The sequence below is a fragment of the Ostrinia furnacalis genome, unplaced genomic scaffold (assembly GCF_004193835.3).
Source record: "Ostrinia furnacalis isolate ACB-3 unplaced genomic scaffold, ASM419383v2 OfSCF3012, whole genome shotgun sequence".
In the NCBI taxonomy this organism is placed as follows: domain Eukaryota; kingdom Metazoa; phylum Arthropoda; class Insecta; order Lepidoptera; family Crambidae; genus Ostrinia; species Ostrinia furnacalis.
Window position 1 is genome coordinate 675 of NW_021133251.1, and position 72,089 is coordinate 72,763.

At 37.1% G+C, this 72,089-nt stretch overlaps 4 protein-coding genes across 5 annotated transcripts; all 4 read right to left on the bottom strand.

The window, feature by feature from the left end:
• Positions 1-5,745: 5,745 nt before the first annotated feature.
• On the bottom strand, positions 5,746-44,765 carry LOC114356941 (DNA-directed RNA polymerase II subunit RPB1; the record flags this gene model as incomplete). Its single annotated transcript, XM_028310341.1, has 4 exons — positions 43,904-44,765; positions 19,149-19,335; positions 10,959-11,058; positions 5,746-5,854 (listed from the first exon to the last, which is right to left on the bottom strand). Coding segments are annotated over exons 1-4 (1,231 nt in total), but the record flags the coding sequence as incomplete, so codon positions are not given.
• Positions 27,006-33,240, bottom strand: LOC114356944 (uncharacterized). Of its 2 annotated transcripts, none has more exons than XM_028310344.1 (2): positions 32,754-33,240; positions 27,006-27,397 (listed from the first exon to the last, which is right to left on the bottom strand). In XM_028310344.1, exons 1-2 carry the CDS (start codon positions 33,099-33,101, stop codon positions 27,047-27,049), a joined length of 699 nt encoding a protein of 232 aa, XP_028166145.1. In that variant the 5' UTR covers positions 33,102-33,240; the 3' UTR covers positions 27,006-27,046. The 2 variants fall into 2 exon arrangements, with proteins under 2 accessions (XP_028166145.1, XP_028166146.1); XM_028310345.1 differs by having other exon boundaries at positions 27,006-27,300; positions 32,747-33,240.
• LOC114356943 (uncharacterized) lies at positions 36,336-37,792 on the bottom strand. The gene is made up of 2 exons (XM_028310343.1): positions 37,300-37,792; positions 36,336-37,253 (listed from the first exon to the last, which is right to left on the bottom strand). Exons 1-2 carry the CDS (start codon positions 37,621-37,623, stop codon positions 36,735-36,737), a joined length of 843 nt encoding a protein of 280 aa, XP_028166144.1. The 5' UTR covers positions 37,624-37,792; the 3' UTR covers positions 36,336-36,734.
• Positions 37,934-40,253, bottom strand: LOC114356942 (zinc finger protein 862-like). Its single transcript, XM_028310342.1, has one exon. It carries the CDS (start codon positions 40,087-40,089, stop codon positions 38,056-38,058), a length of 2,034 nt encoding a protein of 677 aa, XP_028166143.1. The 5' UTR covers positions 40,090-40,253; the 3' UTR covers positions 37,934-38,055.
• Positions 44,766-72,089: the final 27,324 nt, after the last annotated feature.

A 72,089-nucleotide genomic window follows, 5' to 3' on the forward strand; every position in this document is an offset into this window, starting at 1 on the left:
ATAGTTATCAATTGTGCTGTCTTTACTATTTTTTCTGTACCAAAACTACATATAATAATACTATGCGGTTTCGTTTTACGTAACTCGCCTGTTATTAATATCCCATGAGCTCCCTTTGTGATGCCTTTCTTGCTGTAATATTTCTTTGTGTTCACTCTGTAGGTAATGAGATATGTAATTACCACCCTGTATTTTCTCAGTACTTTTTGTAGTTTTATTTGTAAGGTAAAGATATTGGTTATCTTTGTAACTACTAAAACCTATACTAATATTATAAATGCGAAAGTAACTCTGTCTGTCTGTCTTGCTTTCACGCCTAAAGCACAGAACAGATTTTGATGAAACTTGGCATAGAGTAGTTTGAGTCCCGGAAAAGAATATAGGATAGTTTTTATACCAGTTTTTGAAACAGGGAAGCGCGCGATTAAGTTTTTCTGTGACAGACAAAATTCCACGCGGGTGAAGCCGTGGGCAAAAGCTTAATTATGACGGAAAGCTAGTACCTAATTATTATATTCAACTGAAACTCAGCTTCTTTTTTTACTTATTTTTTTTAAGTTTCAGTTAATACACTAGTGACTTGAAAAAGTATTAAGCAGCGAATTTTTTAAGTGACTTTTAACTTTTGTCTTTACATCTTTGAGAAAAAATTTGGGCTACAAATCGTCAGGGAAGTTCTAACAGTGCGTAAGTCATTTTTTGATGGTTTTAACATTTTGATGCCATTGGATGAAGAAAGACCGCGTGCTTATTCCCACTAATCTCCTGTAAAATGCACATTTTTAACTTACGTACTGTTAGAATTTCACTGAAGAAATGCAAAACTCCTGATAATTAATTTCAGCAGCTCAATACGGAGCTTACACTAATCTGTGTTCCTTTCAGCGATTTCAGAGGTATGTGAGATTCGTAATTTGCTACATTATCTAGAAACAATGGCCCTAGGCTTAAGAATCTGAAACCTCCGCAAAGACAAAGCCTTACCTATAATACGTCACAACGTGCGTAATTATATTGGGGTTGATGCCTCCGGCAATGACGTCTCTTCCTCCGCCATTGACAGTGAACGCCTTATCATTTGTGAGACGAAATGCGTCACACGTTTTGATATAAAGCCTAGATATAAACTCTGTGCTGTGTCGCGCATTAACCAAAGCAGATATTTATTATTTATGTTGTTTGTATTTATATTTGTTCAGGTTTTCAATAATGTAGCAGGAAGGAGCTCGATACAGGCCGCTACCAGCTGGCCTTTGTGGAAATCATTGGGGTAGCCCTTTGTTCAGCAGTGGACGTCATATGGCTGAAATATCATGATGATGATGTAGGTTCAGGATTGAAAAAAATCGACAATTCTTTTCCCTCATTCATTTAAGAAATCAATATATTATTTTAATACGTAGAAGTTCTTTTTTGTTGTAAAAAAATTATACTAGTCTCTCTAGACAAGTTACAAAAGATGACGGTTGTAATTACCAAATCGTTCGCTCTGCCGTTTTATTAATAAATGTACTTGTAAACTTGAAGGGATTACGAATAATAACTGTCAAGTAACTTGTCTAGAGGGGCAGAAGTTATAAAATGAATTCCGTGTAGACGTAGAATAGTAACTCTTTACTTTAAAAGAAATTCCAAATTAAACCAAGAATCTCATACGCATTGCATTGCTGCACATGTGAGCCATAAAAACATTTTTTTGTAAAGTTAAATTCTGAATAGACATATTGGCAAGTAGTACAACGTAGTGACGTCAGTTCGCGCTGTGCAATTGACGGCTAAGTGCCCTGTCATTTGCGGCGGATACATGCTATGACGCGGTCCCGAACCTTACAGGGTTGTCACTAACGCCCGTATTCACAAACATTACTATGAGGTCTCACAGTACGTGTGGACGCACAGGGTGACGCATGAACCAATCACAGAGCTCTTATTCAACGCTGTACGTTCGACTTGCTTTTTCACTTTTTTGATTTGCAAGTATCGTTTGTGAATACGGGCATAGTAAGTTGATGTTAGATGACACCATTTGAGTCCCGGAGGGGACAAGTGTAGATACTCGTATTATAATGAGTAAGAGCGTACCTATATGATCGGCGTGATGGAGACTGAATGACGTGATAATGATGATCCGGGAGCCCATAGATAATAGTTGGTTTGGGCCAGCACCAAAACTATTTAAAGGAATAGGTAATCTGTGAATAATAACTAAATATTTATCGGCTAATAAATCAGATTTGCCAGGTCACGCGACCTGTCAAAGGGCAGAATAATACTCTAGATAATTTTGAGACAATAATGTTTGTACATATTCACAACCGCTTCAAACCTTCTAAAAGGGTATAAGAGTATAAGTGTGACATAACGTCATATTCACAGTGTGACATTACACATTCAAAGTGATAAAATATTTATCTATTCAGTGTCACTGAAGAATATCCATCGTCATCGTGCGCTACAGAAACTGTTTTTCCGTGTAAAAAACCCCTGTTTTTCCTTATCGTTTTTCGCAAGGAATTTAGTAGTAAAGTCGGAAAGCAATTATGGTAGTGACAGCCCTGGCAGCCTTAAATCACAGACGCTCGAGCCCATTCGGTGGCAACCATGGGACTATTATTGTATAGCACACTACACTTTTTGCTAGATATACACTCAGCGGTGTATAGGCTTTAGAGCAGTTTCATATAAGTCAATGTTTATGAAGCTTCTCGCCGCGTATCTATAAAAGCGAAAGGTCATTGACTCACTCATCACGAAATCTCAGAAACTACAAGTGCTAGGAGTCTCAAATTTTGTATGGGGGTACCTTTTAGAACGTAGGTGCTCACTAAGACGGGATTTTACAAAATTCAACAGCTAAGGGGGTAAGATGGGGTCCTCGCGTAGCACGCGTACGTTGTCGCGGGCAGCCGCTACTAATGTACCTATTTTGTTTTTATTTTATGTGACAGAAGGCAAACGAGCAGACGGATCACCTGATGGTAAGTGATTAAAGTCGCCCATAGACACCCGCAGACCCAGGGGCGTTACAGGTGCGTTGCCGGCCTTTAAGGTGAAGATACGCTCTCCTCTTGAAAGCTTGCAGATGAATAGAAAGCCTTTTTCTTACTTTTCTACTTTATTTATTGTCACAAGCATTCGCATCACTATGAGATTCATTGGATTTCCACTAAATCTTCCATCGCCTATTTTACAGTCATTCAATTTTTTTCGTGACAAAAGAGATTAGAACCTATCTCTACGTAACCAACCTCTGTATGTGTATTTTTACCATAAAAAATCCTTGCAGAGATAGGTGATTGGCGCTGCGCTACGCCGTAGCAAGACTACTTACTACTCTACTTTGCTACGGCGTAGCAACTACGTTACTACGTACTTACTGTAAAAACAAGGGATTTTATTTGTATTTGTGTACCTATATAGTGTTTTTAGTGTTATTTGTACATAATGAAATTGGATAAACCTTGTTCTTCCTAATATAAATAAGTTGTGTTCCATTTGGATGAAGTAAATTTAAATCTATCTAAATGGCAATTTTGAGTTACCTCAATGCCCCCAAGAAAGTTCCATCAGAGTTACTGAGTTACGCAAGATATTTTGCCGAGTTACCCGTCTCTAGTCCTAGAAGTTGATTTAAAAGATCGGCACTACGCTGCGCTGAAGCAAAGTAGAAAAAGTAGATTCATATTTATTACTAAGTATTATTTGCAGCTCCATTTTGATGCACAAGTAAATAAATACAAATTTAATTGTGTTACACTATAGTACAATTTTGAGTTATAGTTGTTGCAATTCACGAAGGCGAGTGAGCTTTACTTACATGTGTGGTGGCTCGCTACTGTTCATTTTCAAAAGTTTTGATAGACATTACACTATTGTTATGTACATGTACACGTACACACACAAGTAAAGCTCACTCGCCTTCGTGAGTTGCAAGAACTATACCTGAAAGTTCATCAGAGTTACGCAAGAGTTTTTGCCGAGTTACCCGTCTCTAGTCTCTAGAAAAAAGTTGATTTAAAAGATCGCGTTTCTACCGACCCGACATTCAACCACCGAGTTAATCCGATAATCTAACTCGATTTCCAAGTTTAACTCATTCCCCGATAGTAGGTAACCTGTTTTCATTTTGTGTCCACGCAAATTGCGTACTAATCGAGTTTATTTTAACGTCGCGGTGATGAGGGTCTGTTTTTTAGACTTTAACGCGAATTAATATTCCATTTCAAAGATTGAGTTTGGAGCAACTAGAATATCTCACTATTTCGAGGGTAAAAATTGACCTTTACCATTAACTTACTTTAAAATTCGCCAGATATGTTGATGGCTTATTCCCAAAGGTCCGACTCTATTATTCTTTTCCCACCGGGTCCATGAAATTTTAAAATACTAAGGAAATGCTTTTTCGTTTTTAATGTCGTGGGAATTAAAGTATGAACTGACATTTTTGAAAACAATAGATCTGTAGCCGCCAGCGACCATCTTTGGGAATAAGCCGTTTTGATTACGTTAATCAAGTGCAACAATATTCCCTATCTATGGTTCCAAATACGTTGTATACGTTGACAATCGGAGTTCCCTAAAGCCTTTTCGTTTTTTCCTCTCTCTCTCTCTGTCCAGCACCTCGCTACAAGTGAGAGATAAATTGATCAAACAATATAAACATTGTAATTAATAACGGGACTATAGACCGTTCCTTCAGATGTCGAGTCGGTCAGTCCGACCCTTTCACCGTTAGGTAGATAGATAGATAGATAGTCATTTATTGTCAAAACTGTGCATACATTGTTGTTACATGGATGTTAAATAACACAGGAATCGACAGTTTGCCCATTTCGGACGTACAATCGTGCGTGGCTATCGTGCGTGGCTTCAAAATAGCAATTTAAGTAAGACGAAACTTCAAAATCACTGCATCGGTTATTTGAAATAAAAAAAAATATTTAAAATTCTACTGTTTGACACATTTGCGCTAGCAAGGCTCTATTGAAACCATATTTTACCAATAATTTTGTTACGAGAATAGAGGTGAAGTACGCAACATTCTGCTTCCATTTCCCTCAAAGTTCTTACAACTAAGTTTTAACCTTAGTACCTATATTCCCTGGTAAAACTACTCATGTTATGAACTATTAACTACATCAAATTCCTCGCCTACCGCAGACAAAACTTCATGCAATCTAACCACTTTGTTCTGCAGTGTTTAACAAAGTGAATAATGAAGCAAAGGCATGCCTGCAAAGTATGGTATTTCAGTGATAAAAAGTAGTAGAAGTGTACATTTTTAGTCCAACTTTGGAAAGTAGGTACTTTTACTATCGCTTACAATAACTACTTATTATTAAGGTAGACAGTTAAGACATTTTAGGTCATCATTGAGTATATTTTTCAAAATTTAAATCTGAAGCTTTGAGTAAGTTATTGTAGTTAATTTAACAACTAGGTACCTACATAGGTTAAATTAACATGTTGTCTTTTTAAGGCCCAATTCGACCAAACTTTTATCCCAAAATAACTCCTGGTATCTGACACATTGCTATCTTTCAGTATGGGAAAATATCAAAACTAACGATCTGAAATTAATATTTACTCTTGTTTGGTCGAATCTACCCTAAATTGATTAATCAAAAATTTCATAATAATACCTAGATTTTTCTATTTTCTGTGTGTAACACTATACTATTCCACCTACCTACCTACATAATGACGACATTAATACCTCATGCAATAGAATAATCAAAGACATACCCAAACTGGCGTCATACGTGTTCATGTACTCTGACGTCATGAACTGCGACACTAGCGCCGTCTTGCCGACGCCGGCGTCGCCCAACAACACCACTCGGTACTTTGGGATCTGAAACAAGACAAGCATTATATTGTTGTTATAAAGGCCTAAGCAGACGAGGAGTTTTTGTCCATAGAGGATAGATACCTTTTTGTACTTTTTATATGGGGTACTTTTAGTCCTCTAAAAGTCATTTATTTTCTGTAAATACCTAGGCTTTAAAAACACACAGGCCTTAGGCACTGGACATCTCTATTCCTCTAAGCGCACGAACTTTTAAACGCACCAAAAATTTTGCTTTTATAACGCATCACTAAGTTTGTAAAAAATATATTAATTCTATACATAATAATAGGAATTATGTGAAAACTAGCCTTTGCCCGCGGCTTCACCCGCGTGAAATTTCGTTTGTCACAGATCGTCATGTTATCTATACTTATAATAAATCTGTAGAGAGGTCAATTCTGTACATGAAATATATTTTCAAAATAACTATCAGGGGGTGATTAGTGATCGGTACTGATGCCAAAAATGCAATCAGTAAAATTTTTGTCTGTCTGTCTGTCTGTCTGTCTGTCTGTCTGTCTGTCTGTCTGTCTGTATGTTCCTTATAGAAACAAAAACTACTCGACGGATTTTAACGAAACTTGGTACAATTATTCTTCATACTCCTGGGCAGGTTATAGGATACTTAGGAATTCCCACGGGAACAGGAATTAGTGGGAAAATCTTTTTGTATGAAAAATCTAAACCGCTTAAGTTAGACGCTTGAAATTTGGCATGTAGGTACCTTTGTAAACTTAAAGCTTAGTTACAACAGGATATTGCAAAATTCCCACAGGAACGGTAATTAGCGGCAAAATACTTTTGTATGAAAAATTGAAATTTGGTATGTAGGTACCATAATAAACTTAAAGCTTAGTTACAACAAGGAATTACCGAAAATCCCACGGGAACGGGAATTAGCGGGAAAATCCTTTAGTGTGAAAAATCTAAACCGCTTAAGTTAGACGCTTGAAATTTGACATGCAGGTACCTTACTAAACTTAAAGCTTAGTTACAACAGGATATTGCAAAATTCCCACGGGAACGGGAGTTAGCGGGAAAAATATTTGTATGAAAATATCTAAACCGCGTAAGATAGATGAAGGGGGTAAAACGGGATCCACGCGTACGAAGTCGCGGGCGGCCGCTAGTAAACAATAATACTGTAAAGTTTCATCAAAATTTGTTCAGTAGTTTTTGCGTAAAAGAGTAACAAACAAACCAAACTTTCGCATTTATAATATTAGTAGGAAGTAATCCTACCTATAGAACTCCTTATCATATCATTTACTATAGAAATAAGGACATTCGGTTTCCGGGAAGGTTTCCAAGGAACTTTCCTAATTTTTCACTTCAACCTTCTTGGAATTTCAACGTAATTTACATTATTTTTCAAATAATAAAATGAAATAAGCGGATTGGTCCAATTTTGACATCTAATTTTTTTTTACGGCCACGAATACCGGCCGGTATTTAGTCAGTCCAGAAACCCAGAAACATGTTACGACCTACTTCAAAATCAATATTAGCTATCAATAAATCAATATATAGGTATACAAACAAGTGCAATGTATGTACAGATAAATATAAAAGGAAGACTGATGAAAATATAGATTTCACGGGAAAAACGATTGCTATTTCCAGCTCGCTCTCCAATTATGTCCCTAATTACGAAACAAACTCCAAATGCCGCTTCATTTCACTAATTAGATACTAAATACCTATTTACATTAAATCCTTTGTTTCACTTTGTAAATCAATCCGCTTCACCGCAAAATTTGATGCATTAATCTAATGAAAATTATATCATGAAATGAGATCGTATGAGTCGAAATATAGTTTCTAGTAACGCCACTCTTGTAGCGGAGTTTGGGCAGACACTGTGTGGGTTTGTTGTGGACACGATAAGAAGAAGAAGAATAGAGCGTTTGCTAAATAGTATCTAGTTGTGACTTAATATTAGGAAAAAAAAGCGGACCTTAATGTATTTTATTTATCTTTATTAAAGAAACATACAGCCTTGTTTGACAATTTGGTCCATTTTATTGTCCAAATTAATAATACCTATGTGTAAAGAGCACATCTCTGACAAAAGTCCGACAGCATTTTCGAAAGATGAGCCCGTCGTGTTTCGAAAGGCACTTTCAGTTTTTTAGGCAGTTAGAGTAGGCGCACACTGTTGATTTTTCGTCGGCCGATAGTTTAGTCGGGCTGTTGATCAGTATGGGCATGTATGAGATTGCGCACACTACGCCGATTCGATTTAGCCGATTCTTCATACAATTTGAAATCGGGCACAACTATCGGCCAACTAAAAATCAACGGTGTGCGCCTACTCTTAGTTTATTTGAGAGACTCTAGGGAAATGACCTGTTACACACACGCGGTATGAAAAAGAGAGCAGAAAGATGAGTATTTACCTGTAAATACCTTTTACCCGTGGGTGCCGAACTGCGATGTTTGCGCTCCATCACGAACAAGTTCGATGAAAAGTTTTTAATATTCCAAGCTAGGGTTGTCAATAAATAATAATAATTATTTACGGGTTTGCTACCATGAACCTTAATTTTGAGTTTCCGATATTTCGGCACTGCACACTGTTGCAAGCGCCATGGTCACGGAGTAACTGTAGAAACTTGCGGGTGAGATTTCTCAGTTTAAATTTTATTTTATTTTATTTATTGATAAAGGTACACCAACAGCAATACACATTTGAGACATTCACAGTATACAACACATATTAGGGTTTTAGTTTAAATAATATGTTTGCCAATTACAGGTATACACAACAATTTCCAAAACATTGCAGCTTATTAAATATTTATTAAAAGCTTTTATCAGAATCAGAATCAGAATCATCATTTATTTGCTATAAATGTGGTACAGGAGATGGATACAGTTAATGGTTAGGTCTCACAATTAGTCATTTCTGACATAAAAAGCTTTTATTTTTTTTTATTTCCCTCGGAAACGGTAAAAAATTGAGTTTCACTATTTGATTTTAAGTAAATCTTATAGTTTTGGGACTACCGATTTGAGTTTAACGCTCATGTGTTAACTTTTAAACAAATATAAATGCAGAAGTCTTAAAAACAAGACAGAAGAATGATTAATAATCCAAATAAGAAGAATCTTTATGAAAAAAATTAAATTTTATTTTACAATGAGTGGCTCTAAGAAAAAAATAATAAGACAAAGATAAGTATTACAAAATTCGTTCGTTCGTTCGTTTTAGCCAAATGACGTCCACTGCTGGACAAAGGGTTCCCCCAAGGTTTACAAAATTAAATGTTCCTAAATCTACGCAAACAAAGTTGCGGGTAGAAAATACCTAGTTACTCAATAATATTCAAATAAAGACAACTTAGACAACCCTATCCGAACTGTAAGACAAAACTCTTTGTACAACAAACTTTTTAAGTGGAGCGAAGGTATTGAACATCGCTATACGCGTAACGAATATTCGATGTAAACTAACGAATAATATGTATAAAATATACAGTTAACAACAAGTCGCGTCCGTATTCACAAACATTACTATGAGGTCTCACAGTGCGCGTGGACGCACAGGGTCACACACGGACCAATCACAGAGCTGTATTCAACGCTGTGCGATCCATTTGCTGCGTCACTTAAGCAAGCATCGTTTGTGAATACGGGCGTCAGTCTATACATTTATGTCGCAATATAGCCTCTACGACAGGTACTTTAGATGCTACAGTGTTTGTCCTTACAACCCGATCGAGCTAACTGCCCACTTCGCTGGTATGCGACTCTCCCTCGCACCAGAGTAAATACAAATGAGTAGGTTATCTTCATAGAAACGCACCGAGCGCGGTTTGTATGTGAGCGCACCAATACGTATGCGGCGCGCACGCACACACTGACAAAATTTATCGTGGATTATCGGGGAGTTGCGCCGGATTTTGTCAGTGTGTGCGTCTGTGTGCTCGCACTCACCCGCACACCTCCGCGTATTGGCCCCGTCCGTACCAGAGCGTCGATGTGACGTCACGGCTGCCAGGTGCGCAGTTAACTCGACCGGGTTGTGTGCTTTCGTTTGTATACCATGTAGGACTACAAACTAGTCATTAAATTCACATTACCAATTACATAAGCGAGGCGATGCTATCATAATTGTAGTTTAATTATAACATTGCTCAGTGTTGTTATAATTAATTTAGTCTAGAATTAGCACGTCACTACATAATTAATACCTTCTCAACCTACTGCCACGCAATCTTTGGATTTGACGTCTAAATTATAATAATGAGTCTAAACTATAATAAGATCAGTGTGTAATTAATTTAATAAACTTAAACAAGCCTAAAATAAGTGTACAATAATAGCTGAACTATGTAATACCGGATATTCTTCTCAGAAATAATAATAAAGGTTTCTTGTCTTTTCTTATTTAAATATTTTCATAAATTAGGTACGACAAATTAAAACATGATCTTCTCTTTTAAAACCGATAGCCCCGTTGGGATTTGAACCAACAACATTTTGGCCGTTAGGTGGTGACTTGTTTAAGAATTTTATTGTTCTTTTAAGTAGAAGAAAACATTATAGATTCTGGAGGCCACGTAAATGGCAAGCGCAGCGTGGGACATCCACCCACAATGTGGACAGACGATCTAGTAAAGATTAGGTGGAAGGCGTTGGATACAGTACGCTTCCAGTCAGCCTATCTGGAGATGATTGTGGGAGGTCTATCTTTAGCTGTCGACGTCCAATCAAAATCAAATTCAGTACTTAGGCTTAGGTATTTTTCCAGGTCATTCCCAAATTTAGCTTGCCCTACCACCACTTCAAGACAATAACATATGGACTGGCGCTGAGAAGAAGACGTGTCGGAAGAAAAACAGGAAATACATTAAACAAGATCAAAAATCAAAATCAAAATCAAAATCAAAATCAAAAATATTTATTCAGTTTAGACCACAAGTGGCACTTATGAACGTCAATAGAAAATAATAAAAAAAGAAAAGGTAGCCCTTATGGGGCACTTTACATGTCTCCTTATCATTTGGGCCCTACCAGCGCTTCGAGACAAACATATGGCAAGTGCTGAGAAGAAACAACAAGATATGACTTAAATGATAATCATGATGATTTGATAGATTACCTGGTCAAGATCGTCTTCGTCCGGCGTGGTGAGGCTCGCGGAGTCCACAGGCCGGTAGCCCGAGCAGCAGGACCCGTCGAAAGGCGACCGGTCCGACGCCCTGTGGAGTAATGTCATCATCAGGCACAGATCACTGAAACTAAAGGCAGATGTGACAAAGGGGCGGGGCCGGTGTCGCAGCAATATGCCCAAAAACAGAACACATTGCTCGTGAAAGCAATGCAGCGACGTCATAATATAAACAGCTTACATTGCTTGCGTAGTACTAAAGATTATTCGAACGTTAATTACTGATACCGCAGTGGATAATGAGCACATATTTTGATTTCTTTGAGTGTGTGAATTTCTGATACGACACTGAGTTTCATCATCATCATCATCAACAGCCCTTTACAGTCCACTGCTGGACTATGAGCCTCCTCCACTATAGTGGAGGGTTTTGCCATAATCTCCACGCTTGGCAGGCGGGTTGGAGATCGCAGTTTAAAAGATTGATGTTTTTCAGAGAGCGCTGCTGCCCATTCTCTGTTTGATGTGTAGTCCCTAAGTCGCCTCTTACGACACCCGCGGGAAGAGTAGGGGTTGGTGACAAATGTATTCTACTCTGCCGTCACCACACTGAGTTTCGAACTCAGCGAATTAGCTGGCATCTCTCTATATCTCTATGTCATCAGGTTATTTTAGTCTTTACAACAGGAGCTACTCTCTAATTTACCAAAGGCAAATGGAGCATGGGCCTTATTTACTAAGTACCTACGCTTTGCGCATTTGCCCACTTTTTATCCACAATGAGGAAGCTACTGATTTGCATTTTACCTGATGGAAAGTGATGATCAGAAGATGGAAGTGAACTTCACGCGGTATTCTCAACTACAGAGGAACTGGCTATGCTGTTAACATTGTTGTTATAGTGACAGACTTATTTAGTTAGGCAAGATGGTGGTAGCTAGCCAGACGGACTTAAATAAACTCATAAAAGTCATTTATTTTTGCAAACAGGCTTTTAAAAAGCACTTACACGTCCCAGTATTAACCCTACCACTGCTTAGGGATAATAAATGGGCCAGTGCTGAGAAGAAGCAGCGCAAGAAACTCGGTCTATTGTCAGCCTTTGCCTTACCACCGACCAAACCGAGCAGAAAACTTTGCCCCTACTGGGAATTGAACACCGGACCTCTGGGTCTGAGTCAGGTGGTCTTACCACTAAACCACAGACGTGTTTACTGTACTATTGGTAAAGTAAACATACCTTTACGTAATTAGCATCTGCAGCAGTCTTATTTCTTTCAGTCTCTTTATGATCTATAAAAAGTATCAATAAAATTTATGGGCAGATCAATTCCCCATCAAGTCATGTCAAGCCCTCCCAGCGTGTGGCCTGCATGACGCACACAGTACCCTTTAGTAGGGTTGCCATTCGTACGGGTTTCCCCGGATTTGTCCTAGTTTAGAGGGCGTCCGGGCGGGGTTTCATTTGCAGTCCGGGATAAAAATTGCATTCTTAAAATAACCTGCTGACTTGTCCGGGAGCTCCAAAATCTGGGGTTTTCACGCGTCTTGTTCTAGTGCCACATTTTAGAGATGGCAACCCTATCTTTATGTCGCGTAAAGTGTGTAATTTATCATTTATAGACGCTAACGTTTTATGCCATTCGGATAACTTGCAATGTCACTTTATATTGGTTTATTTATTATTGTTATTTTAGCCGACAGGAAAATTATTTTTAGAGACTTTATGAGATGTCCTATGTTTTTTTTAGATAAGAGATAGGTAGGTACAGTGGTCAGAACCTACATTGACCGACACCACTCACGCCCATACGGCGGGCGTAAATACTTACAAACATTACTATGAGGTCTCACAGTGCGCGTGGACGCACAGGGTGACACACGAACCAATCACATAGCTCTATTCAACGCTGTGCGTTCGATTTGCTGCTTCACTTAAGCAAGCATGGTTTGTGAATACGGGCGTTACTCATCCTACTTAATATTATAAATGCGAAAGTTTGTGTGGATGTTTGTTGCTCTTTCACGCAAAAACTACTGAACGGATTTTGTTGAAACTTCACAGTATTATTTTTTATAACCCAGAATAACATAATATAGGCTATAATTTATGACGATATGTGACAAACTAAATTTCACGCGGGTAAAGCCGCGGGCTAAAGCTAGTATACTATAATAATAATTTAGACAAGGATGTTGCAAGAACTCTATTTAAGTACCAAATCCAGCACTTTACCAATGAAGAATCAAACCCAGGACGAGTGACATAATTAATATATTTTAGGCACGTCGATTAATCAGCTTCGCCCTAAGGAAGTCAAGGGAGCCAGGGGGATCGATCGGGGGTGAACGACCCGAAATAGCCAAGGTACAAGCCAAGGACTTGGCAAATGGCATATATCAATCTTAATAGCCCGCCAAGTCTGTGCTTCTTTCGCCAAAACTTGAGTTAAGTTAGACAGTCATTTGAAAAGTTGTGTTGTTTTTTGTTTCAGTAAGGCTTGAGAGGTAATTAATAGAAGTCTTTTGTTTGTTTCTTTTCAACTGACAACAACAAATTTCTGGAGTGGAGGCCATGAACCGGAAAGCGTAGCGTAGGACGTCCACCCACAAGGTGGACCGACGACCTCATAAAGTTAGCACGAAGGCGCTGGATCCAGGCCGCCACCAACCGACCATTGTGGAAATCATTGGGGGAGGCCTATGTTCAGTAGTTGACATCCTATCATCCTATGGCTGAAAATGATGATGATGATGATTGTTTCGGTTCATGTGATGTGTAAGTATTAAGAGTAATCACGTATTATGCTCTCATAAACTGTCAAATTCATGATATATCAAACATTTTACATTATCGCAAGCAAATCTATTTACTTGTCAATCATGTTAGATAAGTAGGTATACCTAACTGTTTCTGTTGTTAGTTTCAAGAAAACCTTTGTTAGTATGGTCTATTGTTTTCATATAGGTAAGCAAGTAATATCGGTTTTCAAGCTACGGCCTTCTCTATGATGAGACACTGAATATCTTAATAACATAGAATAATAATAAATTAGTGTATTATCATATAAATTCTTGCATAGTATCTACTACTTATTACACAATTTGTGTATGAACATGAATTTACAGTTTTACGAAATTAGAACTGATTAGATTTTCCACATAATATACAGGGTGTTAGGTAAATGGGTTTTCATACAAAATAAAATTTATGAAATCAGATTTGTATGAAAATTTAAATAATTAAAATGATGATATCAATTTTCTGACTTCACCATACCATTTATATGCATATTTTATGTTAACATGGGCTAGTGTCAGCTTATAAATACATTTACCTAACACCCTGTAGATTAGTTAATATTATATCAACTTCGAAAAAAACAATCGTTTGAAGAATAAATCAGATTCTTGAAATTAGAACTGATTAAATGATTTTTTAGACTTGAACCCCTAGGAGTAGGGAATGTACGGAACCCCTTGTCCAAATCAGCAAAAAATCGTAGGATTTTATTCCGCACTCACGCAAGCGCGTCACGCAACGCGGCGATCACTCACAAATCTGCTAATCTGATACAACACCAGCCATTTTGGATTTGTTACACTCCGAATTACGAAACGACGCTGAAATGTCGACATAGATTGATGCTTTTGATTGGTTTATTTTCAATAGTTATACCAATAATAATGCATGATCAGCAACGTACTACTTAAGTACAGCAACTTTTTGTATAGAAATAACTTGGAAAACTAAAAAATCCACTGCTTTATTTATTTCTCGTTTAGTTGATACAATTTGGTCGATTCTGGTAGTATTGTTTTTGATGTTGATGAAAAAAACGAGCACCATAATCACTTTTAGAATCGGACAGGTATACTTATTTACATGCTGTATCATTTACCTACAAAGGAGACAGTTAATTTGAATTTTAAAAAATCCATTAGAATTTCAATATTTCTGTCGAATAAAACGAAGCTTACGACTTGATTCAAACTTCAAACTCAATTATTATTGGTTGAATTTCAATATTAAGACAATTCAAAGATTAGAATCCACTATTGAATTTACATTCATACGTGAGTGTATTTCAGAGTAGGGACAGACAATCGCTCGTATGAATATTGTAACGTTTTGAGCCACATCACTCAAACTTAGAGTCTAAGACAAACTAACTATTAACAATTGGTCCCGAGGGTCTAATTGGCTTAATGATTCTGCAGGGTAGTAAGAAATAACTGAGATAGGTGCAGTAAGATCAGTATTATTTAGTGTGCAGTAGTTGTTGCAGGAAGTTAGGCCAAATGGTGAAAAATGACTGTCCATTCATATAAATAGTTACGTAACAATAAATATGTAGGGTCATGTCGCCTATTTTTGTCCAAACGACGGATCACTCCTAAAAGAGGACAATAAGTAAACTATTGACAATATCTTGCTGAAACTTAACTACTTGTGAGCAAGCGAAATCGATTCGGTAATTTTCTTGACAACTTGGTAGAGTTCGGAAATTAGCTCTAATTAATACAATCATACCTACTTTTACCTATGTATCAAACTACAATAAATTTTCACATTTTTCAAAGTGATAACAAAATAGTCAGCTTGTTTAATAAATTAAAGTTGATTGACATCTTAAAATTCAATCTAACTAAAGAGCCAACTGGACAAGTTGATTGGATTTTAAGATGTCAATCAATGTAGACATCGTGCGCCACGCGAATGCACGAATTAAGGTGAGTATACCTTTATAATTTTCATTACATATTAGATTAGTATACATGGCAGAAGCAAATGAATGAAGCTCGTATTCGTCTAACCAAATTAGTCGCCAACACGCTCCTGGGTGATACAACCCAAACATATCAGGAGATGTATTCTGGAAGCATTCGAATTCAAACTCGCATACGATTTTTACGTTTCGGTTTTTATGATTTTTTTTTCTGTAAGAAATGGATTTTGAAAATCCTACAAAGGTATAACCTAGATTAATATAATTAGCTTTTTGGTTTTAGTTTACCTACTAATTAAAGGAAAAATCATTATTTATGAATTTATTAATTTTATTGGTCTGCCAACAATTATTATGATAGAGACAAAACTATGCGACAGAAGGAAAGTTTGTCGAATTTAGATTATATAAAATTAGTGTTTACTTACCTATTGAATTTACCTACTTCCTAATCAAAAGGCAATTAGATTTGTCCAAATTTCGTATACGATTCAGAAGTCGAATGCTTCCAAAATAAGTCCTTTGTACTTTCGTCTCCATCCAAGCAAATCGCAGGCGACTCTAATCAGCTAAGGCGAGGTTGGAGTGAATTCCTTTCGACAGAAATCTAATTTGGTTTTTTCATTACTCTTAACGTAATGTAACTTGCATAAAAGGAGTTAATGTTATCATTACTAATCGCAAATTATCTTAGCAAGTTAAGGATAAAGACAAAATAAAGTTATTTGCAGAACAAATTAATTTCAGTACGATAAATTGAAGTTAGATACTTTTTTAAATTCGTAGATTATAGTTTAAGATTTTCTACATTACGACTACGAGTACCTGTAGCCACATCTTATTACAACTTAATATCTTGGCTTAAGCCTATAAATTAAAGCTCAATAAAAATTAGCAAACCTATCTTTCTACAGCGCTCTTCCTATACAGGATGCCCTGTGACGCTCTACCTTTGGGCTTCAGCTTGACACATTTTTTGGTACACCCTGTATAGCTCGCCACTAGCCGCCCTTACGGAGTTATTATATGTAATTGTATTAGTATGACGAAGATAAAGACCAGCAAATGTCCCATTTTTCCAACACGTTTCGCGTCACCCCAGGCAAAACACAAATAACTCGGCGCCTTATAAGGCTCATTAAGAACGCTTCATACTAAAGAATAATATTACATTTTACATGCTTTTAACAAATGCGATCCCCAAAATGTGTTTAAACCTGTTATTATCCCCATAATGTATTCAAATTCTCTAAGTAGCAATTTTTTATTCAGGTTACTTAAATACGTGACACCCTCCAAATATAGGTTTCCCTACCCCACATGGGACAACATAGTTGCTGGCACTGATTTTTAGGGTTCCGTAGTCCTGACAAGGAACCCTTATAGTTTCGATATGTCTGTCTGTCTGTCCGAGGTTTTGCTTGGAAACTATTGCCACTAGGGTGTTGTAATTTTGTGGAGGTATGTTTACAAATCACGCCGACAAAACGGTAAAATAAAATTTGAAAAAAAAAAACATTTTTTTAGGATAGCTCCCCTACATGTAAAGTGGGGAAAGAATCTCGTTCATTTTTTCAGCCTCTCTTTTGCACTGTTTCACTAGTTATTTAATTTATTATCTTTCAAGAAACTTATGATTGAATCTAATTTATTTAACTGGCAGTCAGAGGTGACTGATTTTGTTGCGGCGCTTTTTCTCAGCAGTTGTCACATTGTATCGGTCACAAAATATGGGTAAAACTTATTTGACTTTTAGTAAGTCAGTCAAATGTAACTAGTTTGTTGAGGCGTGTCTTCTCAGCATTTGCCACACTGTATCGGTCTCAAAATACATATTGGTAAGATGTACCTACTTGATTGAGTTGATCACGGGAAAGGTTTAACTTTAAGGCAACGCTTAACGCTTTTTCCAAGGTTTAAACGGTTTTTTAACGTATACAGTAGTTATGTTATCGAATGCAGCAAAGGATTCTTTACTTATGATTTTTTTAGAAATGGCATTATGTACGCTCAGTATGAATCGTTCCTAAATACGACCCAAATTTGGTGAATGATGACCCGCTCGCGTGTGCGACACGAGGATAAAACTTCTTTTGTTTACTATACCAAGGAATGTGGCTACGCCCTGTGATAGAAAACCGAAACACCTGGATATTTTCGTACTAATGTGCTATCATCACAGACTCCGAACAAAGCTTGTGTATTTGTGATATCATTGCATACTAGGTACATATTTTATTTGAGTAGAGAAATATTTACATGCATGTTGTAGTAGTACTACTAGTAAGTATTTTGTCGCCAGCCTGGTATAAAATATAATTTCTTCTTTTCTCTTTCTTAAGAAAGGGGAACAAATATTCTATACATTTTAAAACTAGAATATTGCTGTGTAAAGGCAGTGGATTGCACCGCGCGAGACAGAAACAAGCAACCGCGATCAGCAACTGTGACAGGAGATCGCGCCCGTTATTCGACTTTCGTATTTATCTCCTGTCTCAGCCAGGCTCGCAAACAAAAGCTTATATGCCTAAAATAGCGTTAAACTGTCCGAAGATATTAACATCGGTGTGCTTTTGGTAGAGTTGACAGAGGTGTAAGTCGAGCTATAGCGCTGAATGGTATTGGTAGAATGTAGAACCCGGCGTCAAACCATCCTCAGTCACAGCGATGCGTACTACTAGCGCTGGCGCTGTTTGACATGACACTATCCACATTCTAGCAACACAGTTCGGCGCTATAGCGCACCATGCTAGCGCTCTTGAGCGCGCTAGTACGCATTCTATTTCGCGAAGTCTTAGCTACTTATGTAGGTTTACTATATCTCACCTGCTATTGGTGGAGTTGACGGAGGTGTTGGACCGGCTGCGGCGGTTGCAGATGGAGTCGCCGCAGTTGACGACGCCGCCCTTGGTCGTGATGCTGAAGGTGCGCAGCCGGTACAGGTCGTCGGAGATGCGAGGGTTGTACGGCTTCTCGAGGAGGTGTACTATACTACAGACTTTACCAAAGAGAGAGAGCACACTAGCGTCCGCTAGAGCGCTAGCCTGACGTCGCGCTGTTGAGCTGATATTGGTAGAATGTACTATGTTTTTTTTATGTGAAAGGAGGCAAACGAGCAAACGGATCACCTGATGGTATGTGATTACCGTCGCCTATAGACACCCGTACTATACTACAGGCTTTGCCAGAGAGAACGCATACTAGCGCTCGCTAGAGCGCTGACCTGATGTCGCGCTATAGTGCGGATATTGGTAGAATGTAGAACCCGGCGTCAAACCATCCACAGTCAGAGCGATGCGTACTGCTAGCGCTGGCGCTGTTTAACATGACACTATCCACATTCTACCGACACAGTTCGGCGCTATAGCGCGTCATGCTAGCGCTCTTGAGCGCGCTAGTACGCATTCTATTTCGCGAAGTCTTAGCTACTTGTAGGTTTACTATATCTTACCTGCTATTGGTGGAGTTGACGGAGGTGTTGGACCGGCTGCGGCGGTTGCAGATGGAGTCGCCGCAGTTGACGACGCCGCCCTTGGTCGTGATGCTGAAGGTGCGCAGCCGGTACAGGTCGTCGGAGATGCGCGGGTTGTACGGCTTCTCGGGGAGCGAGCAGACGCGAGGGCGCGAGTGCTCGACCACTGCGGAATAAGGTTGGTATTAGATTTGTATTGTGTGGATTACAGATCACAGATACTAAAGGGAGATGTGACTAGGGGGCGGAGCCGGTGTCGCAGCAATATGCCCAAAAACAGAACACATTGCTCGTGAAAGCAATGATGACAGCAGCGACGTCATAATGTAAACAGTTTACATTGCTTGCGTAGTAGGTACTAAAGATTATTCGAACGTTGAGTACTGATACCGCAGTGGATAAATGAGCACATATTTTGATAATCATTATTTTAAGTTACTTTTGTGAACGCTATAATGTTACCTTGTTGGTGATCAAATAAATAAATAAATAAATTACTTTGTGTGCGTGAATTTCGAACTCAGCACATTAGTTGGCATCTTGGCATCTCTCTTGTATTTCTATGGTGTGGACCGATGACCTCGTTAAGGTAGCAGGAAGGCGCTGGATGTTACCTACAACCGGGCGATGAGGAAATTATTGGGGGAGGTATGTTCAGCAGTGGACGTCCTGTGGCTGAAATGATGATAATGATGAGAACAACTGATTTTATTATTCAACTACCGCAACACATGCAAACATTATTGTTACCGCGACAGATTTAGGTAAGATAATAGTCAAAACCTTCATCTTTTGTATCCGAAAATCGTGTTTATTTGAGCATGACATACATATTATTGTTCCAACCGCATGATTTTCAAAGTAATAGGTAAGTACTTTGTCTTTTATCTCAGAATCAAACCCAGGATATCCGGGTTGAATAAAAATCAACCAACCTTTAATATAAGCAAGGAATCATACAATATAACTTAATTTGTATCTGAAATTCATATTTTGATAATTTTAAATAAATAAATAACTGGTCCCGTATCAGAGAACCTAAATAAATAACTATATCTATTTAACCCAGCTATAGTATCAGATTTTCAACTGTAAGTTAATTTACTTTTCTAATTACTACCACTTAAGTAACATCAAATTAAACGTTAATTTCAACTATAGCTGATGCTATCAAAACATTCGATTAATTTATTAAAGGAATGTCGTATCAAGATATCGTCGTAGACAGACTTATCTAGTTACCAGTTACCAAGTCTGTCTGTAGTTAATTAAATAGAAGCAATTGTCTAACTGAATTAAATATCTATGGCAATCGATTTTATCTAATATCTATTAGTGGCTCATAACAATTATAGAAGTAGTAAATTGAAGCAAGCTGTAGCAGACGAGGCAAATAAAATCGGCAAGACCTGGAGCGAGATCAAACGCGAAGCTCAAGACCGAACGCGATGGAGGACTGTTCAGTTGTGGACGCCCTCTGCCCCTTCTAGGGGACATAGGACCTTAACTCAAGTAAATCAAATTAAAGCAATTGAGTTTGCTCAACTAAGAAGTTTTGTTTGCACACCAAAAAAATTGATGTAGCTCACCAACAAACACGACGCTAAATAGACTACACTAAATAAAACTGCGTTTAAAAAAACCGACTTCAAAAAAGCCGCATCCAAAAAAGTCCAATAAAAAGTATAAAAATAATGATTGATATTTTCGGAGTCTGTGCCAGTATGCCAAATGCCAAGCTCAAGAAACATACGAAATATACCGGCATCTTTGACGATTTGTAAGTACTATTTATTAGCTAAACAAATAAAGAAATTTTGACTTTAACTTTAACTAAATATCTATGGCAATCGATTTTATCTAATACATCAGTGGCTCATAACATTAGTCATATTATAGAGGTACCTAGTAAAGCAATTGAGTTTGCTCAACTAAGAACTAACAAATAGATAACAGTATTAATGTTTAAAGTAATAAACAGTAAAAATAAGAAAATTAAACCAAATAACGCACCTAGGCTGTCACTGAGCCTATCTTAAATTACGAGTACTTACGATCATAATATAATTTATTAAGAAAACTTCCATAAAATACCTACGAAGTTTTCCCATCCAAAAGTTCGCCAAATGGTTTTAGTCAGAGCTTAAAGTTAGAAAAATCTTCTAATGCCCCACCTGTACCTACGAGTAGGTAGGTACATGGAAATGCCATTTAATAAATTAACCTACTAAATACATAAATTTTATTAGCCTTAAATATATTCCCAGCCTGTCAAATACAGTCTATCGAAAAGGTATCCTTCGTAAAAGGTCGGCATGATTTATAATTTTAGGGACATCCATCAAAGGGCCCAAATTCGTGATATACCTAGAAGAGCTTCCAAAATGCTTAGAAGTAGAATCAAATGGCAAATCAGTATTAATCCATGAAACGAAAACGTTGCTTGAAAGATTCCTGAAAAAAATAACTTTACATCGACTGTCTTAGGCATTATATTCAGACTAGCGGCCGCCCGCGACTTCGTATGCGTGGATCCCGTTGTACCTCCTTAGGGGTTGAATTTTGCAAAATCCCGTCTTAGTGAGCATCTACGTTCTAAAAGGACCCCCACGCAAAATTCTAGACTCCTAGCAGTTGTAGTTTCTGAGATTTCGTGATGAGTGAGTCAGTCAATCTGACATTTTTCCAAAATGGAATTGTTTGTTGCAAAATCTTTCTGAATAGAAGCCAGTTTAGCTTAATGTGCTGTCGTCTGTAACTTGTTTATTGGAGCGTAATATTTGAGGGTGAAGTAACGCTCAACAGGTAGGTATCGCTATAGGCACAGTCGGATACGCAAGATGAAACGTCTGCGACAAGACTGGCCCAATAGATAGTCCAGATGAGAAAAATTTCTTACACTGTGGCGACGCCGGGCCACAGCTTTTTGAAAATCAAAGCAAAAGCAAAACTATACTAAATTCATAAGGCCATTTATACCACCGCGCGCCGGCTAACTCGCTGGCGAGCAAATTCAAAGACCTTGGCGGGCCAGGTGGGTTTGGCCTGCCTTGTTCTACGGTGTACCACAGTAGAAACTGGGATTTTTTAAAGGCGAAAAACGTTTACTTCGCTCTACCAATATTAACCCATCTTTGATTATAAAGTGAAGAGTTTACCGTTGTTTATTAATACGGGACTTACTGCTATGAAACGTATAGCAAGTTATTATTATGTATTTATCCATAATGTAACAGTATACTACTTCAGACTGTACATTTTGGTTTTAAAAAAAATCTTTAGATTCGTTAAATCTCGCGAGCTCAAGTATGGAATCACCGAATTTGTTCCGAGCGATCGTAAGAACAAAATTACTGATAGAAGATAAATAAAATTTAAATGGTACCATTTTAAAGGTACTTATATTGATACCAAGATACACAAATAGCTAGTCATTCAGTTCTTTTGATCAAAATTAATGAACATCAAATTTCCAATAGGTAAAGTAATTTATGTAAATTACTTTTAGCGAGAATTTCTGAAGTTTCACAGCATTTTCCAATAAAGACTTTCATTCAACTTTAAATTTAAAACCATAGTTATTAATGAAACTTCTTTCATACTTCGTGATTGTAAGGTACTTGATACAAATAAGGCCTACCTAACTTTAAATGCTTATATTTCAATAAATATTAACGCCAGTCAACAAAAACAAGGTTTATTAACTTCTTCCATCCTTTAATTTTTATAATATTACAAAAAATAACACAATTTTTAACTAAATCTATTCAAAATAAGCAAATTACGAAACCACTGATTTTGGCTTTATTAAATCACCTACACGGAATAAGGCCTATATGATTCAAATGCCTGTAGACCTTAAAATTGAGGTTGTATTAAACAAAATGCGGTCTTATAACATTAAACACGTCGATTTGTTTGCGTTATCAAAATTTTACATACCAGTAAACAGAAATATACTGTATATCTCTAGATAAACTTAAGTTCCACTTATTAAGAATAATACATAAATTATAGATAAAATTTAATATTCATAGTAACAAAGTAATGATTCTTTACTTAAATTATCAAAAAAAATATCAAAAACAAACAATATTATTTTTTTGTATAGGGCTTATTAAAACACCGTGTTCGAATAAGGCCTACACATAAAACCTTTTAAATAAATCAGTTTAGGAACATCATTTAGTCTTGATTTTTTGTAAACAAAATGAGATCTCAATTTTTGTTAGAACCAGGGCATAAAAAGGCTTCTGAATCATCTTTACGAACTCCTACACAATCTTTATGATACCACCAAAAGCAGTCCTTTATGGTAGCATATCTGCTACATTGTCTTCGAGACAGGCATGATAATACCAGCTTTGATTCTCCTATCCTTTAGAATTATACATACGGCTTTTTTTTCTTATTTTTTATTGGTTTTGTATTTTGTTTTTTTTTTTTACAGGTTTAGTAATTTTTTTTTACTCTGTTTTCTTTTTATTTTCTGTGCTGTTAGTAACATTCTTATTAAATAAATATTTAGTTACTCTTTGACTCATTTAGTTTAATGAATTTGTCCGTAATCAGGTGTTGACATAAGTATCCAATATGGCCTACCATGCTGAAATAAGGCCTAGGCCTTATTAGATATCTCGCTCTTGTTGTCTTTAAAAATTTACAAATAATGCATCTATAGCCAGTAGTACAAATTAAGGTAATTATTAGCTAGTAAGAAATATTTAGAAACGATTACTAAGAAAAGATTAATCTAAAACAGCGTTATTTTACCGAAAATTTAAGATGAAATCGCCAGATTTTTATAAGAGAGCACGAAATCACCCACCACCTTAGAAGAACGCGTGCCAATTGGTGCTGGGATCGTGGATCGGGACACTCTTGCACTCTACCGGGTTGTAGGGCATATGAGTACGTGTCCTTGAAGTATTATCCCGGTTGGATTTATTTATCTGTGTTTTCTGATGTATAGGCCTTATTAGAACGTAGGCCTTATTTGTATCAAGTACCTTAATTTTAAATTGCGTCGCTACAAACTTTAGTCTTGGGGTACTATTTTTGAAGCGTTCGACTCGAAAGTTTAATTCGTGCGCGACAGCAAATGATTTTCGAAAATTTTTTTTTTCTTCACGAATAAGGCATTTATAAATACACAAACAGTGTTGTTATGAAAATGAAATTTTGGACTGAAGTTTAACATAAATAAATTGAAACAAAAACTGAAAACGTATTACATATACTTTTTCAGTAAAATTTGTATTGGTGATATAAAGTCCAAACAACTGCACGAAGGAAGATTTAGAATGCTACTGATAACGCCACTCTTATAGAATAGTTTTCGGCTGATACTGTAAGTTTGTTGTCGACACAACAAGAAGAAGAAAGTCAATTGCTCTCTGACTTCTATTGGTAGAATTCAAAATACGATTTTGTTCGAATCTACAAGTATGCTGTCATGCATAAAGTCTCTAGGGATTCGCATGCGATTTTGATTCGAGTGCTTCAAAAATACGTCCCCAACTAAAAAAATACGAAAGCATATTCAGCTATTGATTCTTGGGACAAAGTGTTTACAACTTCCTAAGCGATCAAGTTTGTTAACCTCTTAGCGCCTGCTGCTCGAAAAGAACGATAAAAGAATTCAAAAGAATCTACGACAATGAGAACAAACACGTTATTGTTAAAAACCTATCAAACATTTTGAATAATGATGCTATTCAGTTAAAGAATGTTCGACGGCTTTGAAAAATGGAGGAAATTATAAAAGTCAGAATGTAAACGCCAAATAGAAAAGGCTATCTTATATTTATGAGCCAAAATTGCCAGATTTCATGTTAACATACAACAAATTTTAATTTCAGTGCTAACTCGCTCTACTATGCATCGCATCTGCATTACTTGATAGAGATTAATAATCAAAATTACATTTTCAAAAGTTGCTACCATTTTGCTTCGAAATTAAAATACGAGTCAAATAATAATTCAGTTGAATCTAGCTGATTCTAGCTGAACTGACCGAAAAGATTTAAATACTTTCTCGGTCTTTAGTCTTACAAAATTAACTGACATTTCTTCCGCAATCAGCCCCTTTTTTCCGCGTGACAACATAATTTCAACATTTCCCAAGGTTCCAAAGGGTTAATACTTTGAAATTGGATACTTCTTCATTATGCCGCCCGTCGATCGTCTGTTTGCTCACATCCCGGCGCCGTAGGAACAAAGTCTTAATTATTTAAGACTAGCGACCCGCCCCGGTTTCGCACTGGTACTAAGTACATAATAAACCTTCCTCTTGAATCACTCTATCTATTTAAAAAAACGCATCAAAATTCGTTGCGTAGTTTTAAAGATCTAAGCATACATAGGGACAGACAGCGGAAAGCGACTTTGTTATAAGCTATATAGTGACAAGCTGCCCGCCCCGGCTTCGCACGAGTATTAGGTAATTAACATAATAAGCCTATGTTAATCAAATAATTTGGATTCTAATGGTGAAGGAATTTTCAAAATCGGTTCAGGTGTTTCGGAGCCTATTCAATACAAACACACAAATATAAAAATAAAAATATTTCCTCTATAAAATATTAGTAGTAAGTACAGCTGTGACTTCGACTTCATACGCGTGAAAATCGTTTAAATAATGTTTCCTGTTTTCCCCAACATTTTTCATTGGTGCTCGTAGTGTGTGTGATGGTATACCGCCTATAGTCTTCCCTAATAAATGGGCTATCCAACACAAAAAGAGTTTTTTCAAATTGGACCAGTATTTCCAGTGATTAGCACATTTAACCAAACACACAAACAAATTCTTCAGCTGTTTAATATTAGTAAGTATATAACGAGTAAACTCCAAAATTCAAGCTTAAATTCACTAGAATTTAGGCGTAATACTTAGGTACTAATGTTATACAGGCAACATTTTACACTCGAAAATAATAAGGATTGACAGTTTTGTAAGTTCGCCAAGTTATTCTTAGGCTAGACGTGATTTTCTGACAGATTCTCTGAAGATTTCCCGTAAATCAATATCTAAGGTACTTATAATAAATCTGTAGAAAGGTCAATTCTGTACATGAAATATATTTTCAAAATAACTATCAGGGGCTGATAAGTGATCGATACTGATGCCAAAAATGCAATCAGTAAAATTTTTGACTGTCTGTCTGTCTGTCTGTATGTCTGTCTGTCTGTCTGTATGTCTGTATGTCTGTATGTTCCTTATAGAAACAAAAACTACTCGACGGATTTTAACGAAACTTGGTACAATTATTCTTCATACTTTTGGGCAGGTTATAGTATAGGTACTTAGGAATTCCCACAGGAACAGCAATTAGCGGGAAAACCCTTTTGTATGAAAAATCTAAACCGCTTAAGTTAGACGCTTGAAATTTGGCATGTAGGTACCTTAGTAAACTTAAAGCTTAGTTACAACAGGATATTGCATAATTCCCACGGGAACAGGAGTTAGCGGGAAAAAACATTTGTATGAAAAAATCTAAATCGCGTAAGATAGATGAAGGGGGTAAAACGGGATCCACGCATACGAAGTCGCGGGCGGCCGCTAGTAAATAATATAATAGATAATATTGTTCATGAAGGAGTAATGTTTGAGTATTTCAGTTTTAATAATTGGTGTATGGTGAGGTGAGTAGGTCGCAGCAGAAGGCAATGAAACGCAGGAATCTTGAATATTGGATGTAATGCGGGTTTACAATGAAAGTAGGTATTTGATAGGTATAATAGACACAAAATCGATGCGCCCGCGTCGCGCTCTGAGACCCGAATGGGGGGCGGGCAGCGCCGCGCCGCTCTGCAGCTTGGGCTCCTCCTCCGGTCGCGGCGATGCGTCTGTGTGCGTGCGCGCTGACACAGACGCCTTAACATACTGCCGCCCTTGGAACGTCTGGTTCCAATGTTGGTAAAGGGCAGAGCCTGTTGTAGGCTCTCCTCATTGTTCCTGATGAAGTGTAGACATCGGCCACACGGTTGACACCGTCGGCGCCGGGGAAGACAGCAGTGACTCGACCCAGCAGCCATCGGTTGGGGGGCAGGCGGTCATCTTTGATCAGAACCATCTCTCCTATTTGTGGTTGACCGCCATCTCTGCGCCATTTACTTCGCTTCTGTAATTCTGAAATATACTCCATATAATAGCGGTTCCAAAAGTGGTGCTTCAGCGATTGTGTTCTTGCATATCTTGAGAGAGTGTTGATGTGAGCATCTTGTACCTGGGGAGCAGGTAATATCGTTACTGTTCGTCCAATCAAAAAATGCGCAGGAGTTAAAGGGATTAGATCTGAAGGATCATTGGAGAGAGGAGTGAGAGGCCTTGAATTTAATATTGCTTCAATTTCTACCAATACCGAGTTGAGTTCTTCATAATCAAGATGAGTTAGTGACAATACTCTCTTTAAGTGATATTTTATTGATTTTACTGATCCCTCGGCTAAGCCATTGAAGTGGGGACTATATGCTGGGCAAAACTTGAAAATAATTCCCTTCTCAGCTGAATATGTAATTATACTACTAGAACTATTTTTTANTTTTAATCAAAAGATTTTGAAACGTCAAAGGACAAAAATGTGAATTTTAACCCGTGTAGCGCCCTTTTGTCAAATTTTGTTTTGTACGACTGAAAAATTACGGTCCCTCGAAAGTAGGTAAAAGTGGAGCAGGCATAATTTACTTTTATCTTTATGAGATAAAAATAATAATTTTTTAACGTTGTGAATGTCATCATCATGTTTTAAAAAAAAAAACTTCTATTATGGATCGATCGAAAAGCGAAATTTTGGACAGCGTTTTTTTTTCACAACTTCTATTTTTTAAATTCATATTGATAGGTTACGTCACACTATGGATCGAAATTGTGATTTATGGACATAGCGATATTTTTCATAATTTCTATTTGAAAAAAATACCTATTGATACGTTACGTTATTCTGATGAATATATGTCGTTAGATTTTCTTTAAAACCAATAGTTTGGTTGGAAAAAAATATTTTCCATTTTCGTTGTATGGAATGAAATAGCTTGTTGACTATAATCCTACACTATCAGCGCGCGCCTAAAGTTGCCCGTTCACAAGTTATGTGGTTCTGAAAAATAAAAATAAAGTTAGTAAAAGTGACTTTTTTTGGAAATCTTTAAAGATTCAACGAAAATATAAAGATTCCATACGTTAACAATTTAAATTAACCTTAAATTACCGACAAATATTTAACTCATATTTTGGAACCTTGTAACTTCTGAACGGGCAACTTTGGGCGCGCGCTGATAGTTTAGGATTATAGTCAATAAGCCATAGGCTTAGTCGAAATCGACCAAAATATTTTTTTCCAGCCAAACTATTGATTTTAGTGTATGGTGAGGTGAGTAGGTCGCAGCAGAAGGCAATGAAACGCAGGAATCTTGAATATTTGATGTAATGCGGGTTTACAACGAAAGTAGGTATTTGATAGGTATAATAGACACAAAATCGATGCGCCCGCGTCGCGCTCTGAGACCCGAATGGGGGGCGGGCAGCGCCGCGCCGCTCTGCAGTTTGGGCTCCTCGAACCGGTCGCGGCGGTGCGTCTGTGTGCGTGCGCGCTGACATAGACGCCTTAACATACTGCCGCCCTTGGAACGTCTGACGCCAACTCTTATGAGGTCTGCCTCATCGATAAATGGATTTAAACTTAGTAGTTTATCTTTGGCAGGAAGTGGTTTATTGTTATTAAGAAATGCATATTGTTTACAGAACATGTCTTGCTGCACTATTCGACAAAGTGTGTGTGTGGCGTGTTCAAGTTCAAATGTCATTAATGGGCCCGTGATTTTATTATTTGGATGTTTTCAATTATTTATAAACCGTTGTGTAAGAGCTGTAATACGTTGTAATTTTCTGTAATTTGAAAAACTACTCGTGAAAGTATTTTCGTGGCTTTCACTGGCACATAAATGACATTGAAACTTTGTTTCTTGTGAGTTCTCGATGTGTATGTCTTGAGGTTGTGTGGGTGTGATAAACTTCACTTCCTGAAGGAACTGTGGACCTCCCCACCACAAAGTCGAAGTTTTGAGCTGAGCTGCATTTAATCCCCTGGAGCCTATGTCTGCAGGGTTGAGACTTGTAGGAATTTAGTGCCAGGAGGAGGGTTCTGAGTTTTCTGTAATTTGAGTAATTCTGTTATAAACAAACAACTTTAGTTTATCTTTATTACATGTCTTAATCCAACCTAGCACAATGGTTGAATCACACCAAAAATATTTGGAATCTAAAGTTAAATTCAGGGAACTTTCAGTCTTTTTTGCTAAGTGAGTAGCTAGAAGAGCCCCACAAAGTTCCAGTCTAGGCATTGTTAGTTTCTGTTTGAGTGGGGCCACTCTGCTCTTAGCTAACAATAAATGAATTGCGACAACACCATTGTTAGAAATTGAGCGTATACTATACGCAAGCAGAATATGCCTTTGTTGCTGCGATGCTCGTAACTCGAAGAGGCGTATTGATAGGTTGCGAATTGAAATGCTTTTCTTCATAAAATTGCGTATATTCTCAGTTTCAGTTAAATTAAAGCGTTAAGTCGTTACAAGTATTTGAAAGCGAATCCTATTATATAATAATTGACAAAAAACATATTTTTTAATTAGTGGGGTGGCTCAGTGGCGCCACTTTAAATTAGTCTATGATGCTAATAATGCTATGGTTATGACACCGACACAAAATAATGCTACCGTTAACTACTAGACAGCCTTAATTGAAGCATCTGAAAAGATATGTAATTCAATTCTAATAGGTTTATCGCTCAAAACATTGCGTGGTATTTCAATATTATTTAATTCAGGTAGATGTTGTATAAAGCAGTTCCACTGAGATTGAATTTCTTGAGACAATGGTTCGTCCCATGAAATATTCTTGGTCCAAAGATTTTGTAATATAAGTTTAGCCTGTAGCATACAGGGGTTAATTAGACCTAATGGGTCAAAAATTTGAGCGATTGATGATAAAATTGTGCGTTTGTTTATTTTTGTTTTGTGTACATCTGTTAGTGATAGTGGAAATAACAACGAGTCTTAACTGGTAGCCCACTGTAAGCCTAATGTTTTTGTGTACTCGTTTTTGCTCAGATTTACTAAGTCTTCGTTGCTGTCTTTGCCTGCAATTTCTTTGTGTACCAGCTGACTGTTTGTATGCCACTTGCGTAAGTTAAATTGAGCGCCATTTAATTTAATTATTCCTTTGCATATTTGAACTAATGATGATTCATCAGAATGACCAGTGACTAAATCGTCTACATAGAAGTCTGATAAGATTGTTTTACTTATAGTTTGATCTATGCAGTCACGGCCAAGTTGCACTAAACATCTGCATGCCAAATATGGCGCAGAAGCTGTACCGTAGGTAACGGTATTTAATTTGTATTGTTTAACCTCTTGTGACTGATCTGAGCGCCAAAAGATCTGTTGTAAGCAGCGTTGGCTTTCAGAAACTAAAATTTGTCTGTACATTTTTTCTATGTCTGCAGTTACAACAAACTTATGCTGGCGGAATCGAATTAGTATGCTAACTAAATCCTCTTGTATAGTAGGACCTATGTGCTGAATATCATTAAATGACTTGCCAGTACTTGTAACTGCAGAGGCATCAAAAACAGTCCTCAGTTTTGTTGTTGTGCTATCCTCTCGCAAAACCCCATGATGTGGTAAGAAATATGAAACTTCAGTGTTGTTTGGATTTGTGTTTTCTGACATGTGACCTAGAGAAATGTATTCATTCATGAAAGCTACGTAATTTTGTTTGAATGTGGGATTTCGTTTGAATTTGTGTTCCAATGCATGAAATCTGGAAAGAGCTTGCTCGGCGGAGTCTCCTAGACAGTTAGGAGATTCCTTTAATGGTATGGTAACCATGAACCTGCCGTCTGGTTGACGGACAGTAGTTTTGGTGAAAATTGATTCACATTGACTCTCACCCACAGAAGGGGATTGTTGAGTAGTGCCAACTGACTCTAATGCAAAAAAATTGTTAAGCTTTGTTTCGAGCTCAGTGTCTTGAATGAAATTGCAATTGACTGTGTTTTGAAAGCGTTTGCCTCTGACTTGGCCAGAGACTATCCACCCAAGCATTGTTTCAGCTATGGTTGGCATGTTTTTACCTAATGGTATTCGATTGTTTGACAAAACCTGCCAAAACAGGTCTGCGCCCAGCAACATCTGCACCTCAGACGGAGTGTTGAATTGAGGGTCCGCGAGGTGGATGTGAGGGGGAATATTGAAATGATCTATGTTGATGAATTTAGAAGGAGTTAATTGCGTTATTTGCGGCACAACAAAGCAATTTACATTTGCTGTGTAACCGCTGTTTGTGAGGGACGAAATGTTTACGTCGCATCTCTTAGTAATTTTAGAACATTGACTATTTAATCCTTGAACGGATATTGAAGTTGAATAGCATGGAATGTTGAGTTGTCTTTGTAAGTTTTCTGTGATGAAATTAGACGTGCTGCCATTATCTAAAAGGGCACGAATTTTGTGTAAATTGCCAAATTTATCTGTGATATGAATTTGGACTGTGGATAATAAAACCTGACCTGAATGCATTGTTGAAAGTGTAATATTATTTGTGTCTAATTGATTGTTTTGTGAAAATGATTCGGTCTCCCTTTGCTTTTGCATTGCAGGAAGTACTACACATTCTGTTTGTGAATGTGGCTGAGAGATTGTGGCCTGTTTGTTATCTATGTGTAACATAGTGTTGTGTCTACGTGAACACCTTTTGCATGTCCCATATTTGCATCGTTTCTCATCATGCCCTGAACGCAAGCAATTTGTGCAAAGTTTTAATTGTTTAACCCTGTCTATACGTCTTTCAATTGGTAATAATTTGAATTTCATACAGTGATAAATTGAATGAGAACCTTTGCAAATAGGGCATGGAATTTGTGTTTGTTTTGTAGTGTCTTGATTCGCTATGAATGTTTTTGGCCTAACATGTGTGACGTCACTGTGTCGTCGTAACGGTTGTGAGTGTGAGTGTTTTTCGTCCATAGTCTCCAACAAGTCAGCCCGATTTTTTAAGAAATTGTTAAAATCAGACAAAGTTGGTAACTCCTTTATTGTATTTCGATGAACTTCCCAATCGCGTACTGTTGCTGGGTCTAACTTGTTAGATACAATGTGTATGACTAGAATGTCCCAATGCTCTGTAGGTACTTTTAATGTTTTTAGGGATCGTAGATTCTTGTTTACGATATCTATGATGTTACGTAAGGCCCTTGCAGATTCTTTAGTAACAAAGTCAATATTGAACAGAGCTTGAACATGATTATTAATTAAAATGCGATTGTTATTGTAACGGTCGCACAAGAGATCCCAAGCAACATTATAATTTTCTGATGAAAAATCTAAAGATTGAATAATAAGAGCAGCATTATCCCTTAAAGATGCTCGTAAATAATGAAATTTGTGTATGTTAGGTATTGATGAGTTTGTGTGGATTAGTGATGTGTATGTTTCGTGAAATTCTAACCAGTCCTGATAGCGTCCAGTGAAAATAGGTAAGTTAATTGTTGGTAACTTAATGTTTGGTACAGCACTTGCCACCTCCGAGCCTGGCACCGACGCGAAGTCAGCCCCAGAAGCAGGCCCGACCGTCGCGTGTCTGCTCAGCAGCTCCTGAGCCGCTGCGATGGCACCAAAGTAAGCTCGTTCGAAGGTCTCGCGTTCGGCAAACTCGTCACCTGGAATTTCGAGTGCATTTTCTATTTGAGTTTGAATGCTATCGAACTCATCGTATAATGCTTGGATTTTCGCTAAGCGAATGTTTGTTTCGTGAATTTGTAAGGCATTTAAGTCTTTGCAAGCAAGAAGTGGTTCAAGATATGATTTGAAAATAGTTAACTTTGATTTCTGAGATGCTCTAGTGCGTTTTAATGATTTTAAATCTTCCATTATGTAAATAATAAAGGCAACTGTGCAAATGAAGAAAGGTTAGAAGAGAATTTTACCAATGTTTCGCCAGCTAGTGAAGAAAAAGAATTATTTCCTTTATAAAAAGGCGTGAAGAAAAAACAAATAAAGAGAGAAGCCTTTGGAATGATACTTAAAATGAAAATGAAGTGAAAGAAGCGTGTAGAAGCTATGCGAAGCGTGCACGGCACGCGCCACGTGCTTGAGCCACCGCGAGCGCGGCTGTGACCTTTGGACTGCCGAGCGCCGGCAGCCACGACGAGCATGCGCGGGCTCGAGCGTTCCGCCACGCTCGGGACAATATAACTGTAATGTACACAAAATTCACTTGATTACAATGCAAAAACAACAATCTCGATTTGGTGCTTGGTAGAAATGGAAGCAAATCAAATGTTTAAGTGCCTCTGAAAGTTAGGAATGCAATACCTACATGTAATTTACTAAATCGTGGGCACTATTTTGTTTAGAATCTTATAGGAAAGTTAATTTGTGAAAATATTTACGATAAAATGTCAAAAGTAGGTAATGAACCTTAAAAATATTGAATTGATAATTGTTAGAATAATACTTGGACAGATAAAATAATCACTGCACTGATTTAGAAAGTGAAAGTGAGGAGAGGAAGTGCGCTTGTGATTGGAACGAACTCACGAATATGAACTGCAGGCCCCTTTTCAGGGTTTTGATGAAATAATCCGGTACTGGCGCCTCGGATTGTCTTGAATAATCGCCACTGTAGACGTCACCGTTGTTGAAGTTTGAAATATTCCCGTTTCGAATTGCCACGGAACGCTGCCACGTTCGCTGTCTGCTACGCCCTTGATTTCACCTCGCCGCTGCGTGTTCTGCTCGTGCTCGCCAAGCGGAATTTTATTCCGCTCGAAATTCGTAATCCGGCTCGAAGTTGTATGGTGAGGTGAGTAGGTCGCAGCAGAAGGCAATGAAACGCAGGAATCTTGAATATTGGATGTAATGCGGGTTTACAATGAAAGTAGGTATNAAAAGGCGTGAAGAAAAAACAAATAAAGAGAGAAGCCTTTGGAATGATACTTAAAATGAAAATGAAGTGAAAGAAGCGTGTAGAAGCTATGCGAAGCTTGCACGGCACGCGCCACGTGCTTGAGCCACCGCGAGCGCGGCTGTGACCTTTGGACTGCCGAGCGCCGGCAGCCACGCCAGCATGCGCGGGCTCGAGCGTTCCGCCACGCTCGGGCAATATAACTGTAATGTACACAAAATTCACTTGATTATAATGCAAAAACAACAATCTCGATTTGGTGCTTGGCAGAAATGGAAGCAAATCAAATGTTTAAGTGCCTCTGAAAGTTTGGAATGCAATACAATTTAGTAAATACGTAGGCACTATTCTGTTTAGAATATTAAAGGAACGTTACCTTTTGAAAATATTACGATAAAATGTCAGAAGTAGGTAATTAACTTTAAAAATATTAAATTGATAATTGTTAGAATAATACTTGGACAGGTAAAATAATCACTTCACTGATTTAGAAAGTAAAAGTGAGAAGAGGAAATGCGCTTGTGATTGGAACGAACTCACGAATATGAACTGCAGGCCCCTTTTCAGGGGGGGGGTGTGATCGCCCCGGGTGCCAACCCATGCTACGCCGCCACTGTTTGATAGGTATAATAGACACAAAATCGATGCGACCGCGTCGCGCTCTGAGACCCGAATGGGGGGCGGGCAGCGCCGCGCCGCTCTGCAGCTTGGGCTCCTCGAACCGGTCGGTCGCGGCGGTGCGTCTGTGTGCGTGCGCGCTGACATAGACGCCTTAACAGAAAAACTTTTAACGACATTTATTCATCAGAATAACGTAAGTTACGTTCGATAAGTATTTTTTTCAAATAGGAATTGTGAAAGAAAAAAATCAATATGTCCATAAATCGCTATTTCGATCCATAGTACGTCTTACTGATTAATTAATGTCATTATCCCCTCAAGGATCAATAAGACCGGCGGCGGCTGCGCTGTTCATTACTTACAGTCATATAGATGAACTAATTTAAACTGAACCGTGTCACCAAACACATTGACAGGGGGGCGCGGGCGCCACCATCATTTCAACTAAGTATATAGTTTCCAACGTGGCAAAAATCGGAACCAGCGATTCGGTATTGACGGTGGTGGCGCCCCCCTGTCACTGTCACGGGTGGGACAGTTCGTTTTAATTTATGTATATTATTATGTTACTTACCAGTTATTAATAACTAGCTGTGCCCGCGACTTCGTCCGCGTGGACTAATGACTTTGGGTAGGCACTTTTAATAATTTAGTCTAATTATTTTACAAAGGCCTATGTTCAGCAGTGGACGTCCTATGGCTGAAATGATGATGATGATGATTTTACAAATGGCTTTTGCCCGCGACTTCGTCCGTGTAGAAGTCGAAAAAGTTCTCATAGGATTTTTAAATGGTTTTTAACGTTATTATCTAACCCCCTTACTAATAAAACTTACACGCTCGTTGAACAGTGTTTTAAAGTAACGTTTAGTATGGAAATGTCATTTTAAAACAGTGATCAACAACTGAGTATCTTTTTATTAGTAAGGGGGTTAATGTTTGAATACTATTTGATCGTTTAAACACAGTGAATGATTCAATTACATAAATTTTTAATGATACTTTTCACGGCTTCGCTCTCATGAATGTTAACGACCGTCAAAAGCACGTCGATAGATGGCGGTCACTAATTTAGACTTTGATTTGCTCGTTTAAACACAGTGAATTAACTAGCTGACCCGGCGAACTTCGTACCGCCTTAGCGTAGAGATTTTCTTAATATTTTTTTCCGTAAGAACCATCCTTGGACTTCCACAAACATTTAAAAAAAAGAATTATCGAAATCGGTTCAGCCGTTCACACGTGATGCCGTGACAACGCGAAACGGGTTTCATTTTTATATATATAGATAGATTCGTCCTAATAAATAAGTAGGTAGGTAGGTTTTTTGGAGTCGGTGTTATTTTTTTTTCTGTGATGAAATTAGACGTGCTGCCATTATCTAAAAGGGCACGAATTTTGTGTAAATTGCCAAATTTATCTGTGATATGAATTTGGACTGTGGATAATAAAACCTGACCTGAATGCATTGTTGAAAGTGTAATATTATTTGTGTCTAATTGATTGTTTTGTGAAAATGATTCGGTCTCCCTTTGTTTTTGCATTGCAGGAAGTACTACGCATTCTGTTTGTGAATGTGGCTGAGAGATTGTGGCCTGTTTGTTATCTATGTGTAACATAGTGTTGTGTCTACGTGAACACCTTTTGCATGTCCCATATTTGCATCGTTTCTCATCATGCCCTGAACGCAAGCAATTTGTGCAAAGTTTTAATTGTTTAATCTTTTCTATGCGTCTTTCAATTGGTAATAATTTGAATTTCATACAGTGATAAATTGAATGAGAACCTTTGCAAATAGGGCATGGAATTTGTGTTTGTTTTGTAGTGTCTTGATTCGCTATGAATGTTTTTGGCCTAACATGTGTGACATCACTGTGTCGTCGTAACGGTTGTGAGTGTGAGTGTTTTTCGTCCATAGTCTCCATCAAGTCAGCCCGATTTTTTAAGAAATTGTTAAAATCAGACAAAGTTGGTAATTATTTTATTGTATTACGATGAACCTCCCAATCGCGTACTGTTGCTGGGTCTAACTTGTTAGATACAATGTGTATGACTAGAATATCCCAATGCTCTGTAGGTACCTTTAATGTTTTTAGGGATCGTAGATTCTTGTTTACAATATCTATGATGTTACGTAAGGCCCTTGCAGATTCTTTAGTAACAAAGTCAATGTTGAACAGAGCTTGAACATGATTATTAATTAAAATGCGATTGTTATTGTAACGGTCGCACAAGAGATCCCAAGCAACATTGTAATTTTCTGATGAAAAATCCAAAGATTGAATAATAAGAGCAGCATTATCCCTTAAAGATGCTCGTAAATAATGAAATTTGTGTATGTTAGGTATTGATGAGTTTGTGTGGATTAGCGATGTGTATGTTTCGTGAAATTCTAACCAGTCCTGATAGCGTCCAGTGAAAATAGGTAAGTTAATTGTTGGTAACTTAATGTTTGGTACAGCACTTGCCACCTCCGAGCCTGGCACCGACGCGAAGTCAGCCCCAGAATCAAATCAAATCAAATCAAATATCTGACGCGAAGTCAGCCCCAGAAGCAGGCCCGGCCGCCGTGTGTCTGCTCAGCAGCTCCTGAGCCGCTGCGATGGCACCAAAGTAAGCTCGTTCGAAGGTCTCGCGTTCGGCAAACTCGTCACCTGAAATTTCGAGTGCATTTTCTATTTGAGTTTGAATGCTATCGAACTCATCGTATAATGCTTGGATTTTCGCTAAGCGAATGTTTGTTTCGTGAATTTGTAAGGCATTTAAGTCTTCGCAAGCAAGAAGTGGTTCAAGATATGATTTGAAAATAGTTAACTTTGATTTCTGAGATGCTCTAGTGCGTTTTAATGATTTTAAATCTTCCATTATGTAAATAATAAAGGCGACTGTGCAAATGAAGAAAGGTTAGAAGAGAATTTTACCAATGTTTCGCCAGCTAGTGAAGAAAAAGAATTATTTCCTTTATAAAAAGGCGTGAAGAAAAAAATCAAATAAAGAGAGAAGCTTTTGGAATGATACTTAAAATGAAAATGAAGTGAAAGAACAGTGTTGTCAGCTCACAGAAAAAAAAATCCCCAGCTAAATAAAAAAAAATCTCTAGATTTCTTCATATTATTACTTAAAAAAATCTCCAAAATTCACTAACGAATTAATTTTATCAAGGGTTAAGTATTAAATAAAATCACAAGGTATTTGTTAAGAAACATAATTTTAATCGTAAGAATAATAATTATTAATCTTAGTGACAAGTTAAAAAGCAACTTAAGTATTTAAAAAACAATAAATCAAAACGGTAAATTAGAAATCAACATTAAATACTTCGTTTGGTATTTCTTCGTCATCTTGACACGGTGACGGCTCTACTGACGTAGACGGTTGAGATGGATCAATTTTTGAGTATTTCCAATTTTTGCCAACAGCAGAGATCACATCGCTCGGGAGCTCATAGCTATAACAAGTTTTCTTCATTATTTTTAATTGGTTTCTTATGAAGAGAATACTATTTAAAGTGTTTACAGCCATTTTGTTTCTTAGTTTATTTTTAACTATATTCATAGCACTAAATGCTCTTTCCACTTCGGCATTTGAATGAGGAAGGGACATTGCGGACAAAGCGAGATCAGATAACTCTTGAAATGTATTAATTCCTGCAGCATTTTTGTAATTTCGAACTTCAATCCAAAAGTCAATAACGTCACGTGTAGCTGTCCATTGCACAAAATTTACTCCATGCCACTGTTGTAGCAATTTGTCTATTGCCTCGTCATTAAATCCGAGTTCTTTGGCTAGATCTGCTATTCGATTGTCTTTCCCCTGACGAAGAGTATTGTCCACGCTCAATAGACACATTTTTTCCAAAATTATATAATTAGAAGGAAGTCTCTGCTGAATCTCTTTCGCTAATTTCACTGTGAAATCAATGCAGCGTTTTCTGACTGCTTTAATGACATCATCGGTTAAAGAGGTCTTTTGTGCATGAGTTTCAAAAAGATATCCTAAATACGGAACTGGATTTAAGTGGGCTTCTATTTTAATCGTTAAATAATCATTGTCAGTTGTTGCAGCCGACGGCATCAATACTCTAGTGCAAACAGAACGAAGCAAAGTCATCAATGTATTTAGTAGGGCAACATGATTTGCGTTTTCACTCTCAAAAGTCTTTACTCCAATTTGTACGTCATTTAGGATGCTCCTTAAAAAGTTCATGTAAAGTAAATTTTTCTCATCGGCATACATGGAATGAAGTTGGTCTGCTGTGAAACATTTATCTTTATGCAAAGAAAAAAGCAATTTTAGTTCTTCCCATTGAGACAGTATCCTAGTCACTGTTTCTTCAACGGAGAGCCACCGAGTATCACAAGAGCGTAATATTTTTAAAGGCTTCTCGCCACAATTTATAGTCTCATATATATCTTTGTACTGTTCATAGCGTTTAGGTGAATGTGAGAACCAATTATAAGTTTCTCTAATAAGAAACTCTATATTCCGCGGCAACGTGTGCTCTGATGCATGTGACACAGCTAGTTGAAGTGAATGGCAAACACATCTAACTAGAATTAAGTTGGGCAAACCATACTCAGTTTTTAATATAGTATGTACGCTATTATGGATACCCGTCATGACAGAGGCATTATCCACCCCAATTCCAATTAATTTTTTTATAGGCAAACTATGTTCTTCTAAACAGTTGACTAAGGCAGTAACAATTCCTCGAGCATCCGCGGTTTTAAGTGGTTGTAAGGCGAGGAATGATGAAACCACTTTTTTGTGTGTGGAACTGAAGTATCTGATTACTACACCCAACAATTTTGACACACTGAGGTCAGTGGATTCATCCAACAGTAAACTATACTTTTGTGAGTCAATATCATCCAATAACTTCTGTTTAAAATGTGGAGCCAACACATTTTTTATTACTGCACTACACTTTGACCTGTGCATTTTTATATCCATAACACTCTTTGAATCGGAAATACATTTTTTTAAAGCCTCAGTTAAGTGGTCAATTTGCTGTATGGAAGTGTGTTCAGCAATAAATAAAGCCAAAGTTCCTTCTATTTTCAGTGAGTTTGTATTATCTTTGGAAGCGGGGAGAAATTCAAGTTGTTTGTTTTTATTCACCAAGTCTGATTTTTCCTTATGTTTCTTCGTTTCTTTGTGTTTCTTAATGTCACCAATTCTAGCATAAACTTCAGCATGACAAAACTTACAAAAAGCTTTAGTAGGATCATTTGACACAGGCCGTAACCACATTTTAAATTCTTCTTGGGTTTCCCATTCTTTTCGATATTTTTGAGGATAAACAGTCTTTTTTTTCAGCGGCACATCCATAGTAATTATTTCACAAATTAGAACTTCAATATAACTTTATAATAAATTAATAATTCTGATACATTCGTTACCGAAGAGAACAACTGACTACACTTTCACAAACAAAACAATGCATACTACATGTCTTGGTATGGAATGGGAATTCCCCGAGCATCACCAATATTTAGAAAAAAAAGGATAGCACTATACCTTGATTTTTAGAATCCAGCAGAGATGTAAACAAACACTTTCATCCACAATTACACCATAATCACTTACGTGTTCATAATATCATACACATTATTTAACAAGCCCATGAAACCAACTTTATTTTCATGTTTATACAAGTTTGAAATCAATCTTTGAAACAAATTATTTTAGCAAAATACGTGGACGATGAAAATTTGTGAGACAAATTGACTTGACGTTTAAAATCATGTGTTATCTCCATATTGTCTATGACTTGTCTCTGACACATCAGTGCTGTAACCTGTGAGTCATAGACAATAATCTGTAAATTTAATCGATATTATTTTAAGTATTCACTTATTACGATTACTGATTAATTTTAAATAAAAAATATACGATACCTTGTTTGATGAAAACTGGGCCACCCACACCGATAGTTAGTAGCGTTTGTAGTTGCCCGCGCGCTGGGTCGATATATTTATTGTCCTGCGCGCAATATTGTTATTCGATTGTCGATTTTTGTTCGATTGTTGTTTAGCTTCGACGAATGAATCGACAATCGAATACGCAATCAATTGTACAATAATTGTCATTTCATTCGATTGTTTTTTTGTGCACAATCGCCCAGCGCTAGTCTACACTCTGGCGTGGGGATTCCCGTCTTCAAGGGCGGGCAAATAGGGTTGCCACTTTGTTTTCTCTAATTACCCCAGATTTTAAAAATATCATTAAAAATCACCAGATGTTTTTCTAGTGATATCTTTTCCAAAATTTCACCATGGAGCCCCTAAAAATCACTAAATCTAGCGACAAAATCACCAAACTGGCAACACTGTGAAAGAAGCGTGTAGAAGCTATGCGAAGCGTGCACGGCACGCGCCACGTGCTTGAGTGACCGCGAGCACAGAATACATAATAGTAGNTTTGATAGGTATAATAGACACAAAATCGATGCGCCCGCGTCGCGCTCTGAGACCCGAATGGGGGGCGGGCAGCGCCGCGCCGCTCTGCAGCTTGGGCTCCTCGAACCGGTCGCGGCGATGCGTCTGTGTGCGTGCGCGCTGACACAGACGCCTTAACAGTAAAAGTAAAGCCTTAAAATGTTGTAATATAGGTGCTATATTTGAAATACTAAAATTCTATCTGTGTGCTTGTTCATTTCAAGGCTAAATCTCTAATTAAATCTAATTTTGAAGAATTTTGGTACAGACATAGACTGGGCATTTTATTACAAAAACAAAAAGGTTTCTCGAAAAAAATATTGAAGGTGAAAAGATTACAAAGGGAAAAACCATAATTAGGTACTGAAGTTAGGTACACATGAAAATTAACGCAGTTAAAAAAAAATCTGAAAAAAGATAGATTTGAAACAGCAGTAAAAAGTAAGTGTTAAGTACTTTTTTCTCTTTAATTCTAATAAAAATAATATTTACTTTTATTTGATTTTGAGCTGCGGGAATTCTCTAAAAGTTAAATTGCGTTGTTACTTACAACCTTTCCATTAATTAATGTCACTTAATACACGTTACATCTGAAGTTCCTATCACTGGAAACTTTTGGGGCACTCTCCTTGTAATCGCTATTCAATTTCCATTAAACGACGTCAGTAATTTCATCAGTTAATTGAGTTCAAGTGCCTATTGATTTTAACACACAATATCGAGGGGCAGAGAACTTTGTCGTGTATGAAATACTAGATTTATCCTGCGACTTTGTGCGCCTTGCTTTTGATAAATAGAGTAGAGTCTTAAAGAGCTTTTAATTTGTTGAATAGGTAGTTAAATCAATTAACAGGACAGAGTATATCAGGTTGTTGTTACTAAGGGCTGATTTTTCAATCGTCGGATAACTTATAACTGAAGAATAAAATTGTCATTTTGTAATTTTTCCCATAGGACTGAAATTGTCAATGTGCCAAACTTATTCTTCAGTAAAATGTTAATCAGTGATTGAAAAATCAGCAAATACAAAACATTTCAGCAAAAGCACGTATTTTAGGAACACTCATGTAGGTCCTGAAATACTTGTTTTTGCTTGGGTTTGGTCCGTCCGTGAAGATTTCTATAAAGACAAATTGTTATTTATTATAACGAGTCATTAATATTTGTTTATTTTCGATAGGCAACAGCACATCAAGGTAAACCCTGGGATACCTTATGTAATAGAATGCTATTTTGCTACAAAAATGGATTGACATGTACTCAGGACTATTCTCACCTCTCTTTACCACCGCTGCAACTCCTGTGAAGCCAAGATCTACTTGACCGTCAATAAAAACCCAACCAGTGAAGGTCAAGTTTGTCCCGAGGGAAAGTTAAACTGTCATTGGACCCGCAACGAAATAAATCAGAAGAACATAGGAGGAGTTCGAAGTTAAGTTTCGACTTCCCTCCATTGCAAAGCGGGTGACAGGATTGACATGTACTACCTACTGTCGGGGTACAAGCTGTAACTTGTAAAGTTTCAAAGTCAGTTATTGCGTCAAGTATTCGTGAACAAATACCCCATCTATCCACAAACTTTCTAGTTTATATTAGTAGATAACTAAAGTTCAGAACTTCGAACTCGACGTAACCAAGACCACGTCAACATTGTCTACCGCAAATAACAGAGATTGAAATTTTCTGTGTCCATGTTAATTTTAATGCTAAGGGCCAGTTTTATTAGTTCCAGATAGCTTTCTAACAAATAAAGTTGATTTTAGTGACTGTTATCAGACATCTCTAAACGAGACTAGTGACACTAAAACTGTAGTTTATCTGACAGATAAGTTATTTAACTTTTATCAGTGAGTTGTGAACAGGCCCTTAATTTTTTAATGTTTTGGTACTAAATGTTCACTTGATGTGAATTTGACTGATTGATCTAATTCTTCACTGCATATTAATATCCAAATTTTGCATCCATTGTGATTTATTTCCATAAGCATTTTAAGGGTTACCTATAATTATGTGTGACCTTACCTATAATTATATGACCTTTTTCACCATCAATCCCTAATTTTTAAGTGACGCCAAATATAAAATAATGAAAATATGAAAACAATATTCCTGTTGTCTTACCATCGGGAATCGGGATCACTTAAAAATTAGGGATTGATGAAGGTCATGTTACTAAAGACTGAAAAGATGTCCCCTATGGAATTTGAACTTAATGCCTTTAGTATAAGCTACTAAATTGAGAAAGTACATTTTGTATACAACGCTGACCTACTGCTCTCACCTATACTATATTATTGTACTCTCACGCGTAACTTTGTTACCGAGCGAACACTTAATTACTGTGTTGCCAGCTAGCAAAATGAGTATCAACGCTGGTAATGTCATCACTGAGCGTCGAGGTATGATGTAAGATTTTATAAAAAAAAAAAGAATTTCATTTTTCAAAAATATTGGCATTGATAGGTACTGCGCACTAAACTGTGAATATATTAAGTACTTCACGATGTACGGACGACAGCACATCAACCTAAACACAGTGGCGTCTTATCTCGTTGTAATACATGCTATTTTGCAAAAAAATGTATAGGTTTATGTGCTGTAAACTGTAGATAGAATAAAACTTTAACTTTTTAAGAAAAGTGCGTAGCAGAAAACACATCTCAAAGTTGAAATATAATAATGAAATGAAAGTATCATAGACTCACCTGGTAACTCCAAAAAGTTGGACGTCCGCCTCTGCCGTCCACGCATCGTATTTTGAAAGTTCAACGGCCCGATATCCTCTACGGAGTCACAATTCGACATCGTAGACTCCCTCGACCCTCTCCTACTGGCCAGGTAAGCCAGTCCACCCTTCATGGACCCTCGCCTCATAGGAGAGCACGGCCTGCTCACGCTCGTCGACCTAGTCTGTGGCGTGTCATCTGTCATATCTGTCAAATCTGACGTCGACTTCCGGCAGATGCGTGATGACGTCGTCGTGGCCTCGTCATCCGCATCATGAACCACTGCAGACGGCGTCCCCGGCATGGCATCCATCGAGTCGTCAGTATGACTCGATACTATACTCGGTGACGTCACTAGCCGCGGAGAGCTCACTGTGGAAGTGGAACCGTATATTTTCCGCGTGCGGTTCGGAGACACATATCCTGGGTTGGTGTGGATGTGCACGGGAGGCGGTTTGGGAGACCTGGACTTTTCTCTCCGGCTGTGTTTGAGAGACGTTGAGTAGTGCAGGCTAGATGGGGGATGAGGGACCCTATCGAAGTTGCAGGGACTCGACCGGCCTGAAGGATTCTGTGGGAAATTGAAGTGCCTCGGGCTCATGGGACTTCTGTGCCCGTGCGCTATGGGAGACTTCGGAGGCTGGTTGTGCTTATCATAGCTACAACCGGACTGAGGCGTGTAGTACCCAGAAGAAGAAGTGCTGGAGGTGATAGACGGACTTTTTTGGGGAAACACAAAGTGCCGGGGACTTTTGGGAGTATGGGGCTTAGGGGAGACGGGAGGATAACCTCCTGGACTGTTCACGGCCATCATTAGATTCACTCGCGAGTATCCATTTCACTTCACTTTCACCTGAAAAGAAAGAAAACACATTGTTATTCTACTCGTTAGTAAGTTGCTAATTTCAATAACAAAAGACACTCTACAAAGACGTATGTTGCCATTTAAGTCCCGAAAGCGATATCGGGAGCAAAAACGCGAATAACAAGGTTATTTTTATACAATTCTCCTTTGGTGCCGAAGCCAATTTATACAAGAAAGGTTTCGGGTGTCATTTCCCTTCAGCTCGAACTGAAAATATGCGCATAAATAATAACGTGCTAAATTCCTGGAGAAGAATGCCGGCCATGATGAATTGTGCTGCAGCTGCTGATGACGAAAGTTAGTGGAATTCGGCTTTTATTATTTAGTGAAATGTCAAGATATCCGGTGTTGATTTAAGATATTTCTCAAGAATTAACATTCTGTTGCTGCAATGGGAATTAACTCGTATTTTTGCGTACACTAACGTAGAATTTCATGAAATCAAATATAAAAAAACGCCCAAAAAGGATTATTATTTCAATTGAAAAGATTAATTCAATATTGATAATAACAATACTCGTAGTTGAAATAAAACAGTTTTCATCAGTAATATACTCGTAACATTGTTAGTACCTAATAATCTTTCCCAGATTAATGAGCGAGAGGACCGTTAATAAAACAATATCGAATTACGTGTATTAAGAGGCTTAGCGCCCGTAAAATAACATATTATATTAATAATCCCCGAAATAATCAACAACACTAAGACGTCGTCTGATGAGAATTTAATTAAGAACCTATTAAGATAATAATAAGAAACGAGTTAGTAATTTAACGATCAATAAATCACCAATGGCGCATTCTTTTTGTCTAACCATAGATCATGTTGCATGGCATTCGTCGTCTGCGCAATGTCAGTTGACGTCGCGCGGAATTCGACTCAATTTCAAAACGGATAAAGCTGTATTTACACTGGAACGGGTGCATGGCTTAGATGCGGAGCGATGTTTTGTTACATTTGATGAAACACAGCTCATATAGCTTGTTCTTATTTTTTCGTGGCAATGACTTTATATTGACCCCGATGAAGGTACTGAGTAATCTCAATAGCATTATCTGTGCCCTTAGTGTACCCTGATGCTGGTGTTAATACATAAAAGGGTTTCCGGTAGGCAAATCACCGTTCAAAGCTCTTTTTTATAGTCAAGAAAATAGTAGAGACAGAAAAATATAGTTCTTTGGTTGGTTATGTCGGCCGTTTGGTGTAGTGGTTCAGAACGGACTACTATGCCGAGAGGTACCGGGTTCGATTCCCGGCCGGGCAGAAATTAAAATGATGAATTTTAATTTCTGTGACGGGTCTGGGTGTGACTATGTATAATATGTATGTATTTAAAAAAAAAAGTATATAAGTAGTATATCCGTTAAGCTAGCACCCGTAACACAAGCATTAAGTTGCTTACTTTGGGGCTAGCTGGCGCTGTGTGAAATTGTCCAAATATTTATTTATTTATTTATTTGGTTCATACAAAGGCAGAATGTAGTCAATGCCAACACACGCGGCTTGTAAATTGTCACACAGCCCCATACTGTCACTCAAAAGCAGTCAACTTAAATTGTTTTAGGAAGAACATCTCTTCTGTAGTATGGTAGTTGCTTTATATACGGCAAATACATATACATATAAAAAGCTATTTTCGCTCCGTCCAACACCTCAGTGGAGACGCAGCCTTAGTCACGCATTTCTTTATCTGATCACCATAGATTACGTCCTATGGTGGCGCTACGCGCGTCTGCACACTTTCAGACGATTGGAGCACGCGCTGTGACACTGCCGGTGGTCCAAGATGTTATGAAAAAGAATTTATTATGGAAAGTCCAATAGAAGTTTGTGTTACATACTTTAATCGTAACATAAGAAGAACTGAAGAACGCCTTTAAAGTCCTTTTACTTTTTATACATTAAAAAACGTCATAATGTCTATTTACTAGTTTGTACGCAAACAGATTAAAGTTAATAAGGAAAAGATAAAAAAATTATTACAAAAAGATACTTACTGGAGACCCGGCTTTAAATGGACATTCTAAAGCAAATCAGATTATTCCCGCTACCGCTCATCACATGTAACATCAGCGCCCGCCGCACGGAGGCCCGCCGGATACAATTTGTCTCTCGGACCGTTTGAGTCGCCGCTAGCAGTCAGAACTCACATCAAAGCTTAGGGGAGGCGAGGTCCGAATGATTGTACTGTGATATCAGATATTTGCTCCCTCTCCCCCTACTATCATTCGTGACAGATTCAATTTCGTGAAGCAAATGGATAGTTCCAAACGATGACGGAAATGTAGGCTAAATGCCTTTGCCTTTGGTAAATTGATGATGTTGTAAAGGTATATCAAGCTAAATATAGAATCTAACGTGGTTGTAATGTCATTTTGCAACATAAAATATTTTTATACCCATACCATGGAATGTTTTCAATCTAAAGGTGATTGAAGGTGATGGGCACTCTGGGCATCCAGATTTTTCAAGTGAAGAGAACCCTAGTATCGAGGTAACTTAAACTTGGAGTGTAGGCCGCGTACCGGAAAACGTAGCGTGAGACGTCCACCCACAAGGTGGACCGACGACACCGTAAAGGTAGCAGGAAGGCGATGAACGCAGGCCGCTACCAACCGGGCAACATGGAAAGCATTGGGGGAGGCCTATGTTCAGCAATGGACGTCCTATGGCTGAGATGATGATGATGACAATGAACTTCAACTGATCGTAATAGTACCTACTTATACAATTACATCTAGTGCTGTCGACGGTACAAAAAGAAAACAGAAATCTGTCACTATTGTTACTTTTTCTATGATAGTATTTTCTAGGGAATCGAGTATTTATTTTCGTCTCTCTGTTGTGGGAGTTGTAATAATGAAGAATTCCAATTAGTACACGAATTCGCACTAATTGGTTAGTTAACACCATTAGCCAATAATTCCAAGAAACCCAATTAACTACTTCTTAATAACTGTGACATTTTGTTTTACGTATACATAATTTCAGGTAGTTATATCACGTATTCCTTCACACAAATTGCACGAGATGACCCTTCGTTCGTTCGTTCGTTTCAGCCAAATTACGTCCACTGCTGCTGGACAAAGACCTCCTCCAAGGTTTTCCACAATGAACACGCATCCAGGCTCTTCCCGCAACCTTCACCAGATCGTCGGTCCACCTAGTAGGAGGCCTGCCTGCCCACGCTTTGTCTTCCAGCCCGTGGTCGCCACTCGAGAACTTTTCTGCCCCAACGGCCATCGTCTCTACGAGCTATGTGCCCCGCCCATTTATTATTTATTATGTGTCACTTTGGTTCTCCTGCGGAGCTCCTCATTTCTGATTCGATCACGCAGGGAAATGAGAGATGACCCTTAACATGCAACAATATAAAAAGTCTTTTAAGACATTTCTACTTTGAAAAGAAAGATCAAAAAGGGCAAATGTCACTAACTCTTAATACGGTCTCTGAAATCACTGGTTTAAGTGACCGATTACCATCATCCGATGAAGTGACGTGGAAGCAATGGTCCTTGATTTCTTTTCTATTTGTTAAAGTATTACGGATGACGGCACACCAAGGTAAATAAAGGACGTGGAAAGGGATTGTAACCGTGTCAACTCGAGGCGGTCAGTATTCTTTGTATGAAACTCCATACTGCAACGCACACTTACAACGTCTAGCCTCGCGATTGACAGCGCGGAGAGGCGATGACAGCTCGCGTAAGGCGATTTGGTATTGATCCCTTTAGGTTCAGCCAAACCTACACGATCACACGCGATCAGCCGGCGTGCAGCGATGGCGATCAATGCATTTAAGTCTGCTCGCCATCGCTGCACGCCGGCTGATCGCGTGTGAACGCGTTGGTTTGGCTGAACCTTTTCCGAGTTGATAAGTCTGCTATGAGCTTATGTGGCAACTTAGGTAGTTCTGATAGGTACGATTTTGCAACAAAAATTATTTATCCTTATGTCCCCCAGAGTAGATACTCTGGGGGACATAAGGATAAATTAGATAATTTAATTTTAAAGTAAAAAGCGCTTTCCTACTCTTTTATAACGCGAACAGCTAGGGACTGGAATTCACTGCTGTCTTTCCCGAGCGCTATAATCCGGGCCTCTTCAAGGCGAGAGTGAATACTCATGCACTTACAGGGCAGGTATGTACCATCCTAGACTGCATCTCACTTAACATCAGGTGCGATTGGAGTAAAATGCATTGTTCTGCATTAAAAAAAAAAAGAAAAATAAACTCATATTATTCTGAAGAGAGACACATAATTATGAAGCTGCATCATAACAAATCATGTTTCAGTTGTTAAACCATTACTTTCCATCTGTCGTACCCTTAAACCCTACACAGGGGAGAAGTCCCAAAACTTCTAACCACTCATATTAACTTCTGATTAATTTGGTGGCGGGCCTGACTGAAGACAGTTTAATTTCCCCTAGGGGGTACTTCAACCGTCACTTGTTGGATTTTATTGGCGGTTAAACTGCTAGACCCGGGTACACACGTTCATTAGTGAGAATTAGGGGTTATTGCCCTGGGGGAATTTGTAACTTCATAAAAATGACCACTTAGCTTATACAGAATAATCCTATCTTGCTAATATTATTAGAGTCGGCGCACACCGTTGATTTTTAGTTGGCCGATAGTTGTGCCCGATTTTAATTTGTATGAAGAATCGGCCAAATCGAATCGGCGTAGTGTGCGCATTCCCATACATGCCCGTACTGATCAACTGCCCAACTAAACTATCGGCCGACGAAAAATCAACGGTGTGCGCCTACTCTTATAGTTAAATGTGAAATAGGTAGGATAGATGGATAAATGTTAGTTACCCTTTCATGCTTTAACCATTGAACCGATTTAGATGAAATGTACCTATCAATATATTATAGTTTGAGACCCAGGGGAAACATAATAATATATTATGTATCTATCTCGGTATTTGGATGAGGGACACGCGCAAGAAAGGTCATGTGACGGAACAAAATTCAAGCGGGCGAAGCCGCCACGCGCCGTCACTCGGTTGTATAAAGTAATTGCATTCTCTTTTTATTATCAATCATTTTATAGCATGTCGGTATAAAAAAATCCATCACAAAAGTCGCATGTTGTCTCAAGAGACGTACACTTTAAGGTAAGTATACTCTAGTTCTAGTGTTTCCTTTATTATTATATTTTAGTATGCACTCTACCTCTCTAGGACGAACGAAAGCTGAGACTTTGAGAGCTTCTTGTGCTTTCAAAGGAAGGGTAAATAAGACGCTACGCGACTCTACGCTAATGCGACGAAAAATATTCTTGTAAAATAATAAAGTGGCAAGACTTTTATTCAATAACTAGCGACCGCCCACGACTTCGTACGCGTGGATCCCGTTTTACCCCCTTAGGGGTGGAGTTTCGTAAAATCCTTTCTTAGCGGATGCCTACGTCATAACATCTACCTGCATGCCAAATTTCAGCCCGATCCGTCCAGTGGTTTAGGCTGTGCGTTGATAGATCACTATGTCAGTCAGTCAGTCAGTCACCTTTGAGTTATATAATATTTAGATAATATTAACAATAATAATCATATAAGTTGTAGAAAGGCACTTAGATGTAGGCCGTTACCACTAGTCAACCTGGCAATCATTGGTCCCGAGGTCTATGTTCAGTCGACGTCCTGTGCCTGAAATTATGATGATGAAATCCTGCTGATGTTATAAATGCGAAAGTTTGTATGGATGTCTGGATGTCTAGATGTCTGGATGTGGACATGTTTGTTACTCTTTCACGCTAAAACTGCTGAACGGATTTTGATGAAACTTTACAGTATTATTGTTTATACCCCAGAATAACATAATTAGGCTATTAATATGACGATCTGTGACAAACTAAATTTCACGCGGGTGAAGCCGCGGGCAAAAGCTAGTACTTATTTAATATTTCTAACTTAGAGTAGTCCTCATGGAGTGGAGACTGAATTAATTGATGATGATGATGACGTCGAAACTATAGGAAAACATAAATTATGCTGTAAGAATTCTTCAAAATCAACAAGGTCATGGAAGAAAGACTAAACTTTGTTGAATTACTCGCTGGTAGTGGTTTTTAAGCAGCATTACATTTTTACAGACTAGTTATGATGATGTTGAAGTTACTCCTCTAACCACACTAACTACTTGAAACCAATAAGTAAGGAATTTGCAAACTACCTCAATGAAAATCTAGTAAGTTGTGAACGAGATTCACCTCAGATGTAATTACTCCCGGTGGGTCAGCGGTTAGTTAATTAAATTAATTAAGATATGTTCAGAAAAGACTGAGCTTCAGGACCCGATTCTGTCTTCCGTTGACTTTGCTCCTTTTCCTTTCTCCTTACTAAATGAGACGATTAAATTTAAAAACATTTGAACAGGCATTGCCTAGTGTGGAGGTCTTTTGTTTTGTACTTACTATATACTATATAGTTATCAGGCAATATATTTTTCATTTTTTTCCATTTTTATTTACTTTTACACACTAAAACGCTTTAAGAGCGTTTGAATCGCAGAATTATTTACTGATTTTATAATATGCAGACTAGATTTTTTAAAAGTATAGTCATCTTTCATGCGTAAATTGCTAATTATTATTCCCGCTAATGAAAAATTCGAAAGCTAGAGGAAATTCATGGTTAACCCCAGCCCCCAGCTAACGGAAAATTCGAAAAATTATGGAAAAATCATGGTAATTCGCGGAACGAACAACAAAACTACCTTTGGTCGCGGGACCGAATTACGATGGGGGTAAATAATATTAGGATAACCTCCAGATAAATAGCTAGATTCAAGGAAGTTTATAATTAATTATACTACAAGTTCATAAAAGTTCTATTTTAACCCTTCAGCTGGAGATGGCTGAATAGTTGCCCTTATTTCAAATCAAATCAAATCAAATAATTTATTGTGCATAAATATTTTGATCTTTATTAACATGAGATGGGGCTCAAAATTGGTTCAAGGTTCTGGAGTGGAGGCCGCGTACCGGAAAACGCGGCGTGGGACGTCCACCCACAAGGTGGACCGACGACAACGTAAGGGTTGCAGGAAGACCAACTGGGCAACATGGAGAGCATTGGGGGAGGCCTATGTTCAGCAGTGGACGTCCTATGGCTGAGATGATGATGATGATGATGGGGCTCAAGACATAATTAACATTTTTCTCTCTTCCAAATGAAGGTTTGGTAAACACAATCGTCATCTTAGAATTGACCCCTTAGGTTGAGGTTGCGGTTTTAATGAACAAACTTCGTTCAAAGCTAAAACGAACTATAATAAGTATTCCTGTGGTCACCTTCACTGTGGTTAAGTCTAGTGATAGAAAGTTCTCGATCGATTCTCAGGTAAGAGATCAGAAATAAAGTTTATTACATAAGGGTTTATTTATTTATACAGGGTGGAATTTTTTAATGCCACCTGGAGGGAAAGTACTCTTAATATTGTAGATAGAAAATTTTTCTCAAACAAAACATTCCTTTATTTTTGAATAGAAATAGAATTGCAATCAAAGATTTCCAATAATTTGCTTGCCACACCCGGGAATCGAACCAACTAAAATCTGCTAAAAATTACACCCTGTATTTTTATTACATCGATCGTTAGGGTTAAGTATAAGGATGAAATCTCTCTAACAAACTTGATAAATCAAATGAAAGGAAAACCATGAAATCTTAAATTATTTTAAATATGTACAGGAAATTGTATGGTATGGTAGAGAATTTTCGAAAAAATTTCGAAAATCTTTGAATGCAGTTCTCTTTCTTTTCAAAAATAAAGGAATGTTTTCTTTCAGTAAAATTTTCTATCTACAGTATTAAGAGTACTTTCCCTCCAGGTGGCATTACAAAATTCCACCCTGTATAAAACTTAAATGCACGTAAATCACAGTACATAAGGCAAACTTAATTCGGCATTCTCCTTCAGTTAACCTTAGGGCCAAGTTGCGAATAGAGTAGGCGTAGAAAAGGGTTAAATTAGCCTGTCAAATTGCTAAAAGTCCTATTCCAGTATAACTAACCATTGTGACACAAGAGCCACAACTCAACAGGTTCAATCAGCGTCAAATAGTTCGTGACGCCCAAAGTATCCAAAAAGTTCGCAACACGTCTTTGTTACAATGAGGGCTATCGTTTTAGCGCTCACCAGTTAGCGCCACTGTAGAGTAAGGTCCTGTCACTTGCTAGTAGCGAAGACAGTGGCACCAACTGGTGAGCGCTAAAGTGGTAGGAGGACTATCGCAATTGCACTCATCAAGATGGCGCCACTGTACAGTAAGGTCCTGTCAATCGCCAGGGGTGCCAACTGTTAAGTATAAAAACGATAGCCCTCATTGGAATAAGGTTGTGTTATCAACTTTTTGGTCACTATTTATTTGACAAAAGAAAAACATGGCCGTCCCAATTGATTCCTGTCAGACACAATGAGTAATACCAGGCCTGTTCATCTCCGCGAGTTTACATCGAAAACAAAACACGCACGATTGCCCCCTACAAGAGTACTATTCGACAAGGCCTCACATACGAGCGAACATTGACTCACGCACGCGTATTCTTGTGTATGATGGAAAAAAATAAAGAAAATGGTGTACTAAATACTGTGCAGTATTTAACTGCCTAAATAATAATAAAAACACAGAATGTACTTTTTTAAGTTGCCTGAAGACACTGAGAGGTAAATAAGTAGGTAGTTAATATTATTCATGATAATTCATGCAACATGTATTTCCTCCGCCATTTTCTGCAGATTGGCACCTCACGTCACATCATTTTACCTAAGTCAGCCCTATAGCTTCGGCGCAGTACCGATCACTGACGTTTGTCAACAAAACTTCTGACAAACTTGCTTGACTCTTGAGACAAGCTAAATTACACCATATTGTTAATGACATTGAGCATACATTTTTTTAAATACCTTCGCGAAGTAAAACTTCTGTACGTAGTACTTATTATTATTCTGTGGTAATACGTAATAGACCCTGCTCTACGTAATATCAATACCTTTACCTGTAACCTACCATAATATAATACATATAAGTAGGTGGTAATTTGGTAGGTGCCACTCAATGTATCAGGTTACATATTAATGATAATATTGTTGTTTTTATGAAGAATTTGAAGGAAACCTAATTAATTATAATACTTCTACTACTTAAGGTGGACCGACGATCTGGTGAAGGTGGAATGAAGGCGGGCAGCGCAGGACCGGTCGTTATAGAGATCCTCGGGGGAGGCCTTTGTCCAGCAGTGGACGTCATTTGGCTGAAACGAACGATTGAAATAATCTTTAGGTTTAAAGTAACAAAAAGTCATAAAAGAGTGTTACTTGTAACCAATATTAAAAATGCTACCATTACTTTACTTAGCACGATGTTTTTTAAGACTTAATTTTAACAAATTGTGAATTAAAAACGCAATTTCATATCTTAAATCTTGAAATCAACTTTCAAACTAATAATAAGCCTTTCAATTTATTAGATGTTCATAAAACTGCGTCTAAACTGCGAGTTACTTTTAATGTTCTTTTTAATATAGAAAAATTGCCCGAAGTTAAACGATTTCCATTGTGATTTTCATGAAGAAGCTCCCCTGAAGATGGATGACTTATCTCTGATACTAAACCTATCTATATTAACTTGATTGATGATCAAACACCTGTTTTTATGGTACGATTTTCCTTCAGCCATGGTAAAAGCTAATGTAGCTAATTATTGTGAAGTAGATTTAAAGGAAAATACTGTCTATGATTAATCAACTAATCAGTTTATTAACATTTGTATTCGACTAAAACGCATTATGTTTAAAGTGACATAGAAGTAGTTAGTGTGTTTCATGAACACATTATGAGAGTTTATATAACTCAATGAGTTGAACTAATCACAGAGCTCTATTCAATGCTGTGCGTTCGATTTGCTGCTTCACTTAAGCAAACATCGTTTGTTAATACGGGTGAAAATATTTCTTTAGATTGTTTTTATTTTTACGACAATTTGCTGAGTAACATTCGGTTTTGTTACATGTAACATTACATGTAACAAAACCGAATGTTACTCAGCTCAGAAAATTTGACTTGAGCCTACTCTATATTTTTCATTTGTGATTACGATTAACTTAAATCCCATAAAAACTCTCAAATAAAAACGCCATTTTGTTCAAAATGACGCTTCTTTAATCTTTCTTTGATCAAAAGTATTATAAGTACTTAATCCAAAAACTTTTTTTTATTCTTTTACCCAAATCGCTTTATAATGAACCCAGAAAAGGTTCCAAAACTTTTCAAAAAATCTTAAGTGAATAATTTGAGGTATTAATTTGATGTTTTGTGAAGATTAGGTACATAGTCAGTCAAAATTTATTTATTTGTGACTATTTAATAGTACTTACAAATTGTGAATAGGTATTTTGCTCAAAGAGCTCCTACATGTCTCATAATCTTTTTACCCTACCAGCGCTTCGAGACCAACATTTGGCAAGTGCTTATGTCACTACATACTTAGTATAAAACAAAGTCGTTTTCCGCTGTCTGTCCCTATGTATGCTTAGATCTTTAGAACTACGCAACGGATTTTGATGCGGTTTTTTTTAATAGGTAAAGTAATTCAAGAGGAAGGTTTGTATGTATACTTGGTACCCGCGTGGAGCCGGGGCGGGTCGCTAGTTTATCATAAAGTCTTGACTGAGATCTAATAAGCAAAGTTTATCTACCCTATAATACTAACGCTCAGCAGACCTCAAAGTAGACCCCTTCATAAAAATAAAGGCCACCGCGTTTTATTTATACTTGGGTCGCCTGGAGGACGTGGCACTAACCAAAATATACTCTAGTTGTGCAGATTTAGGGCCCAGTTAATAAGCAATCAATTTTATAACAAAGAGAATCAGAATCTTATACTGAAAATATAACTAGACTAGCGACCGCCCGCGACTACGTACGCGTGGATCTCGTTTTACCCCCTTAGGGGTGGAGTTTCGTAAAATCCTTTCTTAGCGGATACCAACGTCATAATATCTACCTGCATGCCAAATTTCAGCCCGATCCGTCCAAGTGTTTGGGTTGTGCGTTGATAGATCACTATGTCAGTCAGTGAGTCAGTCAGTCAGTCACCTTTAAGTTATATAAGATGCATCTCGAAAGAAAATTAATCCCCTTTCCTTTACTTTCAAAGATCCAGTAAACAACATTGATCGTACCCTTCAGGTTCTAAATTATTTTCCCAACCCCAACAGGTAATGGATGTTCCCAAATGGGCACCATCAATATCAACAAACAAAACAAACTCTATACAAAGACTTTTCGGTAAATGGAAGACTGTTTAGAATAAAAAGTCTGTGTAAACGCCGCTGCGGTTACTTATGTAAAATAAGTTCAAATTATATGTATGAGAAAATGCACACGCTCCTACGTAAATAATGATATTTTATATCGGTAATCGGTATTAATAAACGACTAACTTTTGCTCGCAACTTCAACCGATTGATTGATTACTTCATATAAATAATAAACTCACAAACTTTACCACTGTATTGTATCCTATAGCGCTCCTGCACACGACGCCGCCACCGCCACCGGCGCAGCGCTTATGCGCAAATAGTCAAATTCACAATTAGTATACTTTTAAGTATCAGTTAGTCGATCACAACCATTACAGCGTAAGACGTCCACTCACAAGTTGGACCAACGACCTCATAAAGGCCTTTAAATGCTACCAACCAGCCTTTGTGGAAATCATTGGGTGAGGCCTATGTTCAGTAGTGGACGTCCTATGGCTGAAATGATGAGGATGATGATGATGAACCATTACAGGTTTCCTGACATATCTGTTCCACTTGCTCGCTCAGCAATATTGCATCGCAACGCAATGTATAAAGAAGTTTATGGCATTTAAGGATCCTTTTTAAACGATAATAATATCATCGAAAATACAAGCCTAACTAGTTACGTATTTTCGGGTCTATCTATCACTGTCCCTCCTTCTAACATTTTGCCTTGAGTGAGAGAGATTGGACATTCGAAACTTCGAATAACGTTGCAGAGAGTAACCCCACGGCCACAACATTCTGTGCTAAGAGACTTTCAAACGTCTGGTAAGTGATTTTTATTTGAAAGAGGGTGCCGTAATGTGTGTTCTTAGATAACCCTTGTCACTGTACCTTAGAGTGGCGTTCTAACATGGTGGTATTAAAGTCACTTGTAAATGGGGGCTGGCACTTCTGAAATAAAGTCTCTTGGGATGTTTTATTCTATTAGTTGGTGTGTTTTTTATTGAATTGTAAAATTGTACCTGGTTTCACATCATTAGGTTGTGCCGATCTGAACAAATGTATGAAGATTAATAAGATTACTTAATATTGGATTGGGATGGCCTGGATGCGGGCAGTGCAGGACCGGTCGTTATGGTAATCCTTGGGGAAGGCCTTTGTCCAGCAGTGGACGTCATTTGGCTGAAACGATAGAAGTGTCCACTAGGCCTCAAAAAAGTAAAAATACATTTGAAGTTTTGCCCATCATCTAAAATTTGGGATATAGAAATTAGAAATCAACAGTAGGTTTCGATTTTACAACTATTTTTTTGGTTACAGATCTAGCCATAAATTCTGCAAATGAGGGATATTTAACTGAAGTATTAAAATGAAAGTGCATGTAATAAAAATTATTATTATGGACTGTTACGACTTGATATTTTTTTTCTTTGACCTTTTTCTTTATTAGCTAGTTCATTTTATAGTAGAAAGGGCTTTCAAACTCTCTTAAACTATTAGGATTTTCCACACTGGATGCGGTCTGCGATCAGGTTGAAGTAATCATACAGTATGCGGTCGGATTTCCCTTCGAACTGACCGCACACCGCAATCAGTGTGACAAATCTTTTTTTTTCCAAAAAAATATTATTGCAATTTGTATTGCACAAAGTCCAGTTAGCCCCTCGTGTTAAGCTAAATAAGCTTGTGTTACGAGTGGGCGAACCACAATAGTCAAGCGGCATCCTTAAAATGATGTAGGTACCTAAAGACAGTCTACGAGTATGACTGACTTTACTATCAAAAAGTAATCAGGGTATATCAAAAGAAGATAAACATATCGTCCATTGTGTACAATGTTGAAGGAAAAAACGTAATCGATTCTGGAGTTTATGCGCTACCTGTTGCTATAAACCGGGGCTATTTATACCCTACACACGCTCAAACCCCGGTGTTTAGCTCAGAAGATCATTCTATAACATTGTACGTCCATTTACTTGTTTATCGAACTGCTATGAACTCTATTAACTAATCTACTAACTCTATAAACGTGTATTTTTGATCTAATACTCGTAACTCCACTACTCTATTTTAAGCTACACTTGTATTTGTATAGGTAGTTGGATTAATCAGTCTTTGTAATTGTGTTCATTTAGTAACTGACCAAAGGTTTTGATCAGTTTCGCCTGAAAAATCTAACTTCAGCCATAGTTTTCGTTTCGACCAGTAAGCCTAGGATGCGCGCCGCGATAAGAGTTTTATCGATTTTACGCGATAAGCCCATACATTTGTCGTTTAAAATCATCGATAAGATGTTATCACGGCGTGTATCCTAGCCCGGCAGATCAGTCTAAAAAAAGTCTAAAGGCTCTTGAGAAGTTACATACGAATTCATAGTTTATATTAGAATCGAAACAATCCCACAACCTTATTAAAAAACCTAGTTATTTAAAGAGCATTATTACTTTAAACACTAAGCTGTACTAAACATTTTTAAAGAAAAAATAACACCTTTTTCATTGTCTACTTAAAACTTGTAAAGTTCTTTTGGACTTAACATTTTACAAACACTTTCTGATCTCTAATACTTTAGAGGTTGTTTAATTGTAAAGTTAGTGACATTTCGTACAGTCCATGGAAAAACTGGCATCTAAATATAACTCAAAGGTGACTGACTGACTGACATGGTGATCTATCAACGCACAGCCCAAACCACTGGAGGGATCGGGCTAAAATTTGGCATGCAGGTAAATGTTATGACGTAGACATCCTCTAAGAAAGGATTTTACGAAACGGGTGGAGTTTTACGAAGGGGGTAAAACGGGATCCACGCGTACGAAGTCGCGTGCGGCCGCTAGTACTAGGTACATATGTATTTTTCTCATGTTGTATCTTTGGTTAATTGAATCGAAATCGTAACCATTTTATAGTCAGCGTAAACGTAAGTGCTTTGGAATTGATGTTAATTTATTTAGCACGGTTGGAAAGCATTAAACAATCCATTTCCATTTGCACAAAATCTGTGTTACTTTAGGATTCAATTCAATTTATTTTCACGTCAAGTTTAAAAAAAACTGTGCTGAAAGGGTTATGATGACGTTTGTAATAGAGGTTGTTTTGCAACAAAATGTATAGTCTGATGTGATATCGTCTGTACCTACATACAACCATGTAGTACTGTGTACTAATTACATGGTCTACTAGCGGCCGCCCGCGACTTCGTACGCATGGATCCCGTTTTACCCCCTTAGGGGTTGAATTTTGCTAAATCCCGTCTTAGTGAGCACCTACGTTCTAAAAATAACCCCCATGCAAAATTTGAGACTCCTAGCATTTATAGTTTCTGAGATTTCGTGATGACTGTGATGAGTGAGTGAGTCAGTCAGTCAGTCAGTCTGATTGAAATGCAGAATCGATGCACTCAAATTTCACATTTCAAAGAGGGTTTACATTTAATAAAATAAATGTTATCGAGTAAGCAGTTTTCGCTCCGAACTGTACATATGTAAGTAGCAACATTAATAACTTCACGTTATTGAAAGTTTATTGAGAAAATCTCCTCCATCTTTATTTTTCCAGTTCATTGACCTGAGAATGAAACATTACAAGTTTTAATACTTTCAAAGGAATTATACTCGACTTGGGACCTTTATGGGTTTCATGGTGACAAGGATCCGTTTCTGTGGTTATTTCTAGTGCTGTTTAGGCCAAGTTTTTTATTCATAGTTAAAAATAACCAATAGCACAATAGTTAAGTTTGACAGATGTCAAATGACAAGTGGTTAAATATCAGAAAAAATGTTTTTCGAACAATGTTTAAATTGACTTTTAGTACATTTTTTAACTATTAGTTAACATTTTGTTAATATTTAACCATTAGTAGCAAAATTTAAATTAGTTATTTTAACTACGAATCAAAAAACTGGGCCTTAGTCTAGTGGTTCGCCCACTACCTGTGTTCCTGTTGTCTAGACCGCAATAACGCTAGCTGTGGTTGCGGATTTGAATCCTGATAAGGGTATCACTATAAAAGTTAAAAAATGTAGTGCTAAGACTTCCTCATGAAACTCGCAAGAGTCCCTTTGGAAGAGGTAGGTAATAGTATTCTGTGTCAACTAAGTACAGTCACGGAATGAAAAGGTTCGTCAGTTTTCAAATTGATTCCTTCAACGAATCGCGAGCACATATTACCTTTTGAAACTATGTTACAGAATAATCTCAAATTAGAGAAAATAATCTTTAACTGTTCGTCGGTAAAGTTCAAAATTATTCAGATCAAAGTTGTTTGACGATTTATCTTGTCAAGAAGATTATTATGATTGATAAACTAAAACCTTCTTGTTGGTTCAACCTGCCATTATTATGTCTATTAAATAAAAAAAAACTATTGTCAATTGGTCAATGTCATCATTGCATTGCACTGATGGGATAGAAAAATAAACAAGCAAAACCTTATTCGTCAGCAAACGTCATATTTATTTAAATGTTAGCAGCACTGTTTCTTGCACTGTTATGTTGGCAGGTTTGACTCTTTGGTGCAAGCGAAAACCGACACTAAGGTGACGAACCTTTTCATTCTGCGTACAGTACATAGTACCTATACTTCCAAATCAATCTAACACTGGAGATAAACGGCCAGATAAAGTGTTGAACTGACGTATATCCAAGTTGCTGGAAGAAAAAATACTTGGCCCGTGGACCAAGCTAAAAGTGTGCCAAGTTGCTGGAGGACTCCAAAATTTAACCGTGTGTGTGAAATCTTAAGTTGAAATTCACTGTGCTCTGACATTGTCCATGAATATCTAGCTTTAAGTATTTTAAAAGCTATCTTGAATTAGCTAGTTACATTTGGATCAACAAATTCAACGGATGGATCATTATTAGCTCGTGAACGCATCAAAAGAGAGGATTTCAATTAAATCCTATTACAAAATCCCTTCGCTTTGACTGTTACTGTTGAGGGACATAAAATAAATACCAATTTCGATTTAGGTTCTGTAAGCAAATCGGCAAATATCGGCCCTTGATTTTAAATTAGCCTCGATTATATCGGTATTTTTTATTAAAATGTGTTTTATGTTAAACAGGTCTTCGAAATGGTTTTATTTAATACTGAAAGCTTTTGCCCGTGACTTTGCCCGCGTCAAAATCAGTCTGCTACAGCCTAAGTGAAAGAATTTTTGAAATCAGTCTAGTACTATTTAATTTATTAGTTACCAACATACAAAATTATGTCCTATTTACTTTCTTTCAGGAGAAATAAATAAAAATGTGAAGTTGCCAAAACCGTAATTTCAGTTTTAGGGGTATATTTAAAGTATTACAATTAAGCATTAAAATAATTTGTCCCACCGCGACTCATTTGAGCTCATTAACTCATTAGTTACATAAATGGTAGTAATTCTCATTATGTAATATGAAATGCTCATGAGTTAATTTTACAAACTATCTTATAGGTACTTACCTATACTTATAAGTACTTACCTATACTTATTCTTATTCTGTGCCTATAGTACCATAATGACTAACAAACAGTGTTCCTTTCGCGTAAAGTTATGTAAAGATTAATCGTTATTTTCCTTAACTTTTATATTTATTAATAGGATTCAGACAAAATCTTAAAATCATTTTCAATATCAATTCTCTGAAACGTAGAGCGTCAAGTAAGATTAATTTATAAGCAATTCCAGTGATTGATTTTATATTGGATTGGCAGCTTTAATTGAAAAGTGTAAATATAATCAATAAATGTCTAAAAAGTGTAATTGTGCCTACAGGTGGACTACGCGAAGAAAAACTTTAAGAATTAATTAATTATTTATGTTATCGAATAATTAATCAAAAGAATCAAATTATACTAATAAATACATAATAGGTTTGAACAATTTTATCGTTGAATCGTATATCTTATTTTATTTCGTTATATTTCTTCAACAGACTTATTCTGTCGCACAACTCGTCAAGTACCAAGAATAACAATCCTCCGAGTTCTAAAGTATCATCCTTCAAAGGACCTTTTACCCTTAATTAAGCTTACCCATCAAACGTAACCAAACGAATACAATATTCAGGGGAAATATAAACTAAATTTCTGAAAAACATACCTGGAGATCGGGTCCAGGTGATTTAATTTATTCATTGCCATAATTAGAACGAGGGGCCCAACATAGCTCCCTGCGATACTCCGAAGGGCCGAACGGATACTGAAATTACTGTCATTCCTAACTGCCAAGAGAAAAAGGGTCTAATGCGGCCCAGATGTGTGGAAATATGTACAGAGTTGTTAGAGATAAGGGACAATAAAGCGTTCAGACGCTTATGCCAGGTCAAGGTTCTATTGAGTTTTACGAAGCGTTAAACTTTATCTGGAAGATGGAAAGTGCCAACGTGTCATTATTCAATTGTTTTTTTTTCATTGTTTACTTATAGTTGTTGCAATTCACGAAGCTGAAGGTGAGTGGGCTTTACATGTGTAGTGGCTCGCTGAAAGTTTTGATAGACTTTACAAGTGTCGTTATGTGCATGTATACGTTACACACACAAGTAAATCTCACTCGTCTTCATGAGTTGCAAAAAACTATACTACAAAAATATACCTACGTCATAGCACACATGTATGAAAATACATAATTAATTTCTATGTATATGTATTTATTTACAAAAAAGTATTTAAGTATGATATCCGTTGTCTAGTACCCATAGAACAAGCTTTGCTTAGTTTGAGGCTAGCGGCGCAGTATAAAATGTCCAAGGATATTTATTTATTATTTATTTTTAATTTACTTTTTCAATGTCCCGTTATTTCATATTATGATAGAATGTATAATAGAATGCTGCATGAACCAGTTATGAGAGAGAAAAACAAATCCCATCAAAAACAATACTTGTCAAAAAAACCAAGTCTCGCAACTCAGTTGTTCTACGGTAAAAAGTTGTGAGATCCATGTAATACCAAGTCCAGGCCAGGAAATCTTTAACGTTTTACATAAATTATTGACTTGGCCATCGCACTAAATAATTTAATTTACACGTGTTTTCATGCGATGGCCAAGTCAATATATTTATGTAAAACGTTAAAGATTTCCTGGCCTGGACTTGGTATTACATGGATCTCACAACTTTTTACCGTAGAACAACTGAGTTGCGAGACTTGGTTTTTTTGACAAGTATTGTTTTTGATGGGATCTCATTTCTTTTTGTATTTTGTAGACAGCAGTTATGTATCTAGAAAACTGGACCGAAATTGAAAAATTTTACTCGACTTGGCGGTTGCACTACCGTGCCCCCAAATATTTTAGTTTTTCCTTGATTCATACACCAAACACTACTTATATTCCAAATTTGAAGCTTCTAGGTCTGCTAGAAGTGCCTTAGAATTTTGATGATCGGTGAGTCAGTCAGTGAGTCAGTGAGTCAGTGAGTGACAAAATTAAGTAACTTTGACCCGTTATAATTCTTAAACTACTGGTTCAAATTGAATGAAATTTTAAATATACCGTGTCTTTACAATGCCTGCATAGCTAATGAAAATTCAGCCTTCTAGTTTTATCCACAACGAAGTTACAGGCAGTCGAAAATGGCCTGAATTGCTTCGAGAAAAGGATGGTACGGCCGTGCCGCTTTTTTGCTCGACTTGGTGGGGGCACTCCCGTGCCCCCAGATTCATTTGAGAAGAAAACAATAAACAAAGGACTTGCACCAGACAATGGCATAATTACATTTTGACGTGTGTTGAGAGAACGGACGCAACTCCCCAGATGTTAGCGAACAATACATTTCAAAATGAAAAACATAACCAGACTACCCCTCGAACGTTGTTAATAAACGAATTAAAATGTATTGCGAAGTACGGCAGAAGAATATGCTCAATTTGGCTCTTATTACAAAGAACATAAAGCCGTATACTAATGTAAAGAGGACTCAACTGTACCAAGGAGGACTGTACGTTTGGTTAAAAAGGATTCTATTCGAAATCTTGTCAGAAATAATACAAGTTTATTGGGCGAATAAATTTTGGGATTCTAATAATCGTGATATTCTTTATTTGACAATTCATTTCCTTGAACACCGCCCGTATTCACAAAAGTGAAGCCAAAATCGAACGCACAGCGTTGAATAGAGCTCTGTGATTGGTTCACGTGTCACCCTGTGCGTCCACGAGCACTGTGAGACCTCATAGTAATGTCTGTGAATACGAGCGTTTGGGGCTTACTTATCACAAAAGTCAAACGAGTGTTGAACACTTCTTGAATTGACATAGTATGGAAACGTCATTTTAAACACTTCTATTTAACGTCTGTTTAAGTTTTTTGTAATAACACCATAACACTTTTGAACCATGTAAAATCGCACTAGCTTACTGTATAAAGAAGTAAAATACTCCAAATAACCTGTAATTTTGAATCCTCAGGGCAACGTTTTATTTCCAATTTTTCACCTCTTGGGGTTGAACTTTTTTCCTTCACACGCTCGAGTTTGCTTTCTGACTCGGCATGACTAACAATTTTATGCGAACGCCAACTGAAGTTTGTGGAAGGAATTTACTCTATTTTCTCGCATTTAATACCGTTTTACGTGAGATAGGTAAGAATAAAGATTTAAGTGACAAGGATTAAATAAAGAGATCTAGTGAAAATATCGAATTGGAACATCGCACGTTTGTTTTTTAAAAGTAACAAATGAATATCTATGTAGTAGAGTCCCTATTCTTATAAATAAATAAAAAACAATTGCAAATTAGCAATGTAACATGTCAAAATTAAATGTCAAGCATGATTTTATTGAACTTGAAAATAAAATGAAGTAAATAATCATGTCAAAATTTAAAAAAAATGATTTACCTATCCGTCAAATGTAACGAAAAAACCAAAGCAATATTTAAATTAAAACTATTCTAATATGACTATTACTATCTCGAAGGAAAGTTAATCTTCTAAGTGAAAGGCTACAGCACCCAAAAAATACAATCTAATAAGCAAAGTATCGCCGTACGTCCTTTCAGACTCAATAATATGAAAGCCTCGCTGACAGCGTATCGTATCAGGGGCTATTATCAAGAGATAAACTTATTGATTCCCCGTTCATTGATATGAGTAATAAAAACATATCTGGTTTAGTGTAGAATTATTATTTTTGTATGTAGCTAATGGGTTACGATACTACTTAGTGATTTTGACCAAGATCTATCTTGAAATTCTAATAAATGCCTGTTTATAGCAATCATGGGTTACTTTTGTCAATCTGATCAAAATATTATAGTTATTTAATGTAACTAAGAAATAAAGTTTTTTTTTTTTAGTTTTAATTTTAAGATTCACTTTCAGGTCACTCAAAATTTAGGGATTGATGGTGAAAACGGGCATTAGTAACCCTAATTGAAACTGTGAAGGGCCTAAGTACTGAATTAAAGCTTTGACTTTGAATCCATCATAAAATGCGAAGCACAGTTTGAATCAGAGGCCTTAGCTGAAATGGTTTACAACTGTTACGAAGGGGCAAAATATCGTAAATACAGAATTTTGTAATGTGATATCAGATATGATGTCACCCTCCAGGGATTGGAAGTTTAGGAGCAAGTTGGAAACGCCCCCGGGAGATTCCACGGTAAGCATCGATCTTTCTTTTAAGTCTTTGGACTTAATGATGTCGTGCCATAAAAAGGTCATTGGGGACGCCTTAAAGAAAAAAATATGGAAGAATTCGTGTATTTTGCTCAAGTCTTTACCACAAATTTTACTCTTTTAGGAATACTACGACTTCCATCTTATTCCCAACGCTGCAACTCGTGATTAGATAGAGTCAATAGATCTAATAACCCAACCTGTGAAGCCCAAGGGAAAAGTTAAACAGTCGCCCTTAAGAGCCTGTTTAAAATTTGTTCAGAAATTTTAAGAGAAACGTCACTTCAAACTCACTTTGCGTCCACTTTCGCAGTGCTGTGTACTGTAATTTTTTTTAATTTTTATTTCGATTCCTTTCAGTTTAAGTTTTAGTGTTCTATTAAGAGCGTTTATGCGAAGCGTTTCAAGGGGCAATGATGCCTCTGGAAATGATTGGCGCGCGGCGTTTTTTAATAGTTTTCAAATGTTTATAGCAAAACAATAACAATGAATTATAATTATCGTTTCAAAGTAAATATTTTAAAGAAGATGTTATATTATTATATTAAGCTATTTTTATGTTGAATTAAAAACGAATAATGGTGTAAAAATCACTTTGATTTTTGGGTATTTCACGTTCTTTGAATTTGTGATTTCTTATTGTAAAATGCATAAATCTAAGAATTTTCTCAACTAACTATTTGCCTAAGGACCTATGATATCTATACATATATATAAAAGGAAGTCGTGTTAGTTACACCACTTATAACTCAAGAACGACTGAACCGATTTAGCTGAAAATTGTCAGGGAGGTAGTTTAGAGCCAGGAGAAGGACATAGGATACTTTTTATCCCGTTCGAATTTTTTTAAAAAAAGTCTGCTTATTAATTGCCATTAAGGCGGAACAAAGTTCGCCGGGTCAGCTAGTAGGATATAAATGTTTGTTAAATTGTTTTCACAGAATTTTTATAAAAATTTCAGCTTGTAAACTGACGCTAAAGTGGAAATTTGAAAACCTGTGTAGACTTATCTTGATAGAATTCTTAAATACTCTATACTAATCGAAATATTTTCTCTACTAACTATTTAGACGACGAAATTGCGTAATTATTTATGCCTATAACATATTTGTAATGTAACTGGTTAATGATTGTAACGGGTTGAAAATGTACTGTTTTTGCGCCAAACGGCGTAAAGCATTTTTTTAATAAATATCGGCCGTATTCACAAACGAATGCTTGTTTAAATGAAGCAGCAAATCGAACGTACAGCGTTGAATAGAGCTCTGTGATTGGTTCGTGTGTCACCCTGTGCGTCCACGCGCACTGTGAGACCTCATAATAAGGTTTGTGAATACGGGCGTTAGTGTTCTATTAAGCATTTTTAATAAGTATGTATGTACGTGTGTTAGTAAATGTTTGTTCTTCTTCTTCTTCTAACGGGAATCGTTAAGCGACGTCATCTTTCCCTTACAACCCTTTGGATATTTTTGTCATTTTTTAACACTTTATTTATAATGCTTGAAGTTTGCTGTTAATCTGACTTGTAATGTTGCCCAAAGCGTTTAACTTTATAAGCCAAGGGATCGACTTACAAAGTCGATCTACAAAGACTTTTGGCCACAAAATAATAACATGTAGCAAGCTCGACGGTATTTGAAAAGAAGAATCACTTTGAGCAACTGAATAATTTAATAAAAATACATAACTTTTATTCAAAAATAAAAAAAACACATAGCTCAAAATATAACACAGCAAGGTTACAAGGGAATCTGACTTAAAATAGCCATTTAAGTAATCATCTACACTACATATTTAATTTTATCAGGGAAATCTTACTAGAGAGGGATTATAAAGCTCCTTCTATGCCTGTAGTAATTTAATAAAGACAAAATTCAATAGGTAAACCTCTCTATAATGCTACTTCGTCTCGTATACCTAAATGCTCATATTATAACAAACCAACTGTATGCATTTATCTTATGTCATAGCTTCTCTTGAATATCAGTGGAATGAAACAACTTCAAAGTTTGGCTAAGTTAGTTTGAAAATACATGCTGTCATATTACGCTGAGAAGAAAAGGACAGGTTTTTAATTAAAAATGTTTAATGAATTCGCTTCATTTCAAGCGTTATTTTACGTGAAACAGATAACAAATTATTCGTAGAAGAATGTTAAACGGTTCGGCTTTGATTTTAATATTTTCCGTTCCAATCATAAGTTCTAATGATGGGTGTACTAGGTGGACCGACGATCTCGTAAAGGTCGCGGGAAGAGCCTGGATGCGGGCAGCGCAGGACCGTGCATTGTGGAAAACCTTGGAGAAGGCCTTTGTCCAGCAGTGGACGTCATTTGGCTGAAACGATGGATGTTATATGTATACGAGACTAGTTTAAGTAATTGCTAAATATATTTAGAGGAATATTGGTATTGGTAGGTTTAGGTACTTGTTGAAGCAGCAGGTACAGTCAGGCACAAGAGACTGGTCATTTTTAAACAGCACCCTATTCCAACTAATTCAGCTATGAATATAAACTTGATTATTACCTACAGGTAAAAGTTTGTGCAAAATCTTACATTTTCAAAGTACATAATTATCAGAGTAAGAGTGGTGTTTCTACCCAAAGAAAAACAGATGAGAATATTTTTAACCGATTTCTAAAAAAGAAGCGCTTATGTTCTTCTAGTAATCTATGAACGTAGATCTTTTTGGTGAAATAAAAAGAAGCTCACAAAATACACCCTGTATAAACTTTCAGAGACCACAATACCACAGCGCTCCTTTTGTCGTCTAAATAAACAGACAGACAGGGATACAAATTAACGGATTTCGACCGCGAGTCAAGTGGCAACCGCTGGAGTGCCGCTCCGATACATTTGGTAGGGTACAGTCAGCATAGTGTATGCTGAATAATTAAAATTTTAATAATTAAAATGATCATAAAGAATAAAGAAATATTATACAAGTTAAAACTTACAATAATGAAGGAAAGAAAATAAGGAAAATATATATGTATTTATAATGCCCTATAAATGTTAACATCATTGGAGCAATACAAACTGAGATAATCCTGAAACACAGTTTCTTTTAAACTTTGACCTTGAATAATGGACGACGCCGACACGTGATTTTATGTGACTTTGATACAACTTTTAGAACGCCAAAATAAAGGTACCTACCTATATACGAAAATATCAGTTAATTATCTCACATTCTGAGGTTGATCGCTAATTTGACTGGACTATCAGCCAGTACATCGTTAGGTTATGGTCGCCTAATGCCCGTTTTCACCATTAGGTAATCCCTAATTTTTAAGTGACCCCTAAGTGTGGGTAAATTTGCAGCCGACTGTACACTTACCCTCCGAGTGATCGAGTGAAGCCGCAGTCGCACGTCGAGGACACCCTCGAGACCCTCAGCCTTTGGCAGGTTGGCCTCAAGAGCTGGGTAATGGTGCCTTTTCTAAGTTCGATAACACAGAGAATGAAATTGTGGAACACCTGAGGGAGGGAACTTACACAATTAAACACGATGTTTCTACAATACGACTTCATACTGTGTGTCGTTGATTTCCATGATACGACGTCTCGTAAAACGATTCCGTATCGTGGCACGACGCGACAGCGCGTCAGGGGTTTTGGTAATTTACTAAAAGTTTGTGTATGTGAGTAAAATTGTAGCCGACTGTACACTTATCCTCCGAGTGATCGAGTGAAGCCGCAGTCGCACATCGAGGACACCCTCGAGACCATCAACCTTTGGCAGGTTGGCCTCAAGAGCTGGGTAATGGTGCCTTTTCTAAGTTCGATAACACAGAGAAAAAATTGTGGAACTCCTGAGGGAGGGAACTTGCACAATTAAACACGATGTTTCTACAATACGACTTCATACTGTGTGTCGTTGATTTCCATGATACGACGTCTCGTAAAAGGATTCCGTATCGTGGCACGACGCGACAGCGCGTCGGGGGTTTTGGTAATTTACTAAAAGTTTGTGTATGTGAGTAAAATTGTAGCCGACTGTACACTTATCCTCCGAGTGATCGAGTGAAACCGCAGTCTCACGTCGAGGACACCCTCGAGACCCTCAGCCTTTGGCAGGTTGGCCTCAAGAGCTGGGTAATGGTGCCTTTTCTAAGTTCGATAACACTTGGCGGCTGATGAATCTGATGATTCAAATTCAAATTCAATTTTATTTGCCAACTAAGGCTTAGTTACGCCACCTAACTTTAACACTAACTATAACGATAACCGGTGTTATGTATGGTGTTATGTATGGTAACGTCTGCCACGTTTGACGTTTGTCAAAGTTAAAATGAGATGGTGCAACCCAGCCTATGTGTTGTTGCCCTAAGATGTAAGTAGTTTTTATGATGATAACATTAATGAACCTGATTTCTGAAATTAATTATTTGATTTTTTATTTAATTTATTAGGTTGTTGGGTTCTCATAGTTGTTCAATCATTTTCAATTGTCATAGGTTAAGTTTTCTTATTTGCTGATAAACATGGCTAATACAAAATGACAACAAAAATAACAATTTGTAACTCAAAATCTTTGTTTGTATGAGTTTACTCTCACCATAAATGGAAGAAAAACATCAGCTAGTAACAGTTTTGTTCATAAAATTAGAATTACAACATTATTCATCTGAAAGCAAACATCTCAAATGTACCCGACATTTGAAATCCTAACTAGATTAAAGGGAAGTACAAAATCCCAAATTAGGAAAAGACCTCTTTCTAGGCAGTTGATTAAAAGCCTTTCAGGGATCCCAAGGGTAATTCTTGGCTAAAATATTGCCTGGCGTTGAATTTGGCCCAGTGATAAAATTCACATCAAAAGATTTTTTCGCTGAGAATACTGAAAAAACCTTTTATGACATTATTTGTCTCAGTTTGTTAGACACAGGCAGACATTAATTTGATTTGGTGTTTATTTAATTTGTTGATTTATGTACCTATTCGTGATTAAAATATTGATTTTGGGGGTTCAAAAGTCAAAAAGGACCGGCTATGCCGCAACATACGAAAAAGAGATAAAAAATAGTACGACTAACTACACCACTATACAGGGTGGAAACGATAAGTGATCTCACTCGATTATTTCTAAACCATACAAGATATCGAAAAACTGGTTCTTGATCCTGAAAGTGCTTTACGAGCTCTTTCAAACGGCACCAATAACAGGTTACAGAATAAACTGGATCTATCCGAAAATTCAATGTTTCCGGCTTTTATACATTTGGTACAGCCTCATAATATTAAAAACTACAGAAGGTATCGTAAAACTGGTAATTGATCCTAAAAGTGCTTCACGAGCTCTATCCAACGGTATCAATATTAAGTTACAGAATAAACTGGATCTATCCAAAAATCCAATGTTTCCATCCCCCATACATTTAGTACTACCACAGTCATGGCACTCATCTCTTGATACTTGATACAACACTTTATAGCAAGTAAAGCCTAAAACTAATTTTTTCCTTGAATAATTTTAAATAAAAATGCAATTTACGAGTTTTTTTTTAGGTTCATTATTTAATTTTAAAAAATTACCTACACTTAATATTGTGTGGTTGGCATACATTTAGTATGGAAGCTGGAAACATTGCATTTTCAGATACTTCCAGTTTATTCTGTAACCTGTTATTGGTACCGTTTGAAAGAGTTCGTAAAGCACTTTCAGGGTCAGTAACCAGTTTTTCGATATCTTGTATGGTTTAGAAATTATCGAGTGAGATCACTTATCGTTTCCACCCTGTATACTATACCTAGGTATGGAGTACTACGTTCGCTTTCTCATCTTGCACGTTTCAACATTTCAATTTCTGGACTTGAAGTCTTATCTTTTTCCTCAGATTACAGAACTTTTTCCATATCTTTCCTACTCAAATTAATAACCAAGAAATTTAAAACAATACACGAGTAGGTACTATATCCTTAAGTATTGCTTTCCATTGCAATTAGCAAGCAAAGATCAAGGGCCGCAAAAATAAAGAACACTTCAACTCCAAGATCCTTCAATTTCAAGACGACTTTTTGTGAAATCAGCGAAAAATTTGGGCTTGTTTTTAACGAAATTGTAAAGGTAACGTAATTTTGAGAATTTTCAAATCTGCTTTGGAAATTAAACATTTTATTAAAATGAACAATGAACAGGCTAGGAAGAAAGCTGACAAGTTTGTTAGATGTTTCGTTGATAAAAGAGACGATTTGATCAAAGCCTTTTAAGGAACTAGGTTGCGTCTTTTATATTGATATGAAAGAAGTTTAAGTAGGTACCTACCTACCTACTTTAAAAGCAAAAACGCTCTTAAAAATTAATAACAGAATGAGCCACATTTTAAATTCTGCCGATAAAACAAAAAAAAGTTTAAAAATAGTTTATGATGCCTAAAAAGCGAATCTTTATTCATTCGTTTTCAGTTGCATTTGAAATTTTTAATAGCA

Bases quoted from the DNA above. Each gene is read 5' to 3' on its own strand.
- LOC114356944 (XM_028310344.1), bottom strand. From the start codon at position 33,101: ATGGAAGATTTAAAATCATTAAAACGCACTAGAGCATCTCAGAAATCA. The intron at 27,398-32,753 runs GTGGCAAGTGCT...CCTGCTCCCCAG, and splicing joins CGTCGGTGCCAGGCTCGGAG to GTACAAGATGCTCACATCAA.
- LOC114356943 (XM_028310343.1), bottom strand. From the start codon at position 37,623: ATGGAAGATTTAAAATCATTAAAACGCACTAGAGCATCTCAGAAATCA. The intron at 37,254-37,299 runs TTCGCGTCAGAT...TCTGGGGCTGAC, and splicing joins GGCCTGCTTCTGGGGCTGAC to TTCGCGTCGGTGCCAGGCTC.
- LOC114356942 (XM_028310342.1), bottom strand. From the start codon at position 40,089: ATGGATGTGCCGCTGAAAAAAAAGACTGTTTATCCTCAAAAATATCGA.